The sequence below is a fragment of the Anopheles gambiae genome, chromosome 3 (genome assembly GCF_943734735.2).
Source record: "Anopheles gambiae chromosome 3, idAnoGambNW_F1_1, whole genome shotgun sequence".
Classification (NCBI taxonomy): Eukaryota; Metazoa; Arthropoda; class Insecta; order Diptera; family Culicidae; genus Anopheles; species Anopheles gambiae.
Genome location: NC_064602.1, coordinates 98,976,543 through 99,038,211, shown reverse-complemented (window position 1 = coordinate 99,038,211; position 61,669 = coordinate 98,976,543). Strand labels below are relative to the sequence as shown.

The window sequence follows — 61,669 nt, the reverse complement described above, 5'->3', positions numbered from 1 at the left end:
CCCGAAATCGGGCCCGCTCAACCCGATTTACTTTCTTTTCCTAAAAATTTATTAAATAGGCGGATTAATTTTCAATGTTTGCTTATTCTCGATGAATATTTTACTCACCAGTAATTCACACCATGCAACGGCAACACCAGTTTGGGTATCCAACCCACGATACACGGTTTTGAATGATCCCCTTCCGACCTCCTTATCATATTTCAGAAAACGCCCACAGGGAGAAATACCAATCGCTTCATCTTCATCATCTTCCTTTTTTTGTTGCTTGCGTTGTTCCTCAAACTTTTCAAGATCAAAGATTGGACCATATTGCACTAGCTTTTCTTCAGAAGGCTTAAATTGCAAAGCTAAGTTTTCTGCTTCTCTGCTCAATATTTCAATATTATCGTCCAGATTGCGGGGGTATTCTGTCTCAATCGTTTCATTTTCGATGAAGTTTTTCGAATATAAAACTGACATAGCCGTATTTTCCAGGCTTTTACGTACAAAGCGAAGAATAGTTCGACTTTGTGAACTGTCCGATCCACGTGAGCCATCTTCCAGTAATTTAACATTACTTGTATCTTTCTGGCGAACTTCATTATTCCTGTCGTATGGATTACTACCAAAAGCCCCTTCATCTTCTACTATTCCATTTTCATCTAAATGAGGAATGGATAACTGTTGTTCACCATCAATTCCAGAGTCGTTAGTAAGCGCTTTCGAACGACTTGTTTCTTTTACATTCACTACAGAATGTATCCCATCGTCTTTGGACACGGGTTTTTCTTCATTATGCTCAAGATGTGCTGTGTTTGATGTAGATGAAGGATGATCTTCAACATTATCTTGTTCTGCGATAATTGCATCTTCCTGGCTTTGTCTACTTAATTCATAATCTTCAATATCGCCAACAGATTTGTAATCTTCAATGGACTCGGTAGTTTCTTTTTGTTCTTTATCAGTAGGTACGGAGGATATCTTTGATATCATCCCGTGATATCTGACTGTATTACGTTTCTTTGGTGAAGTTTCATTGATGGCCGAAGTACTGTTTCCTCCCCCTGCTTCTGTATCTTTGCGATTTCTCCCTTTCCGACTAATTGGGGTTGTATCACGCGGGTGTTGATGCTGTTTGACAGGGGGTTTCTGTTGTTGTGACTTTTTTTCATCCATTTTATCATCGTTCTTATTTTGGAGATGTTTTTTTTTTTCACTTGGGGACGCTCGTCGTGAATTACTTCCAATTCTAGTCGCAATACTACCCAATCCAGGTACACTACTACTAGAATGATTTGCAGAGACGACAGGTAATGATATCGTAGTACAGCTGGTGACAGAAGCAGCTGGACTAGTGGTGTTGGTACAATGAGAAGAGCTATCGCTTCTGCCGCTACTGTTGCTATGATCAAATACTCTTGATATTAGACCCCCCGTGTTGACTGCTGTTGAATTTGTACTAGAAGTACTAGATCGGATCGTGTGAAGATGATGTTGATGATGGCGCTGATGTCTCAGCGTACTGCAATTGTTGTGGTTGTAGGTAATAGTATTGTTGTTGGTGGTACTTGTAATATTATCGGTGATATTGCTGATGATAGAGTTGCCAGTACTATTCGTTGTATTATTACCGGCAGATATGCAGGAGGTAGACCCTGCGTTGTTGTTACTGCTATTATTGTTTAAATTGTTCAAGCTAGTTGCAGAAGTTGATTGACTAACAGAGCGCAATCTTCTCAATCGATTGCTGTACTGCTGTTGATTTCCCGAAGAAACTCTCAAGTGTTGCTGTGTTTCTTGGCTGTTGTCTACTGATGTAGTAGCCTGGACTGAATTGCTAGCAATGAAAAGGAATTATTACAGTTTGTTTTTAAACTTACGATAGTTGTAAATTAGAATAGTAGTGATTAATTAAAATGAATTGTCTCATGTGCAATAACTGCTTCAGTACACACAACAAAAGCACAATAGCTCCAAAATCCACTAACATTCAAACCTCGTAAAAAGTGTGTTCAACAGATATTTTATAGCAGGATAAGTTGTGTGATCAAGACTAATGAGATGCCTCTCAATAAGATACCAGTACCAGTACCATACCAGTATTCGGCAGACTAGTTTCACAAAATCTGTTCATACATTTACATTTTATTTTTATTTTTCGTGAAACTGGTGATATTTTGGTTGATAAAGCATCGTTACATGTAATGATTTTTAAATTTGATTTGGCGTTTTAAACATATTTTTTTATGAAATATTCTTAAGGTAACTAAAATAATAAGGATTTTTTTAACCTCAAAGCTAGAATTAGATTCGAGTGCCTGCTCGAAAAAAATGGCAAATCAAGGTGGTATTTTCTTTTATCTCAAGGTACATTAAAGAGATCAGGTGATGGAATTTAGAATCAAAGTGTATGTAGACCAGCTGGTCTCATAGCATGCTTTTATAACCTAATTTGAACGTCACTTTTTGACAGGACGTGTGAAAACGTTTGCTCAAACAGGCTTTCTGACAGCTTGACGAATACACAAAACATTCTTAAAATCTTCATACAGAAGCTGAAGCGTCTCTCTCTCTCTCTCTCCCTTTTATACACACTTTTCGCTTAGGGGAAGCCTAGGAGCCCTTGGCGAATCTTTTTCGACGATGATTGCATCCTGCTATGATTCGTTGTGTGTGAACGCAAACATTTTGGTTTATCTTTTTTTTAACTTCCTTCTGGTGGAAGGGGAAAGATTTGCGAAGAAAGATATGCCGTGCCTCAACGTACCTAATGAATTTTAAAATTCGTCCAAAAGAGAAACTATATTACAATTCACAATTGATGTGTCAAATCAGTACAATTTGCTCAAAGAACTGTCAAATTTAGAAAACTATAGCCCAAATGAATCCGGCCTGCTCTCACTATGGTAAGTTCAATGACTGCTGCTTCAATCCATATTGAGAGGCTATCATCGTTTCCTCCTGCGTACTGAGCAGTAGTGATGGGCAAAACGGCTCCGAAGTCGGAGCCGGCTCCGACCGGCTCCAGACAATTTCGGAGCCGGCTCCGCACCAACGGCTCCGGAGCCGGCTCCGCTCCGACGGCTCCGGAACCGGCTCCGCACCCACGGCTCCGGAGCCGGTTTAAACACAAATGACCAAAATGAATAGAAAATCCGTAATCACTATCCGGTTCGAAGGACCGATGTGTGATAAATTATCACTAAAAAAAGCTGGTTGTGATATACGGATTACCGAAAACCGAGGAGAATGGATAAACCGTTGTGTCCTTTGCGTCAATCAATTTGCTACTGTTTATTCACTTGTCATTTCATTACATAGTTCATTTGCTTTTCATCCTAATCCTAAGAGTTCATTCTCCAATTCCCATCCGTAACTGATCTAGTTCAATTGAAATATTTCACCATTTGAAACAATTCACGAAAACATGCAATTTTGATTACAGGTGTCCCCCGAAATACGACTGTATTTGGGACCGAAAAAATGGCCCAAAGCAAGGCGTAAGTCGAAATAGTCGTATGTCGAATATCTCACAAAGTTAAGTTTAAAACCGAAGTTGAAGAGGCGAAATCTATGATAACGTGATTTTTATTTGCAACAATGTTTGATAATGTATTAATTTTACACCGAAAGTCGTTTACGCGATATAAATATCAAAGATCGGCTAGTTGTAGAATCTTTGGAAATGTGTTTGTAACGGTTTTCAGCACAGAAAGTCAAAAAAATACATCAATTTCTTCTCACTGACAACTTTTCACTGTCAAAATCAAAATCGTCGTATCTGCGAATCGTCGTAACTCGAGGGGGTCGTAACTCGGGGGACGCCTGTATATATACATACAGGGTGTGTGGGCTAAATTTGACACCTGGCCTTTGGGTTTATATCTCAGGGTTGAGTTGACGTATCGAAATGATTGATATGTCATTCGATTGCTAAAAATTGTGCGAACAAGTGTAAAAAATGTCTAGCTCCGTAAATAGGTGGAACCCGTCCGAATTGTACAAGCGCGAAACGTGTGTTATGATGGTTCATGCCGGCCATACGAATGCCGAAATTCGGAAGGCGGCGATGTGTTCGCTGAACACCGTAAAAACAATACGCGTACAGCTCGAGGTGGTGAAAACGTGGATAGTGTTATTGTTCGCAAACAGCATAGCAGGCGGTCGAATTGTATGCGGACCGACACGTTCCTGGCCGATCCCGGCGTCGGCATCCGGGCCCTGGCGCGAGACGTTGGCGTGGCCCCGAGCACCGTCAAGGTGGCGTTAAATGAGGACCTGCGGTACGCGTCGTACAAGCGACGTAGGGGACAGCTCATAACAGCAAAAACGCACGAAAAGCGGCTTACCGGATTGAAAAAACACGCCAATGGCTCACTGCCAATTTCGACCGATACACCAGCACCGACGTTTGACTACCCAGCTCCCCTGACCTTAATCCTATCGATTACTTTGTGTGGGGCACAGTTGAGCGGGACACCAACAGGGCGTCCTGCAATACCAAAGCGGAGCTGGTGGCCAGAATAAAGGCCGTGTTTGCGGCCATCCCCAGAGACATGGTTGTCCGGGCTTGCGCGCGGTTCCGGAAGCGGGTGCAGACGGCCATCGACGCGGAGGGGGGGTACTTCGAATAAAAAATGCGGCAAACATGGTAAGCTAAACTTTGTAGCAAATTTTTTTTAAATATTTAACATAAATTTTATAAAAAATCCTTTCCTATTCCCTCAGAAACTGTCAAATTTATCTCGAACACCCTGTGTATAAATACAGTAGAACGTCGATTATCCGGGCAGCTCGGGACCGGACGGTTGCCGGTTAATCGATTTGCACGGATAATGGTCCAAGAAATATCAAATTCATATAAAAATTAAATAATTCATTAGTTTTATGATTAACTCACTTTGAGTTAATCGATTAATCGTTAGTAGAATATTATTTTATTCAATAACTATAGGTATGGCAACTTTTCATGTACAAACATGAAATTCAAAAATACCACTAGACAAAACAGAGGTGCACAAAAAACTGGTTGCCCACTTGACTATCGCTGCAAATGTTCGCCGTACCTTTTAACAGCTGTCACATTTATGCACACGGTTAAGCCGCCCGCCGGTTAATCCGCCCCCGGATAATCGACGTTCTACTGTATATAAAACAGAAAAGGCAAAGATAAAACAGCAGCCAGGTGATTATTATTATTATTATTATTATTATTATTATTATTATTATTATTATTATTATTATTATTATTATTATTATTATTATTATTTATTTATTTATTTATTTTTTATCTTCAACGAGCCGTATGGCCTAATTACGATAAGTTACAATACAATAAAAAAATACATAGCAAAAACAATATTTGTATCCCAATTCACTGCGGCCACGACAGAAGCCGGAGACGTTCCAGTAGCACTGAGTTGAGATGTTGAAGTCGAAGCCAGGAACGACTCGTGTAGAGCGCGGTATAATTGTGCGCACACAACAACTGTGCGGAAACTTTGCGGAGCACGGTAACTGTGCGGAGCACATAAACTGTGCGGAGCACAGAAACTGTGCAGAGCACATAAATTGTGCGAAGTCTGGCACCACAATCTTATAAAATGTGTAATTGTGCTCGCACATTTTACTGTGCTGTGTGTGCGTGGTGGCTACTTGACTCATCACTACTTGTGTGTGATTGTAGACAGTGGGGCCCTTCACGATTCTAGTCAGTTTTTTTGTATGGAGTTTGGCAGTTGGAGGCTGAAATCATATAAACACTCCATACAAAACCACACAAAAAACTAGCCTTACTAAACAATAAAAAAAGTGCAGTTTCAATGTGAATGAATCATAATCGAATTTTTAACAGGATTAACAGGATAAGGTTGCTCTACTTTACGTATAAATTGAAATTTAATGTAAGGTGGTTTTTCGCTCATCGATACGAAGTGGTTGATTTTTTTGACAGTGATAATAATGATTGTGATTATCTGATTTGAATAATTGTGAAACTTGTAAGCTAATTAGGATTATAAAATAAAAAAACAGGTTTATAAATTTGATGAATTATACGAATACTTTGATATGAAACCGAAAATAGCCAGATTCTTTTCTTAATTTTGATTTTTTTTCGTGAATAGCACAATTGGTGTTAGCGGAGCAATTGGTACACCTACCCTACTGGAAAAAGATTCGTCGAAGGCTACTAGACTTCCCCTACCTCAGTGAAAAAATGTGTTTGACAGATATTTTATAGCACAACATAGGCTGTGAAAAAGCAACTAATAAATGACTTACCTTCGACCAAAACATGCTCTTTTCGTGGCTCCCATTTGTAAGGCATTATTGCATCATAATCTCTCCAATCTACTTGACACTGCAATTCCAATTTGGTATCTTCATCAGCTATTCGGTTTCGGTTTGCCTACCCCAAAGGGGGTTTCTTCGATGTTCCGCTGGATACTATACGAACCTCGTGAAAAAAAAACAAAGTTAAAAAAGATGTTCGCCGTATGCCTTGTGGTTTTTACTGTTGTTGCTAAAGTCATTTGAAAGTTTCTACAGAATGTCTAAATGTTTTTCGTTTCAAAAATGAAATCCTAATTTTAGTACTATATATATATATATATATATATATATATATATATATATATACATACATTGAGATGAGAGAAATATATGAATTGTCGATCAGCCTTCAAGCTGAACAATTGTGTCTTCAATTGTTTCAATTTGCACATTACAATAATATATACAGCGGTCCCCGATATACACCGATAATGGCCTATTGTTGTGCTAACCACACAAAATCAAAATTAATAAAAGAATCTGGCTGTTTTCGGTTTCATATCAAAGTATTCGTTAAACTTATCATATTACCTTATTAGTTAAAGAAACCGTACGGCCAAACAGAGTGAAACATACAGCGAAATTAACTATTCTGACAGGTGAAATATCTGATGGGAAAAAGTTTTTGATCGTTTAGTAAGGTTACATAATTATTTTATCCAGTTGAAAAATAGCACATCAATTCTTCTTCTTCTTCTTTGGCTCAACAACCGTTGTCGGTCAAGGCCTGCCTACCACTTGTGGGCTTGGCTTTCAGTGACTCATTGATTTCCCCCTCATTGATTGAGTCTGTCCTACGTATGGCACCACGGTCCATTCGGGGCTTGAACCTGTGACGTGCATGTTCTAAGTCGTACGAGTTGACGACTGTACCATGAGACCGACCAGCACATCAATTGGTGCAAGAAAAACTGTTATGTACCAATTGTTGTGCTATTCTCATCTACCAGTTTTGCTGTCAGATTAAAAAAAATGCATGGAAAATCGTACAAAATTGACATTCTAAACCTTATCTTTATTGATTTTCTTATTGATTTTCAACATCTAGTTATCAAATTGTGTAATTGTAAATTCCTTAAAAACATTTATCTTAGATCTGGGTCTATGAACATCTTGCGGCAATATTTTTACAATGTTAACATTTCTGGATTTTCCAATTCATTTCAAAAACTGTGCACATATTCATTGATAAAAACATTTTAAAATTAAGTTGAAATTATTTTGTATCCGTTTTAGTGTGCAAACAAGTCCAAAAATGTTCATGTAACAAATAAACATGAAACAAATCGATTTGTTTCTCTTGCAACAATAATAGCTGGCATCGCGAAAGAAATGGTTTAAAATTAACAGTCGTTAAAAATTAACCAGAGTCATTTAAAATTGCTAGAATTTGGCTTCGCGAACGCATTGAGTTCATTTGTTAATTTTAACGACTGGTCCTATGCCGTCGTTAACCAAACGACTGTCAAAGAGCGTATGCGATACAAATTAACAGTCATTTAATTGTACTGCTCGATTTTTCCCCCGTGTTTGCCTATATGTCATTTCGAGCAGTCGTTAACTGTTTTGACGATCGTTTATTTTAACAGGAATGAACAACAAATGAACTCGGTTAAACCAAAATGAACTTTAAACGACTGTTAGTAGTAGTAGAGATGTTTATTGTGGATAGAAAGAAAAAAAATACATATAGAATCGAACGTTCTTTAACATTGGGTACGCAATGTGCTCTCTTGAATAATCGGGAATTTTTATAGCATAGCTGAGTTAAATATATGTTGTTTGCTGATTTTAAATCTGAGTATATGGGAAAAGTGCAAAAAAAACCATGCATTAAACGACTGTTAAAATGTGTTCATTTACTCGCGATGCCGGCTAATGTTCCCGCAACATGAGTTTGACAGTTCGTCCATACGTTTTGGCAACAAATGTTCCCGCAACATTTTCATAGATCCGGGCCTTAGTGATGAAAATCAATTTTGTTAGCTTAATCAATTCTAGCACATTATCTGAACAAGTACAACAATTGGTTCACAGCTAGCACAACATTTGGAGCACATAGTACAACTATTGGTGCTAGAAAAACCGATGGTAAACCCACCGACAAACCGACGTCACACTAGCGTTACAAAAGTGTCCCACACGAAAGTACTGTCATTTACCAGTGAGGCGATCACTTCTGTCAAAGTAAGCTCTGTTCACTGCTGCTTCGATGTAAACAACTTTTCTAAATACAAATTGCGAAGGAAGTATGAGGCAAGATTTTGTGAGAATTATTGGATAAAACACCCAGGAAAATCATTTTATAAGTTTCCAAATCAATGCAAAAGATGTGAGAAGTACATAAAACAATACGCATTGGTATTTGCGAAGAAAAACAAAAAGTGGTTTAGCAGTTTCTTCTCTGTGTCAGTGTAGTAAGCGAATCATTATAGAGATGGCGCTAGTGTTTAACGTATTTTCATTTGAAATAAGGAGACAACTTTTGAAGCTCATTTTGTTCGAAGTGTCACGTCGGTTTGTCGGTGGTAAACCTACCCCACGCGGAAATTCGAAATACGCGGTATTTTACAGCCGTTTTTGGTACCCATTAACCGTGTGTCTCGGGGACCGTTTGTATTAACCTTGTTTTTACGAAACGATTGTTGCTCAAGGTCCATAAATTACTACAGATCGGTCCTTCCAATGCACAGTGAACCCTCTCTTATTTGAGAGGCGACGGGACTGTCGAATAAGAGGGGTTTTCAAATTACAGAGGTTGAAAGTGAATGAAAGGTCTAGGCATGTGTAAAATGAACGAGAATCGCACCGTTAGAACAGTTCGGTAAAGTGCACGAACGAACGAGGTTCTTAACAAAAAGAACGACCAGGACTTTTGGAAGAAACTGACTACACCGAACGCATTCGAACGTTCCGTTCAGTGTTCGACGGCACACATAAATGTGGTAATAAAACGTGCAAAATCATATTGCTTTCTCGCTCTTTCTCGCACCGTGCGAACGGGTCGTCAGAGATCAAAATGTACCCTGTTGGTGTTGAAATCATACCCATACAACTCAATTCCTCGAACGCCGTCGAATTTGTCCAGCAGTGTTCGATACGTGTGCTGTTGGTGTGGAAATCGTATCTATACGACTGAATTCATCGAAAGCGTTCGAACTGGTGTTCGATCTGTGTTCTGTTGGTGTGTAAATCGTACCTACATAATTGAATTCATCGAACGCGTTCGAACTGGTGTTCGATCTGTGTTCTGTTGGTGTGTAAATCGTACCTACACAACTGAATTCATCGAACGCGTTCGAACTGGTGTTCGATCTGTGTTCTGTTGGTGTGTAAATCGTACCTACATAATTGAATTCATCGAACGCGTTCGAACTGGTGTTCGATCTGTGTTCTGTTGGTGTGTAAATCGTACCTACATAATTGAATTCATCGAACGCGTTCGAACTGGTGTTCGATCTGTGTTCTGTTGGTGTGTAAATCGTACCTACACAACTGAATTCATCGAACGCGTTCGAACTGGGTCATTTGTGTTCGATCTGTGTTCTGTTGGCATGGAAATTATACCTATACAATTCAATAGATCGAGCCCGTTCAAACGGATTAGTCATTTTTCGCGAATGAACTGAACTGAATTGATTGCGCTCATCATGTTGATCCATATTTAAGTAGTTTTTTGAAATAGGATCCTTAAGTGTGTATAAGGCATGGGGTACAATATATGCAGGAGACATTTTTGCTCGTATTAGTTTTTTACATGCTAGTTTTTGGTCGGTTTTGCGATGGATTGTGTTGACCAGACAGCCGAGTGTTTAATGTTTTTAAATGATTAGTTTCAACTGCAGAATGAGTACTTCTTTAGCTACAGTATGCGTCTATGTTGGGTAAATGAAAAAGATAACGAGCGTTCTTTGTGAATAAAAACCTCATGAAACAAAGAACGAAAGAATCGTCGTTCGCGTTCGGTTCTTTTTGGTGAGTGAACTAGTTCGTTCGCGTTCGGTGAAAAGAATCGTTTTGCCCATGTATAGAAAGGTCCATATAAACAAGAAAGAGACAGTATGCAGCCTTTACTGTTGCTATAGGAAACTGTGCATACGATTGCCAATTTGAGCATACATCATTCAATAACCATGGCAACACCATACACAAATAAGAGGAACACAGATTTCAGAGGTTTTCCAAATTAGAGGAACAAAAATGTACTGGAAATCAAGGGAATGTGCAAAATGTTCAAATAAGAGAGGTTTTTCAAATTGGAGAGGTGTCAAATAAGAGAGGGTTCACTGTACTTCAACAATTCTTCGACAGTTAGGAATTCTCCACCGGTTGAAAATCGCAGTTCTATATGGTTTTCTTTCTTTATACGCTATTGGTTTTTGGTTTTCTTTAAACGCTATTGGGCGCTATTGGTTGGCTTCGTGCAGATACTAGTGCAAAACGTCTAGGGAAAGCGGAGTAAAATGGGCATGTTAAGCATTTAGTAAATATTCCTTTGAACAATTACTATAGATTAAAATTGCAACATATACTGCAAATAAGATAAACATACGAAAAAAGTGTAAAATAAAAGTGTATGTTTCACGAGATGCTATTTAGACACACAGGGCAAAATAGGCATAGGATAACTATACCAGTTTTAACTAACTAAAAGGGTAGCCAAAAACGTGAAATTATGCACAAATTCAATAAAAAGCGGATTTTTTTATTATATCATCAATATCATTTCAACAATTCACATCATTTTCCTGCGTATTTTCCAAAATTTCAAATAAAAAGTGAGGAGCAGAAATTTTTTGGCTGATTTGCTGTCTGTCAATAGTTTGGCAGGTTTTGTGATTATGAGAACCAGAACGGAAAGCCAATGAAAGTGTGGTTTTTATGAAAGATTTTATACCCTCACAGTTGTGTTTGAGATTTTAAAATCACGATGAACAAGTTATTTTTTTCTTTAATTGGTGCCGAAAACAGCTAGTACAGCAATTACCCGCAGTACGCGATACTCGATATACGCGAATTCGCAGTAAGCGACTCCTCTAAATTTGACAGCTCTATGTGTTTTTTGCAATTATTTTGATTCTTTGAAATATTTTATGCTCTTTTTGGATTTCCTTATTGTTCCTAAACCATTTTGCATTAAATTTGTGCAAAAGATACATGTTTTACAACAAAAAACTTTAATGCAAAACTCTGTGGCGATATTTTTCAACCCTCGAACCCTCGGTAGTGTAAACTATTTTTCCATAGGAATCCGCTATACGTGAAAACTCGAGATACGCTATTGTACTTGGTCCCGTACGATAGCGTATATCGGATAATGACTACACCAAAAATGTTAATTTTTGACAGTTCAATGCTGTGGGCTACTGACGGAACTTATAACAATAACCTTACAATTGGCTGAACATTCCTTTAAAACTTGATCAGAACATTACAATGCGTATGTCGAGATATTCTTTATCCTTCGGTTCGTGTTCGCTTCGTGTTAGCTTCGTGTTAGTGTGTTAGCACGGACTACGACTGGAGAATATTAGCGTTAGTACGGCACAGTGCTGTGCACGAAAAAGCTAAGCTGCCAAATATGCTATACTGCCAAAAATAGTCGCGGTCCCCGAGATACACTGTTAATGGGGACCGAAAACGGCCGCAAAATATCGCGTACTCGAATTTCCGCGTAAGTCGAATCTCGTGATTTCCAGCCAAAATATCACTAATTTTCGAGTAATTTTGCAAGTAGGAGGCGGTTTTAGTCACTTTATGAATTATTTGATATGATTCTGACTGAACCTTTTGAAATAGTTTTTAACATTCGATCAAAACGGAAATTATTTGGCAATTTACAATTGATGTGTCAAATCAGTACAATTTGCTCAAAGAACTGATAAAGGGGTTCTGAAATTCCCCCTTTCCGTTTGAAATTCGTAGGCTGAAATTTCAGCCTGTCAGCTGTTTGCATTGTATAGCAGTTTTCGAGCAGCTATCTAATTGAGTATAATATACAGGTGGGCTTATCCCAAGGTGTATGAATTAAAGTTGACGAATATCAAGAAAAGATAGAATTATAGTGAAATTATCAATTACAACAAGATCAGTGTCCGAAATTACGACGAAATCATGTGCAGCTCAAGAGGGTCAAAGCTAAGAGGCCATATTTCTGATTGTGGTCTTTTTTAAGTGATGAATTGCTGAAAAAACTACTCCATGCCACGTTCATGAGAAAGAAATGAATAGTTACACTAAGTTTTGAGCACAAAACGCACAATTAGCCCTGAAAAGTGTTTGATTGTTTGGAATCGTTTGTGAACGCTTTTATGTCTAACTGTCAAAAATAAGCTTTCAAAATGGTGGACCAAAATCGAGCTATGCATCGACCTCTGTATTATATAGACTTCGTCTATAACCGTATTAATAAACGATGCGCAATCTCAGATTGCGCATATATTCGTTTTATCAAACATCACAAACATATGCCATTTCGCGTAGCCAACCCTGAGCTATAAACGTCATTTCCATACAATTTCAGATTGCGCCAAGATTGCGCATGAATTTTCAAGATTATATGTCCGAAATATATAATTTTTTTTTTTGACGTATAAATATATCAAACCGATCCGTTTGATAGATAAATATATGCGCAATCTGAGATTGCGCATCGTTTATTGATACGGTAACAGCCAAACTGTCACTTTTCTTCAATGACTGCTTTGTTTGTAACTCACACAAGGTCCATAAATTAGTACAGGTTGGTCCGTTCCAAGGATGTTATAAGAGACCAGGTGGTGGAATGTACATCATTTTGACACACCGTTTTTTGAGTGCGGGTTCTCGATCCAGCGAGAATCGCTCATTTTTATGTTTTGTTACATATTTAACAAAACAAACGATACATTCGAATAAGAATAATAATTTTATAATAATTATTAAAATCTAACTTGATGAAAGATGCTTAACGAAATTTCATTAATAGCAAAGTCCTTAGTAACCCCAACTCCATATCTGCCAATCTCCTTGCAAATCAGAGCTTAGAGAGAGACCAAGGTCGATTTAAAAATATCAGGTGGTGGACTCTAGTGCATTTTGACAATTCGTCACTTGACGTAAGGTCCCCAGGATTCAAACTTTGTTTACATTTATTAAATTTGTTCAAATAATTTATATACCCCATTTTTTCGATTAAATATTGTTTAAAAATATATTTTGGACTCAACAAGTTCTTATTGAACATTAAAACACAGATTAAAGTGTGTTATTTTGTGTTATTCCGTGAATTTATTCTATAATTCATTGTGTTTTCGACATTTTTGATGATTAAAAAATGAGAAATAATTATTTTTTTCAATTTTCACATTAATTCCTCATTATCTACGAGCCGCATGGACAATAATAACAAAGAAATCTATTCTATTTACTAAGCTTTGTGTGCGGAAACCAATGGTTAACGGTTTTAAAATGACGTAAAGTCCCTCAACTATGGCGACCCCCCAAAGGCCCTTATCCACCACCTGATATAATTAATCCACCTTGGAGAGAGACCACCTTTACTAAATATAGGCACCTTGAACTCACATAAAAAACTAGAAGTTAGAGTGTAAAACTGTTTTAGACATTTTTTTCTGTTCAGACCTATTTCTATTGAATAAAGCATGTTCTGACCTGTATTCGCGTTGTCCAAAATCGGAACACAGCATGCCGAACATAGGAGCAAAGCGCCGAAAATAACAGCAAATCAATGTTTGTATTTTCACGAAAATTAAAAAAAAATGCCTTCAAAACGGCATATCAAAAATAGCATGACGTAGTACGATAGTTTATCAACCAAAATTACATCACTTACATTAAGAATTATAAAAAAAGTAAATGTATGAGTAGGTTTTGAGAATTGTTGCACTAATCTACCGAAAACTGGTACAGTTACCCTATGCAAGCAAAACGTGAAACGTTAAAACACTGAGGCAATATGGGCCACAACAACAGCGCTTAGGTAACGGTTAAAGCTTTTCCGCACGTTTCGTGAAATGTATTCTCTTCCTATCTTTTATTTTGTTATTCATTAAAAGTTCTTAATTTTTTCCCAAAAATATGTTATTAAAATTAAAACACTGTTAACACGTTTCAATCGACAAATCTTTTGAAGTTGTGCCTGTCAGCATTATTGTTTGGAAAAATACAACATCATAGCCTCATATGCCAAAAACATCTGCCCATTTGGTAAAAATTACATCAATATTCTACTAAATCTTATTTTGTTTTTTCTTGGTTATTTTTTAAGTACGGGTAAGTTTTATACATGGTGTTCATAGAACACTCTTTTAAATTTTAGGCCTTAGAATTTTACCTTGCTGTGAAATAATGCTTAGATATAGGGTATCCATTTTGCCCCGTTTACCCCTAGTTGTTTACAAGAGAAAACCTCCTGTTTTCAATGATAAGCGCTACGTCACTGGAATTAGAGCGGGTTATTTTGAGTGGATGAGAAACCACCGATTTGGTCGTAATTATAGCTGTGTAACAGTTAGCTCTATACAATATTTAGTTGTAAATTACTTCTTCGAGGTAACAGGGAATGCGATAGGTATGACAGGATTTGTCAACCTTTTAAATGTCAGAACTCAAAACAGAGGGAAATATACAGCACTACCGCACCACATTAACTGGATACCCTACGAGAATGTTATTCACAGTGAATTCACTTGTGCACGCACAATGCAAACGCTATACCACATTCGCCACACGATTCACGATTCGCTTCACAAGGCGATGAGCAAAAGATTGCTGCGCTTCATAGTAGCTAAAACGCTTTCACACTATCAAAATATAATAAGGTTTTCATCACACCCTCAATCACAATTTTAGAATTGCTTACACCACACATCAGCCAACATCATCAGTAAGGATGGAATGACGGTAAGGGCACGGGATATAATTTCGCAGTAGGGTGGAGTGCCAGGAACGACAAGTATTGCAGCAGATATCGATCTAGTTGGTGTCTTCTTCAACAACAATATTCCTCTTTTGTTCTTGTGCCAACATGTATGACGTATGCATAACGTAACATTCAATGGTAGCAAATATTGGAAAATCGCAATAAAAGCACTGACGGTTTTTTCACTACAAATTTGGCACGCACCTTATGGCTCTTATCACACTTCGAGCTACGATTGTAATGCAATAAAACTACGCCTTTTCGATTAACTCCTTATGCGATAAATTATGGATTTTTATTTTTATGTGTACTCGTTACATAGAGTTCAAAGATATTTTAACTAGCAACACGCGAAACCGGCACAAATGAGAAAAATTCTATTTAATATCGCAACATCTACGTCCGAACGTGCCAAACTTTTTATTACAAATGTGTTCAATTCTGATTATCCGTGCAGCACGGACGAACAATGCACGAACAATTCCGACTGATTTTTTGACAGGATCGCTCACATGCCCAAGTTGAGTGCTAGACGGCCACGGTACAAATTGTGTACAGTCTGTTCCCGAGTTACGCGGTTCTCGACATATGCGAATTCGGAGATACAGGCGGTCCCCGAGATACACGTTTAATCGGGACTGAAACCGGCCGCAAAATACCGCGTATCTTGAATTTCCGCGTAAGTCGAATATCGTAATTTCCAGCCAAAATATCACTAATTTTTGTATAATTTTGCAATTAGATGGTGATTTAAGCCACACAATCAATTTTTTGATATTATTCGAACTGAACATAACAGTTGTAAACCTTTTGTAATGGTTTTTAACATTCGATCAAAGCGGAAATTACTTGGAATTTGGCAATGGATGTGTCACATCAGTACGATTTGCTAAAAGAACTGTCAAAATTAGAAAACCGCGTATAAGAGGTACCGTGTATCTCGGAGACCGCCTGTATTAGGCCCGTGGCAACGCTCATCGGATGCGATTTTATCGGACGAGATTTATATGGGATTTGACAGATAACGTCGGACGTGCGATTTCGTCGTCCGACGTTATCTGTCAAATCTCATACAAGTCTCGTCCGATAAAATCGCATCCGATGAGCGTTGCCACCGCCCTTAAGTTTAATAATAAAAAAAGCCGGTCTCGTGGACAGTCGTCAACTCGTACGACTTGACAACATGCCCGTCATGGTTTCAAGTCCCAAATGGACCGTCACTGATTATGACATCATCGCATTTTTTCGCAATAAGTATAACAACAGAATTGTTAGCAAAATTCCAAATAAAATCCAAATATTCAAGAGATGTACAGTGGAACACTTCATTACGAGTTTTTCGCATAACAATCAAATATAAATATAAAAACTAATACCTCTCATAACGGGTTATAATCCCGTCATTTGTGTTCTCGGTGCGTTTTTCGGTACTGTAAAATTAGGATCACGATCAGTAAACATTGAGCATAAAATAATTTTGATTATCGCTCAGGCAAGTAAGAGCTTTGACTATAAACAATAGTTTAATATAACACTATTGCCGGGAGGAATAGTGTTATTATTGTTTTTGTTATTATTTATTTAATAATTTGTTGGCCTCTAGGGTTTTACAAATGTGTTCTTATAATCTAGGGAAACATAAGGGATGAGGATTCACGAAGACGGGAGCGGAATTGGGAAACTAGGACGTTGAAGTCGAATAGGAGATACGAATCGTTGAAGGCAGAAAGAGCGCGCAAGAAAGGGTCATTCTGGCCATGACGAGTTTGGCGGGAAGGAATAAGGAGCGGGGGTCGGTCACGAAGACGACGTGAGGGGGCATAGGTAGGAATCGAGGATAGGAGGGCGGGAACATCCAAGTCATTGGAAAGGAGGCAGGCAATGAAATATGACTGGATGTGATAAATGCGCGTTCTTAATGTCTCTAGCCCGAGCAAACGGCATCGGATAGGATACGAAGGAATTCGATCCGATCGTCCAAGAAAACGACGGATAGCGACACGAGTGAATTTCCGCTGAATTCGTTCGATCCTATCGACCAGTGTTGTTTAATTGTGTGAGACACGAGTGTCAGCTCATTTTTCTGAATTCACTTGCTCCTGAACACGTTTCGAGTTTCCCCTGCCAATTGCTACCACTTACCGGTTTAACCGAGGGAGAAACCTTCATTATCACTGTAGCGGGCAATAGAACTTACAGTGTGTGCAAATTAATCCGGTGTAAACTCCCTCGTACACAAATGAACTGCCAGTCGGCTCACCCGCGAGGGTATTGCTTCAACTGAAATTGCTGCCACTTGTAGGAACTTCATATGACTACATAGGGTAACTGTACCAGTTTTCGGCAGGGTAACTAAAAACGTGAAATTATGCTCAAATGTGATACAAATGTCTTAAAACACAATTTTTTAGTAAAAGTATACTCATTTGTTATTCATATAAGAAGTTTGACATCACTATCTTGCGTATTTTCTAGAGCGCAATCTAGAGGGTAAGATGAATTTGAGAATTAGTAAGAATAATGCTCGGAAAATTCGACGATGTGACGAGCATTACATATTCATGGCCAAAAATAAGCTACTCCAGTAGAAAAAACGTGTAATAATAATAATAACAATAATAATAAGGTATTTTAGGACGAAATATTACAAAAATAGTTAATACCGGTTGATCATCTCAATTGTATATTAAAGCTAAATTAAAGATGGTTAAGTTTGCTTTGTAATAGTAAATGTATCGTAATTGTGAACCTCTCATTGTGCGAATTTGTTATTTAGCTTTGAATAACATCCGAATTACTTGCGCTATCTATTGTTTTTCCTCCGTTTTTTTGTACGGGTTTGTTTTGATCGCCATTGAATATCCGCAGTATAGTTTTAATACAAAATTCTATATCATGCTCATTACGACATGGTGCAATTGTGTACAAATATAAACGCAAGGCTTTTATATCCATGTAGATTTTATGTGTAAGAATGCTTAAGAAAGAGTTCTGTAAGAAAAATAGTGTATGTTAAAAATATGAAATTAAGCTTTCATTATTATCGTTAACAAACCCGTAATACGTTGTCCAGGCCACAAAATGTGTTATTTTGAGAAGCCAATCTGAGAGTCCTTATGAATGCTTCCCAATTGTGACGAGTGATGGTATCTTTAAAAACTTCCAACCAGTTATGTCTCCATTCGATGGGCTGCGGAAAAGTGTTGGTGTTCAGCTGTTTTATAATGTTAATGTTGCAGGATGAAAATGCTCCCGAACTATTTGTCAATTCTAGTGGTTTTTTTAGTTTCTTTAAAGTTTGCGAAAGTTTTGTTTGCGACACTTTGAACCTTATTTTTGGTTTTAACTTGCGCTTGGGGCAAGGCATCGTAGCTTTTGCAATGATGCTGTTGATTTCACTAAATGACAGATACAAGGTGACAGTGAATCATAACCAGCACAATGGAAATTACTCATGACTTTCAGATCTTAATTTTCCAAAACAGTACAGTCTGTTTCCGAGATACGCGGTTTATGCGTTCCCGTGTAACCGCTCAAATAGACATAGAGCGACAACGTCTCGCGCGACAAAAAGTAGTTCTAAATTTCATTCCGCGTAGATCAAAATAGCTCATTTGACCCAATCAACTTAGGCAGCGGTCTAATCTTGTTGCGCGCAACATTGTTGCTCGGAAACATATCACTGAGGTGGTATATGAATGTTGCTGGTAACATTTCGCTTTGACATTATTTAGCGTGAAAAAAATGCCAATTAGCAGCTCAAAGTTTATTTTTTTACATTCACTTGTTGAATAAAGTGTTGACAAAATAAAATTTACACAAAAAAGGCTTATACAGTAGAACGTCGATTATCCGGGGGCGGATTAACCGGCGGGCGGCTTAACCGTGCGCATAAATGTGACAGCTGTTCAAACGTACGGCGAACATTTGCAGCGATAGTCAAGTGGGCAACCAGTTTTTTGTGCAGCTCTGTAGTGTTTAGTGGTATTTTCGAAATTCATGTTTGTCCATGAAAAGTTGCCAAACCTACAGTTATTGAATAAAATAATATTCTACTAACGATTAATCGATTAATTCAAAGTGAATTAATCATAAAACTAGTGATTTTATAATTTTTATATGAATTTGACATTTCTTGGACCATTATCCGTGCAAATCGATTAACCGGTAACCGTCCGGTCCCGAGCTGCCCGGATAATCGACGTTCTACTGTAAATGCAAAAATTCCAATTATAGCGGATGCCAACAAAACGCTGCTGCTGTGTCATTTCATACACCCGATCACCATGACCAAGGTAAATAGAAAATGTTGCCAAACAAAATTCAAATTGGTTTGAATTTGGCCGATAACAAAGTTGCGCTAGCCGTCAAAATCCATACATTTTGCCAGCAACAATGTTGCGCGCAACAAGATTAGACCGCTGCCTTACACGAATTTTGTTTAAAATACATAAAAATTATGTTCAAATGTGTTCAAATTTATTTGTTTGAGTTTTGAATTAGTCTGGCTCGTAAGCAAACTGGATAATTCGATTATTATTATTATTATTATTATTATTATTATTATTATTATTTATTTATTTATTAACGTTATCGGGCAATAGGCCTAAATAACAGATACAAATTCTTAATTAGTAAACAACTTAAACATAAATAACACTAGCCCTTTACAACTGACGAAGGTGAGAAACAGGGATATGAAAATCTGCAGATGATTCAAGTCTATTGTAGCTGACACACATTTTAATTAAAGGATCGTTAGCGCCAAATGAAGAAGATCGAAATGGGATCCTGATTAAAGACCTGCTTCTAAGATCCCTAGTAGGTGCAGAAAAACTGATCAGATTAAAAATTTCAGGTGCATCAATAAGCCCATTTAATAATTTATGCATGAAAATACATTGAGCATTCTTTCTCCTGTGTTCTAAAGTTTCGAGACCTAATAACTGACACCTGACATGGTACGGGGGGCGTGGCATTTGGTTTGACCAAGGAAGACGATAAAACATCCCAAGTAGCACAATCCTGTTAAGAAACCGTTAAAAGTATGCCTAAAAGTATTACTTTTAGCTTTCCATACAGCAGTAATTCTAGGGCTTAAAACACTGCGTAACGCTTTCCTTGCTTCGTCAATGTTTCGTTAAATCTTAAAATTTAACCGGTATTTTTAACGAAAAAGATCAAAATTAACGAAAAAATCGACAGAGATGTCTATATTTTTCTTTCTCTTTCGTTAGGGACATGCAAGGTCTTCGTTAAGCTCAATGTGCTTATATTTTCGTGAAATAAATTAATAAATAAAACACTTATTCGTTTATTGAATAACACAATTTCACTTGGTAACCGCATTACACAATTTTCTTTCATTACGCGGATTTCGTCAATCTTCATCGTGGAGGTCAGCTGCTGCCGTGTACGGAAAACATGATGTCCAAACGCTATCCGAATCGAAAATGCTGCGAAATATAAAACTTATGTAGCTCATGCGAAGAGAATGGTAATATCGATACACTGACCTGTTGTAAAAGCACGATGATACACAAATTAAACAATAGCTGATATAAATTGTCGCAGACGCTTGGTTTTGTTGCCATCTACACACAAGCTATACACACGAAGCTTGACGAACTTTTTGACATAAGAAATGGAGGCGCCATGTACGTGACCATGTACAGTATGTCTCAAAAATTATCGTCATCAAGAGCATATTATTTTGCCCAAGAAAATAAATATTTTTATGAAGATTTTTCTCATTTGCCAATATTGCATACCCTTTATCAAACTCTTCACATGTATTATTTAAAAACTATGAATTTTTTTTTATTCTTAAATTCTTTTTTTATTATAACCGCAGATTGAAATAGAGGAATAAAAGAAAACACATAGTTTTCGTACAGTTAAACAAAACAAATATTTTGGTATGAAAATAAATACGCATTATTATATAAATAATAATGAAAAATGATTTTTCGAATATTGAATAAATTGGAAATGGTGTAGATAAAATTTGAAAAACACTGTGTGTTATATTGACCAGAATAAAAAAAACGAGGGTAACGGAATACGTCGTTATGCTGTAACGCTGGCAAATGTCATATTCTCTTAAGAAACTCTATTTGATTTTTAACGGCTTTAAAAAACTGTTAATAATCAAATAGAGTTTCTTAAGGCTACTTGGGATAGCGCGTGTCGCCTTTTTCTGAACTTTTTCTATCATGTCTATATAGGTCACTTGGTTTGGACACCAAACAACGCAAGCAAATTCTAGTATAGGACGGACTAGGGCACAGTATTGAGCGTATTGAGCGAGCGCAGTAAACACAACCGTTGCTGTCGATTGGCAATGCTCAACTGAGGTTTTTATTCTACATTCTAGTTCAAGATATTTACAAGTGTACAGTTGTATATGTGAATACATTAAGCACGGTTTCCACGTATTGAATTGGTATCTCAACACACAGTATAACGATTTAAGACAGAAAGGATCTTTAAAGTCGGAAGAAGCACGTAGAATAAAACCTAACATATTTAATGCTTTTGAGACGATCGTGTGGAAATGGCACGATAATATAAGTTTACTGTCTAACATTGTTGTCTAACATTGATTGTTTCCGATGAAACAGAAATGTCGCGCGAGACAAGTACAGCTCTGTTTCATCTGTGTAGCTCTGTTTGCAAAATTGAGATACAGCCCAAATAACCAAATCGGCCTTAACCCACGTGGGCTAGTGGTGGTCGATTCAGTCGTTAACCCACCAAATTTTAGAACAATTGGAGCTGTCAGTTCTAATAAGATGTATTGACCTTGCCCACGCTTGGCCCACCTTTTTCAAACATGTTGACGAGAAAAAGATGGATCAAATGCGGGCTAAGGAAAACATGCTGACATGATTTTAAAACATCGATTACCTTAACTCACTCACTTACACCACAACATAACTTTGGCAATATTATTAATATATAAACTTTTTACTAATCAGCGAAATGAAAGAGTCCATTTGCAAGTTAACAAACAGACGCATCCGCATCTTACACAAATATGTTTCACAACAAATGAACTTAATCACACATTTTTTTAAATGCTTTCTTTGCACAATTAAACACATTTTAGGATGATACATGTTGAGCAAATGAATAACCCGTGCATAAAAAACTGACTTTAACAAACATTGAAGTGGCCGCTTCTGGAGATGTGTGGTTTAACCCACCAAACTGACAGTTTTTTGGCTTTGTTCGATGCAACCAAAGTGGGTTTATTATACAGGTGGGCTTATCCCGAACAAATTGACAGCCGTACTGTAGAAAAATGAAAACGAAATGACAGGTGGGGATTCGATCATTTGTTGATGTATGCGTGTGAATTCCAATGGCTATTTTGGATGATGTGTCGTAGTGTGGATGAAAAACTACGTATCACAATCGAATCCCCTCCTGTCATTCATTCGTCCAATATGGCCTGCCCGCCAAACCTATAAGCCCACCTAGTCCCTATACCCACTTTGGATGCAACTGGATTTAGTACAGGAAATCGGTGGCGTTTTCGGTATCTTGGTTATATGGGAAAGAGTTCGTGTTTGTGAACAATTTTCGGCCATTATCATTTTTGCACCAACACGGTCGCGTACCGGAGCTTTTTCGTCAGAAAGAGATAAACACATACAGCGCGCTCTCTCGAACGATCGTAAACGATTCAATCGATCAAGAGCTTCGATCGGTTCTTCGGACGTTTCTGCTCGCTTTCTCGATCGGTTTCGGCGGAAAGCGAGCTAGAAACCGAGCTCAAAAACTGCTTGATTTTGTTGTGCGGGAAGTGACATTTTCGAGCAGATTGTTAGCGTTTTTCGAGCTTGTTGATATTAAATTAAATGAGGCCTTTGATTTAATGTGTAACAGTTAATAGTTCTTTATTTCTTCACTGTACGTCCGTTCGGTAGAAAGTCCAAATCGCGAGAGAGTATATGTGGTGCCGCTTGCACGGCGTGTAGTTTCCGGCTGTCAAAAGTTCAGATCGCTGTGACAGCCCGTTCTGCCAAGGTGAAGAGATTTTTCAAGCTGTGACAATAAGGCGGAACTTTTCCAACAGAGCTGCTGGAAGCTTAAAGAGCAGGCTTAAAATTGGCTTAAATAGCAAGCGATATTGCAGACCCAGGTGACATTTTTGAGTAGATTTTTTCGTTTTTCGAGCTGCTGGAAGCTTAAAGAGAAGGCTTAAAGATAGCTTAAAAAGCTGGCAATATCATCGATTTTAAGCTTCCCAGATGACATTTTCGAGCAGTTTGTTAGCGTTTTTCGAGCTGCTGGAAGCTTAAAGAGCAGGCTTAAAACTGGCTCAAAGAGCAAGCGATTTTGCAGAGTTTATGCTTATTATAACAGTTGAAACGTCAGAGAGAAGCGTTTTTTTTTTTGGTGCCATTTTGAGAATTGTCATCACGTTGTGCACAAGCTACCGGCCCAAAACAAAACATGCGTACTCTTCAATCCGTATCAAACAAAAAGCTTATTATAAAACACTCTTTCACGTTGTTTTGTTATTTTCCCTGCGTTTCTCCGCTATTCTGATACTCCTGGATAGATCGTTTATTTCTTCTTACTCAGTGTTTTTTTTTTGTTGAACACCGAGGACGAAACTGCAAGCTTCTTGTTTGTCCGGCTTCTACCGAAGTTCTGACATAAACATCAACGCTTCAACACATTGTTGTTCACTCACACATCCATGTTTTCAAGCATTTATATGAGGCAATGGGTTAAATCGAGCTGTTTACAAGGAGTTTAAGCTAAAAATGTAGAACAGTTGTCACCTGGGATTTCATTCGCGATGCCAGCTATTATTAATTGTTGTGAGCGCGCTGCCTTCCCAACACAAGTGACATTTGCTCGAAATTGTTTTTCCATATCTACTCGATTAGTACTCGATACGCCTGAAATTCTCACGTGTGATCCACGTGTGTGATCAAGTGTGTTGAAAGCGCTAAGATTTGGTGTGCTCGTAAATTAGACTTTCTTCTGTCGATGGACGATGCCTGGTTTGAAACATCATGGATGAAGCATGAGCATGAATTGTAAGACGTGGGGAGGGAATGAGCCTAAATGTTCATTTATGTTTTTAGCCATTTTTGATGAAAAACAAAAGCTAATTTTGTGTGGCGTTATTTGATAAAAAAAATCTGTATTATTTAATTAAAAAATGGCTACATGACCAACTATAACGATAGGAACAGTCTTTTAAACTGGAGCCTTAAACTTCTCTTAAAGTGCACCAGTTTAAGGGAATTTAGAAAAAGTCGTTTAAAATCAACTGTGATGCGGCTTTTTCGTTGTTTTCTTGTAAATTCACTCAGAAATGATGTTTCCTATCGTTACCGTTAATAATATAGTCATTTTATACTAATACCAATGTTTTCTAAAAAAAAACGTCACACAAAATTTGCCTGCGTTTTTCAACAAAAAACAAAGCTATGAATGTAAAATGAGCTCGACGGCATTGTCCATCGATTGAAGAATGTTTAATTTACGAACACACCAAATCATGGCACTTCTCTCTCTCTCTCTCTCTCTCTCTCTCTCTCTCTCTCTCTCTCTCTCTCTCTCTCTCTCAATCTCTCTCTCTCTCTCTCTCTATCTCTCTCTCTCTGTCTCTCTCGTTGGCATTAACCGTGTATCTCGGGCACCGCCTGTATCTCCAAATCCGCGTAAGAGAACGGTCAGAACCTCACCGCATGCGATTTTGCCCCAAGCTTTTGTATGGAATTTGACGTTAATGACAGCACTTGCGAATCTGAAGCATGCGGCTATGCGGCAAAATCAAAAACATTTGATATTGCCGCATCGCCGCATGCGATTATATTTCAGATGTAAAATGTCTAAAATCATATCAAATAATGATTATCTTTATAAAGAAATAACTAAATATCATAATAATACCTTAAAAAACTAGAAAATTTCTCTCAAAATCAAAAACAGTTGATATTGCCGCATCGCCGCATGCGATTATATTTCAGATGTAAAATGTCTAAAATCATATCAAATAATGATTATCTTTATAAAGAAATAACTAAATATCATAATAATACCTTAAAAAACTAGAAAATTGAGAAAACTCATTTCTTGCCGCATGCGGCGAGGTTCTAACCGTTCTCTAAGAGAGGTACCGTGTATCTCGGGGACTACCTGTATAAGAAAATTAGTCATATTTTGGCTGGAAATCACGAGATTCGACTTACACGGAAATTAGACATACGCAGTACTTTGCAGTCGTTTTCGGTCCCCATTATCCGTGAATCCGTTTCGAAAACCGTAAATGTACATCATGATAGTCTTTGTTAAATGTTCATTATAGCTATTTCCTATTTCATTATCCTATTTCTAATACACTAAAGAGAAGTTGGCTGTTTCTCACTAGAAAGTTGTTGGTTGTTCTTAATAATTTGCTCAACATATTTCATACAACGCTGTTAACATTCGAGACTTACAATACCTAGAACAATATACCTATATACCTTCTCATACCACATTTTTCAGCAACAGTGTGTACGGCATCTTATCGCCTAGAGCAAACACTGAAACGAGGAGGGCATGTGAAAGATAAACAATCAAAACAATCTTATCAGCTCATCTTCATCCTTCGTCAGCTTCCCTAGACCACTTCACGGTTTGTTAAATGCATCAAAGATGCATGCACGAGTAGTGCAACAAAGAATTATATTTTAATGAGACGTGTAGCAACAGACCAGTGAGTGTTTGACGTTGGTGCTACACATTGCTGCAATTCACCCTAGAAATAGAGAAAGTGTTTCTGTGAATGGACTGTGAAATGGATGTGAAACATACTCTCGACGAATCTAGCTTCTTAGTGCACTCATTCACTAAATCAAACAAAAGTGCATGTTCATTGAATCGAAAAAAGTCGCTCTCGGTCCCCATCATTCCATCACAGAATGAAAATTTTTTGTGTGTTCCAAAAGCGATTCATAGTGGGATGAGGCAAAAACTGCCCGAGATGGGAGTGGAATTGCCTTTCGATGACATTGCTATTCATACGGAATTTAAACATACAACAGCTTATCAAACAATAACTAAAAGTGTTTCACAATCTACACTGCCCATTCCTGAAAATTATAGTTTTACTTCAGTGCAAATTCAAATCTACAAGCGACGGTGGTTTTTGCTAGTTTTGACCATTCTTAATATAGCTGTATCATATGTGCAATGGATACAATACAGTATAGTGGCCAATATAATGGCAAAGTATTATAACATTTCATCAGCATGGATCGACTGGACATCTATGATTTTTATGGTGATTTATATTATTGCTGTGTTTCCTGTATCATACGTCATGGACGTAAGAAACATGCGACAGTCCGCAGTTATTGGTACAGTTGGAACAGCGCTTGGGGCATGGATAAAAGTGTTTTCAACAGACCCGTCTCAGTTTCAAATAGTTATTATTGGTCAAATTATTTCAGCAGTTGCGCAAGTATTTTTACTCAGCATTCCTTCGCGTTTATCTGCTACATGGTTTTCTCCTGAGGAAGCTTCTTCAGTATGTGCGTTCGGAGTTTTTGGAGCTCAATTAGGAATTGCCATTGGATTTTTTCTCACACCTATGGTTATTGTAAATCATGAAGAGCTTAGTGCAATTAGTATTGATCTTCAAGTTTTTCTTATGGGAGTAGCTGGAATCTCCACTATGATAGCATGTATGGTAATAGCTGTATTTAAATCGGAACCACCATTTGCACCGAGCCATGTGCAGGCTTTACAAAGAACAATGAAACCAAGACGCAAAGACTACTGGCCATCTGTAGCACGACTATTAAAAGATGAAAACTATCTAATTTTGGTAATCGCGTATGGCATTAACGTAGGCTTATTCAATGCGTTCTCGACATTGCTCAATCAAATCGTGCTAAATTATTTTCCTGATAGTGCAACCGATGCTGGAAGAATAGGTTTAGCATTAATTGTATTAGGACTGATCGGCTCGATGGTTTTTGGTTATTTACTTGACACGAGCCACAAGTATAAAGCAACTGCTGTATGGGTAGGTGCACATAACCTGATGTAATCAAATTTAAATGTACAAACAGCTTTGTTATAATTCACAGGTCTGTCGGCTCTCAGCAGTCACTTTAGTCATATTTGCACTGGCTTTGGAAAGTCGATCCAAAAAATTGTTGGCAGTAGCCTCCGTGTTTCTTGGGTAAATTTTATCCATTTAAATAATGAATAATATTCCGAAAAAAAACTTATACGGTTCTTTCTTAGTTTTTTCATGACAGGGTTTCAACCAATAGGATATGAGTTTGCGGCTGAGCTCACATTTCCCGAACCTGATGGGCCAGTAATGGGTATTTTAAATATTTCTACGCAGATTTTTGGTATAGTTATAACATTGATGATATCAGGAATTCAAAAAATACTCGGAGATCTTGTAGGAAACATAGTGAGTAAAAAAGAAGTTTTCTTTTTAGAATAGAAATCATACTCTTATTTATAATCTTTTGTGTCAAGGTTTTCGCAGCATTTCTCTTACTAGACGGAAACATCATCGCTCTGATTCGATCAGATTTACGACGTTATAATACTCATTTGGAAATAGAAAGCGAGGCTGCGAGGGAATTCGCTGAGGATGCTAGTGTACGCTACGGTGATATCTCAATCTATGAAGATTCTCCCTTAAAACTGAAAATAGATGGCTGCAGTTGATAGTAGAATATCTAGCTTTGTGGTCAATAGTCATCTTTATCTATACAGTCTGTTCCCGAGTTTCGTGGATCTCGACATACGCGTATTTGGATATTGTGTCATACCAGTACAATTTGCTCCAAGAATGTAAAGGAAATTGCTTTTTTGCAAAAAATAAACCATTTAAAAACATAACTATAAAAAAAATCACATGATCCTTATTAAATAAATGATTGTTCAATGCGAAACCATACAACAGTACAGAGGAAATAAGAAAGCTCTCCTCCAAGCGAGGAAGTTCAACTGGTTGGGGTATCCCACCAACAGATAGCGCCACCAGCTTTTTTTGCTATTTTTAGAATGCATGAGTCGTTTGCCGTCTGCTAAACGAAGTCTTTCTATATTCCGTTTAGGTAGAGAGCTTGAGTCGTTTAGAAGCCGTTTAGTGGTCGTTTAGTGGATTTGTGGCACTTGGGGAGTTGTAAGTACAGTCTGCTCCCGAGTTACGCTGTTTCTGCGTTCCCGACGAATCCGCGTAACTCGAATATCCGCGTAAGTCGAATTTCACGTTTTTTGACTAAAATACTATTGATTAATCGGAGTTTTTTTTTATCTAATTTAGTACTATTATACACTTTATCATTTACTTGATATGATTCGCGCAGAAAATTCTAATATTTCTGGCTTTTAAGCGGTTTCAATATGTTAGCAAAAATGCAATTTTTAGCGAACTTGAAGCAAATTGTACTAATTTGACATTTAATCTGTCAAATTTAGAAAACCGCGTATCTCCGAATCCGCGTAAGTCGAGAACCGTGTAACTCGGGAACAGACTGTACAGTGGAGTGCCGTTTAAACGGGTACCTTTTAGCCGGGTTTCCGTTTATCCGTGCTGTTGAGAAATGACAGTTCAATACAAAAGTGACATTGCGTTATGAGGAGGATATTTGAAAAAGCGGTTATAAGAGCACATTGTCATAACAAAAACACTATAATGCATGGCAAATTTTAAATACCCAAGTGCCACAAATCCACTAAACGACCACTAAACGGCTTCTAAACGACTCAAGTTCTCTACCTAAACGGAATATAGAAAGACTTCGTTTAGCAGACGGCAAACGACTCATGCATTCTAAAAATAGCGAAAAAGCTGGTGGCGCTCTCTGTTGGTGGGATACCCCAACTAGTTGAGCTTCATCGTTTGCAGGAGAGCTTTCTCATTTCCTCTGTACTGTTGTATGGTTTCGCATTGAAGTTATGCATCGCTAGAACTAGAACGGCGTTATGATTGTTTAAATACTAAACTCCAACGAAAACCACCAGCACTGAAGCAAGTGAGATTTGAGTTATGGTCGTTGGTGTTAATACCCACGTATCTGACCACACGACCATTCATATAGATTTTTGCTCAGAAAGTTAGAAGGCTATATAGGTCATGATAAGATGAAACTTGTCGAAACACATTGCAAGAAAAGGATAGCAATATAACGATGAGTTGTAATACGCCATCTATTGATCAAACCAATGAAGCTGTGGAGCTTTATTTTTTTTTTTCTATGGATATTCAATTTTCCAGTCGTTTAGGCTTAATCTGTGGCGCTTGGGTATTCTCCTTGGAAAAACATGAAGTTAGTAAAAACTGGGTTATTTTTATCAAAAAATAAGAAAAATTTCCAAAACATAACCAGGAATTGGTGATAAAATATATCATTTGACTCATTATCCGTGTTATTCGCTTATCCGGGCGAGGTCAAGTCCCGAGAAGCCCGGATAAACGGCGCTCCACTGTAATACCACCGACAAACCGACGTGACACTTCGAACAAAATGAGCTTCAAAAGTTGTCTCCTTATTTCAAATGAAAATACGTTAAACACTAGCGCCATCTCTATAATGATTCGCTTACTACACTGACACAACGGAGGAACTGCTAAAACCCCTTTTTGTTTTTCTCCGCAAATTCCAATGCGCATTGTTTTATTCACTTCTCACATCTTTTGCATTGATTTGGAAACTTATAAAATGATTTTCCTGGGTGTTTTGTCCAAAAATTCTCACAAAATCTTGCCTAACACTTCCTCCGCCGTTTGTCCTTGGAAAAGTTGTTTACATCGAAGCAGCAGTGAACAGAGCTTACTTTGACAGAAGTGATCGCCTCACATGCAAATGACAGTACTTTCGTGTGGGACAAGGTGTGTTTATTAAGGAGGTGAATTGTTAGCGCGTTTTCCGGGCGCCATCATTGAGTATTGTTATGTCAAATCGCATACAATTTTCTATACACCCCTCCAGCCCTCCCCGATTTTAATACCGGAGCATCCAGTATTGTTATGTCAAGTCGTGAAATGTCAATTTGCTCTGAAGCACTTCACCTCCTAATATCCATACACCTTGGTGTGGGACACTTTTGTAACGCCAGTGTCACGTCGGTTTGTCGGTGGTAATACTCCATCTATTGAGCAAATCAATTAGCGCGTGGCCACGGAGCTGAAAAAATGTTGAAAAATTTTTCAACTTTGTCAAAATTGCTTGTCAACTGCAAAAAAGAGCTTTTCTCGTGGCCGCACCAAAAACATACACAAGAGCGACAAAAAGCTCCAACATCTGAATATCATCGATATTTTGTTTAAGAAACACTAACTAGGTACATAAATCAATTAGAATCATGCATTTTAGCATTATTATCATAACAATGGGTCACAACTGCGCCAAATAGCTGTTTGTTTACGCTTTTTCACGAAAGTCAAATTTTGTCAACTTTTGTCACCTTTTTTTCTTGGCTGCTCCAGGTCACAAAATTTTGACAAAAGCTCAAAAAAGTGACAAAAGCTCACATTTTGAAAAATTTGTCAGCATTTTGTCACTCCCGTGGCCTTTCACTTAATGAAGCTATGGAGCTTTCGTTTTTTTTCTATAAATATTTGATTTTCCAGTCGTTTAACCTTAATCTATGGCGCTTTTGTACTTGGGTTGGGATGTATCCCATTTTTTCATCAACTTCATCTGGTCAGTATAACTATGAACCAAATCTACATCTCCTTTAGATAAAAAGGATGTATTTTCTCGTGCATATATGAACCCCCCCCCCCCCTCCCTCCACTTATGACTTCAAAACATACCGAAAACTAACGATTCCAATTGAAACTCCAACCGAAAACTACCGATAAAATTTTGACGCTCCTACCGAAAACCGCCAATAAAATCTGGCCACACTTACCAAAACGTCTGATGTGATGACAATACAGGTATTCCCCGATATGTGCTGTTAATGCGTACTGGAGGTAATAGTGTATCTCGAATATTAGCGTATGTCGAATTACGAGGTTTTCAGTGAAATTAGTTAATTTTCGAATAATTTTGCTTGAAGTGGTAGGTTTAGCCATTAAATTAGTTTTTTGATCTGATTTAAACTTAAGATTACAATTTTATACCTTTTGAAAGGGTTTTTAAAAATCGTTCAAAAGAGAATTTATTTTGCATGTGGCATTCGATGTGTCAAATTAGTACATTTTGCTAAAAGAACTGTCAAATTTAAACATAGCGTATAGCGAAATCGCGTATATCGAGTATGGCGTATATCGGAGAATACCTGTAATCGTCTTCAGCAAATGTCATTTCTTTTTTTATTTAGCTGTCAAAAATTCTGAGGTTTGCTGAAAATCGAAATTGTGTCTTGCTTTGATCGGATCTCCTACGTTTTTGTTAAACATCTACGGAGGAAGGAAAATGCTGCCCGTTCGTTATATTGCAAACTTATCCATCCGCAACGGTAATGTATAAACGAATCAATTGTTATGAGGAATAGCGCAAAACAAAATTAGTGCTCTTCGCTCATTTGCTCGGTTATTATATAATCATCCTCCATGATGTACTCTACCAGCGGCATTTCTGTCCCGTGGATACCATGGCCCCAACAACTTCCGTGTGTACACCATGAACGACATGCCTGTCCCGGAAGGGGACTTCTTCGAAGAACATCGACGCAAGAACCGGGTGTACAATACCGTGCTCGCTGCGGGTATTGTTATCTTTGGCATCACATTGACTGTGGTTAGTATAATGGAGTTACTCTTACTCACAGAGAATGTAATGAATGGTATTCATTCATTTTGCTGCTATGCAGTGCAACCAAGATCGACCGAGATAAATTTTTCATACGATTTGACATCTCGCTCGATCGACCCCGGTTGCCCTGTACGAACGTGTAAACTTCTCGCATACGTAAAAAAGCATCATTGACGAACTATTCTTTTTATAGGCCAAGGAGAGCGGATTGATCTACCTTAATTACAGCCCGCCGAAAAGCCTGGACTAAGTGGGGATCAGGATGGCGACGTGTTGTAAACAACATATTAGATGTTTCGTGAAAATAAATCAGTCTAAATGAAAATAGTTAATGTTGTATGAGTTCAGTCATGAAATGAAAGAACAATCTTGGATAAACATACATGGAGGAGAAGGATGAGCTACGTTGTTTTTTTTCTCGTAAAAATGACCCAGTTGGCTGTGTCACCAATTTTAATCTTTCTTATATAGCAAAAAAGCTGAATATAGCATATTAAGCAATTAAGAACTCCGCAGCAGCCAAAGCCTCTCGAAACCATACTAACAACAACAACATATTAAGCAGTTCGTTAATGACGTACAACTTGAATGTAAAATTTCCAGATCCAATGATTCGCAGATTCTCGAAAAAAAAAGTATTGTCTCAATTGTCCGTATATTCGCTCTAGATTATTTGCGGTGTTTGAGTGAGATTGAGTTTGACAGCTGCTAATGCGTCACATTTGTACTATGACAGACCACCGATCCACATCATAAAATTTTATCTACACAAACGGGACGTCTGTGCTTAATACGGAGCAAAAACACTAGGATTCTATCATTTATTCAAATCTGGAATAAGCGCTACATAAGGAAAAATTGCCATTTGTCATTTAACTGGTGGGACAAGTGCTGGTTTATATTCTGTGAAATGGCAGCTGGAATAAAATACATCTTCCAGAAGGAACTGTTCGATGCACTTGATGAACGCATTTTATCCGTGTGCAATGTTAGCAAATTGCATAAAAGGAAAAAAACGTCTTACTTGTGTATCGTTTCTACGATCAAACCCAGTGTTATAGTTAGTGTTTGCCAGATAAAACAGTACGACAAAGCCGTATATAAGAAAAAGCGTTCCTGGTCATTGGAGGAGATAAAGTGCGTCGATGGTCGCAACGAAGCTACGGATACGCACGACTTCGATATGTTGCTGGATAAACCGTATCGATGGTTTGCAGCCAATCTACATGAACGACAAAATTTCATTACGGTTTTATGGAAACAAATTCATAAGCATTGCACCGTTGGAGAGAAGGCCGTGTTCAAAAACATCCCCAAACAGTGGCTTTCGGAAAAATCGCCGGAAAAACAAATTGATGAAAAATACCCCAATCACGGGGGCGCAGTTTCTGCGGACGATGAAGATGAAATTGAAGGGTTTGAGAATGAGGATTTCCACGCCCTGACCGATAAGGAAGAAGCGCACCTTAGTAAACTTGTTGCAGAATGCGATTACGCGATCAGCAATGCTGAATTGTTTATGGATGATTTGAGTCATAACCTTTTGCAGCTGGATGGTGCAAATATACAAAGCGTTCTAGAGTCAGAAAAACAAGTCCAAATGCTAATGGAAAGGATCGAAGAAGCGATTAAAGAAGCTGAAAAGGTAGAGAAACGGCTAGACGACTACGACGAAATACTTTGTCACGTAAGAGATACGATGGAAAAGATGGGAGAAAAGAATCAAATGATTGAGATTGCTAATACCAACAATGTTCGACTGTTGCTAGAACTGGAAAAAGTAGTTACGCAGCTCGATTTGCCGCATGTTCACCAGCTTGCGCTGACAGATACTGATCTAACTCCAAAGGGTTTGCCAGCAGCTATAGCAGCAGGGAAAGCACTGCAGATGGCAATGAACAGTGACATCGACCCAGCACTTTTGCGCCTTACAGCTGTTCAAGATCAGCGCAAAAGATTCGAAAAATGGAAGGCAAAATTTTCGCAAACAATAAGCCGTCATTTGAATAATCTATTCATCCATCTTGGCAATCTTGGAGATTCGCAAACACCTTTCACAAATGAATTGTCGCTTCCAAAGCACCAGAACGTGCATAAAGAGCTATGTACGTTCATGGAGCTTATGCACTGGATGAAAACTATGGATAGAAAGGCATACGATGCCCTTATTAAAGTTTACACTGCTTCATTAAGCAAAGTTTACGACCGGGACATTCAGATATTTTTCGAAAACGCTAAACAAGCACTGACACTAAAGCAATTCAGCTCTAGAGAGGATATTAACAATAGTTCAATAAGCAACAAATTAAAACTTGGTCCACAATCAAACAAACAACCAGCACAGCCGTACGGCATTTTAGGTACCAGCAAAGAGATGTGGTCTCCAGGCGCAGAAGCAATTGAGCGGCAACGATTTGATTCAATTTTGGAAAAGGTGCTTGCGGAACTAGAACCAGTGGCATTAAGCGAACAGCATTTTTGCATTGCGTTTTTTCAATTGGACGTAATTAGTCCTACGGCTAAAAATACGCAAACAACACTGGATGCTGCTAGTAACGAGACAGTGAACCAAAAGGATGAACGAGATACAGCTCCACACATTCCACAGCGAAGGCTTGATCGTCAAATTAACGAAGATGTCCGCCGTATGATGGGGGAATTATTTGCTAACCTTGAAACGGAAATAAACAATTTTATCTTGAGTTTTGAAAAACTAGATAACTAGTAAGTACACTGGAAAGATGACTATGGAAGTAATTTTCCTTCGAAAAATATATACAACATAATTTAAATTGTTTAACTATTTCTTTTAGCTACTCATTGTACGTGCTAGTGCGTCTTACACAACATGTAATGTCGGCCCAAGACGCACAGTCCTTTCTAAGCATGACGTTTGCTTCAGCTCTTATACACGTGAAACGAAGCTTTGATAAATTTATGCAATCACAGTTGCAGTCAATTGATGAATCTAAGCTTCCGAAGCGCTCTAAATGTGGCCTTCTACCTTACGTGGAAAACTTTGAAGAATTCGCCGTAACCGCTGAAAACATTTTTAAGAAAACGGAGCGCCGAAATGATCTTGATAAATGGTACCTTAAACTGGTGGAAGCAATTTTCGAACGCATTCCTGTGCACGCCGCCGAACATTCAAAAACGCCGCACCAAGTAGTAAAAATGGAAAACTATCATCGAATGCACTCCACGTTATCTCAACTAAAGATTCCAGTTTTGGAATCATTGCGAAAGGAAGCAAAAACACGATATAATGATGCACAGAAAGCATACGTTACTAAATACTTTGGCCGGCCGCTAGAACGACTAAACGTAAGGATTATTGTGTGAAGAAAAGCTGTCATAATTTATATGCAGACATATATTTAATCAATGGTTCTATAATTACAGCAATTTTTCGAAGGAATACAAGTGCGTGTGCAGCAAGGTGTGAAAGATACCGAAATTAGCTACCAAATGGCGTACTCTAAGCAAGAATTACGTAAAGTAATAAGTCTTTATCCAGCCCGTGAAGTAAAGAAGGGACTTGAGCAACTGTACAAAAAGGTAGAAAAACATCTTTGTGAGGAAGAAAACTTGCTACAAGTAGTGTGGCGAGCTATGCAGCAGGAATTTATAAACCAATACAACTCATTAGAGCAATGGATCCAACGTTGTTATGCCGGTTCAATGATAACTCTAGAGTTTACCATCAACGACCTGTTGGATTTTTTCTCTGAGATAGCACAGTCACATTAGGCCGAAGAAGAGCTCCAGGACATAATTAAAACGTTTATTAAACAGCCCATCCATACAAGTCGAAGAGTGCTTCGGTTTTAATAAACTGGCCCATCGTCTAAATTATCGTCTTCGTCATTATATGCTTCGCCGTTATCGAAATAGTTATTACCATAATCATTGTCGTCATCCATCTCTTCATCAACCAATTCTTCATCAGCATCATCGCCATCTTTTTCATCTTCCGAGTCACTTTTCTCTTTTTTAACAATATCCGAACGGTCGCCAGATGATTCTTTCTGTTCTAGTGCTTTTAGCTTCGCATCAATATCAGCGGCACTTCGCTGTCGCTTTGCATTTGTTGGTCCCAATGAATTTTTCACTCGTTTGTAGCTCGGTTTTAGTTCCGCAGGCATTAGTTTCCAAAGAAAATCTCCCTCTCGCTTAGTTTTCGGATCGTTCTCTATAACATTCTGAAATGAATCCACAGCATAAAGATGAGCGAAATCAGGCACATTGTACGTTGATGTGGCACGGAGTGGTACTTACAATTACTTTATCGCTGTATCGCTGTACATGAAGTTTAGAACTTTTCTTTGTAGTGTAGTAGGTCGATTCACGTAGATACGAGATAAAATCTTCTTTCCAGAGTATTTTGTAAGTCCGATCGGCGCTAGACTAAGGCGAATGTGGAATATGTAGTAGGAATTTTGTCTCGCGACGATCCTGCGCTACCAATCTTACCTCCAAAGGTACAGGTTTCGCTAGCAATGCTGGATACAACGGAGGTGGAGCTGCCGATGTTACGGTCTGCATTTCTTTGCTTGTGACTCCCAAAGATTGCAGTTGCTCTTGCGTCAAGGTCCCATTTGTTTTACCACGACCTCTTCCAGCCATATCTGCACGAAAATGTTCAATTAGCGTTACTAATCTTAGCTTTACTAATCATAACCATGTACATTATATACCTTCGTTTAATGCAGTAACTTGCTAGCGATTATAGAGAAATGTGATGATTTGCTTTGCTAAACACTAGAGCGGCTCCCGTAGTAAGCGAGCTTTGCATACGATCAATAATATGCGGCAATGCTGGCTAGTTATTTTCATCACCCAATGTTATTAACATTTCAATTGTAAACATCATAATGTCATTCAAATTTAGACGTTTTCTGTCATGTTGTGCAACAGTGTTGCCAGAACAATTAGTCTGATATTTTTGAAAAATTCTTTCGTATGCTTTACATGACTTGTAATTCTTCATGCACATTTTAGCTGTTGAAATATAAATACAAATACAAATATAGCTGTATGATGGAATACAAAAATGATTGTACTTATACACTTTAATTCATTGCATAGGTTCGGTTATGCGATACAAAAATTCGACATCATTTTGGCTTATCGCGTAATGAATGCGGTTGACTGCTGATCAGCTGGTGATTACGCAAGTTTTTTTTTTGTAGACAAACGTAAACAAACTTTGCTCGTTCCATTCATGTAATGCTTATCTTTCCGATTTGTTGAGTGCGTCTGCATTTCAAAAATAACTATCGTGGGGGCCAAATAGTGTGGAAAAAGTTTGAGGAAATAATTGCGATATTCAATTGCATATAACAATCATTCTGTGATGAGAGGAGTTTGGAAACTGCTGTTTGGGCGATATCTTCTAGTTACTAATACTATTAGTTCCGGTGTACTGATGCTGGCGGGAGATGTTGCAGCTCAAGAAATTGAACGACGACAGGAGAAAACTACATCGGCTTCAGAAGGCCTCGAAAGGCAGCGAGCCTGTAAGCATTACTGTTCCCCTTTTCAGGGCTATTAGCAATTTTTTTATTATAGTTTATTTTTTATGTTTCATGGCACAGTAAATATGACATTGGTAGGACTTTCCCAAGGCCCGCTGCATCATTATCTTTACAAATGGATGGACGCTTATCTTCCCGGCGCTACCGTACGAACAGTGCTCAAAAAGATTGCTATCGATCAGCTTGTTATATCACCCATCTTCATCGTTACATATTTATACAGCGCTGGTCTTCTAGAAGGTGCTTCTGTAAGGGACTGTAACGCCGAACTGCGCTACAAGTACTGGACTATCTATACAGCGGATTGGCTTGTTTGGCCTCCGACACAGTTTATAAACTTCTACTTACTTAGCCCAAAATATCGTGTCCTTTATATTAATGCCATTACCATGCTGTACAATGTGTTTCTCTGCTACATCAAACATAACGATGATTTCATTTCTGAGATAACACAAAAAATGAAATCGATAAAGCAGGAATGATATGAACAGTGAAATCGGCAACAATCGACAGCTTAACACACATACATGGAAATAATTCTACTGATTATTTTTTCCCTATTTATTGTTTTATTTTACCCGCACGCTATATTGAAATCTTTCACTATTCCTTCTATTGTTACGTTGCCTATGGTCAAATATTTGTTTAAAGATGGAAGCTGTTTAGATTTAATACAAGAACAGTATTTTCTCTTAGGCCTATCAGCAACTAGGTAAGCGCAGAGTAATACTTTGCCAGCTGAAATCTATAGGAGCTTTCATCCGGCCAGCGACAAAGTACCGCTATCATTTTGTTTTTCATATTTGTCCTAACTGTACAATGTCTAGAACAGTTATTATCTTACAGCACTTTTTTATGGCAGAATAGAAATAAAGTATTTATTTAAAATTGCATCAGCTTTGAGCAAATGTTTCTAGTTTCCGACCAATGCAAAACTTTCTAATTACTTCGCAACTAGAACTGAGCAACAAATGTACAGCAGTTCTGTTTTAAAATATAATACGTTTTATCTACTCGATTATTTTAGCGCCGTACGAATTCCATTGAGCAAGAGAAGTCGCATTTATGAAACCCCAACGCCATTTTTGTCGTGGGTTAGTAGGTTCGCACGGATTCACGAACACTTCTCGGTTATTCGGGTTCATATCGAGGCATCGATTATTTTTGCCCTGTTTTAACATCTGCGTCTCAGGTTCATACCGCCACAACTGATTGCCTTGCCCGCCGTGACAATGGTACAGTAGAATTTTGGCATTTGGCACACTCTCCGATACGTCCCAGCAAAGCTCACCGAACTTGATACGTAGATCGCGATGCCAGGATAGTTGGAAAAACTGATTCGGCTGTGGTTGTTTTTTGTCCTCAGCGCAAGAGTACAACCCAATTGTTTGTTTTTCGCCATGATTTAACGTATCCACGCAGAGGGCTGCATTGGCGACGCTCTGTATGGCGCCGTTCGCAAAGTCTGGTGGCTCTATTGGGGGATACTTCTCAATCAGATCGAAGGCCACTTGGGTCATAAACCATTTGAATGGTTTGCACTGCAGTTTCTCGCGTATCGCCAGCTGTCGTGAAATATCTCCTACGTCCGTATTTTCATATTTCTTGCGATCGCGCATGTACAGATATTCCTTGTATTCGTCCATCCAGACTTCGGCCACACGTTTGTAGTTTCGCGTGAGGAAATCTTTCTTGCGCGGATTGCCGAACGGAGCGTATCCGCGATATATGTGACCGACGCGCGAGCATGGAGCATCGTACATCTTGCCACCACATTGCCATATTTTAAAACTCAGCTCATACTGTTCTCCACCCCAGATGTCCAGGCCCTCATCGTAGCCTCCGATTTCCCAGAAAAATTTTGCACTTATTGCAAACAGTCCGCCGGCCATTACTGGACTTTCGAATGGTTCAGTGGGATTTTGCAAATCTCTCGGCAAAAGTGGTAGACGCTTGTAGAAAAATTTCCAATCGAACGCACCTCTGGCTCCTTCGTCCTGCGCTCGGTACTCGAACGTATCCCAATCGATTACATCGATGAAAGGACAGACACATGTGCGATAGTCTTCGGCAATAGGTTCCAGCAATGGAGGCAACCAATTCACGTTGGCTTCCGTGTGGGAATCCAGGAAAATAAGCACATCAGCTGTAGCAATTTTAGCACCAGCCAGTCGAGCAGTAATTAACCCTGAGCGTTCTGGCAATCTTACTACTTTCACTTTTGGCATATTTTCGGTGACGTATTCATCCAGCTGTTGCTTCAGGAACTCCTTTGTGCTACAGTCATCAACGAGGATAATTTCAGCGATGAGCTCCGGAGGCGACCGCAGCAAGACACTGGAAGCAGTCCGTAACAGAGTACTCCAATGTTCGTTGTAGAATGGAACGACGACACTTACAGTGGGAAGTTCACTCAAGTACTGTTTTTTTCGGCATCCCCGATGCCGTATATCGGGAAGCGATCTATTAAGAGAAATTTTATCGCTTAATACTGCATTGAATCCATTCTTTTTGAATAGTTTATCCTTCATCTCATGTTCGCTTTTATCAAGCTGGCCTGCTTTTCCATGTTCCCCGATACCGCTCCGCTTGGCTTCTTCATGGATGAGATCATAGTTATGCCAATCGATCCGCTTCTGATGCACATTCTTAGATGGATTGTTGAAGAAGGATCCTTCTCTTGCGTGTGATTCCTTCTGCATTTGTGCTTCCGGCCCAAACACCCCATCCAGAGTATTTTTAGCATTGTCGCTAAATGAACGGATTAGCAATGTAATAAACAACAACGCTCCTCCTGATACAAACAAGTACTTTATCAGCGTACGTACGTTTCTCCTCATCTCCGAGCTGCACCCCTGCAAAGAGAATACCACCAACAATCAAATATTATGGCTAAAAATGGATAATACTACTCATAAATACCACTCGTGTGCCGATATCGCTATCGTGACTAACCTTTTCAATATGATGAGCTGGCAATTGTGCCCCAATGCAGCCACACACTTGGACAAACAATTCACTTGCTTTCAGAACGAGGTAATAATGCTACACGGTGCAGAAAGCATAGCAAATAAGAACTCAACACGGTTCATTCTTCGCTCGGAGACCAGATGGCTTTCAATCTGTAGAAAATTTAACCAGCGACGCCTTTCACTGAATCGAAGAGGCAGGCAATGATAAAAACAACAAATCACAAAAAGAAGCTCCAAACCGGTATAACGGGACTTCTTGGCAAGTTATGCTCAAACAAACACTTTGGTAATTTAAAGGAAAATTCCTTTTTTCTGTTCGAGGAAGGCTATTTCCTTGCCATTGATCAACACTGCAGGAGCATTTCAGTTGCTAAAGGTGATTATATCGCTCTATTATTGTTTATGCTGAGCAAGATGGCAACAAGTGGTTCGCGTCATTAGATGTTTCCGGTGAATTCATTTGACATTTATATGAATTGTGTTTTGTTTGTATACCGGACGCTGGAGTAGCATGTACAGTCATTCGTTATCGAAATAATTTACCGAAATTAATATGAAGATGTGGCCTAATCCAATTAATTATTATGAATAATGCTGGTAGTCCAATTGTGAGAAAATTGCACAATCCATCTCGCACAGAGGCATCAATGAATCATCCGCCACCCCTTTACGATTTGTTCCAGCTGTCGCATCCATTCCGCATCTGCCGTCAGAATGCTCACCGAAGAGCTCAGCAGGACAGGGTGGTGGTTCAATCGCGACATTATTGTAGCATCTCCTCAAGGGTAGTTGATCGATCACTGGCGATTTGTAGCAAGCGGTGGTGTTATACAGAGCAGAATCTGGTTCAGCACCTTTACACGCATCATTGAGCATCATTGTAGTAAAAGCAACCACAATAGCAGTAACACCAGCGAGAGCAATGTTACAGACGACGAGGTTTCCCGCCGTCTCTGGGCAAGTTACCAGCGTCAACAAACAGCTTAACACGTTCAGCCCGGTGGCAGACCCCAGAGCCTGTCATTGAACTTTCCCGTATGCCTGTGGCCCTGGGGCCCGCCATTGGTCTTTGGCTAAGGAAACAAAAAACATTGCGAACAACTGTACTCCACTCGCATGAATAGCAGCAGTGGGCAAGTATAAGAGCGGTGTTCTAAGAATTATTGCGGTTGGTAAAAACCTCATCCTACACACAGCGGCGGATGTAACGGTAGACGAACTAGGCGGTCGCCTACCTGCCGATCTGCCGATATCGGCCCTGCCGATTCAGGGGTCCCGTAGATCGGTAGTCTATAGTATGCAGTATGTATACAAGTGGACAGAGTACTAGTTCCTAAGGCCTCCGCGATAATGAACGTGGGACCCCGAGACTGGCGAATCATTTGCACCCCCCCCCCCTCCCCCCCCTGTCAGCAATTTAAGTAGCCTGTAAAATCTCCCAACAGTTGATTGCCATAACACCCCCCCCCCCCCCCCCCGAGTGAAGCAATACCTGTCGGAGATTGGGTGTCCAACATTGATGGTAGGTTGCAATCAGCCACCGGGCTATGTTATGATGGCGTGCTCCAGCAGGTGAGCAGGCTAACAAGAGACAGCGATACGTCTCATTAAGTTCCCGAAAAACATGAAAGATAAGAACGAATGCACCAACCTAAAATGGATGAAAAGTAATTTTGCATATAATTCCCTACGATAGACAATAATTAGAAGCTGTTCAAATGTAGTTTATATTTTTAATTAAGAAGAAAATGCAATTGTTCTTACTTGTGTCTATTATCTTTTATTTCGCTGTAAAATGTTTAACAAAAAATTGTAATGTCTTAATCCATAAGATTTCGTTACAACTATGTATCGCTTTTTAGTTTCTAAGCATTCTTTTTTATTTAATATAATTTCAGTATGAATCGCCATCGTCGTAATTTGTCATTATTTCCTATTTATTACCCACCGTTCTTATACTGATGCGTCGATTTCAAAGGTGTTACTGAGAGATCGACAAACGTTCCATATTCATGGTTTATGTTCAAAAGTCGCATTAATGGTCATTTTTAGTTGTATGTGCTGTTATTCTGAACTGGACATGGCCAAAAACACTGGCATACAATAGTCTGCATTAGACGAACATGTAGTTTTGACAGAAAATGACAGGAAAAGACAGTTTTTGTGGGAAACGTTTCAAGAAAGACAAAGCCATTAAATAAGCAAAAGTTTATAAATAAACTCGTCCATAGTTCCGGCAACGTTATAAAATCATACAAAATAATACAGGTTTTTGCAGTATTATACAAAAAGTAAACGATACATAAGTAAGGAAAGAATGCATGACACAAATACATCAAGAATATTTGTCTAAACATGAAGATCAAGTATAAATAAGCAAAAAGCAAACATAATCTCTAACGGGACAAAAGAGCCTCATAATTTAACGGCGTCTAAACGAAAAGTAAGTTTGATGGATTTTCTCGCCCCATTTCCTTCAACAACTCACTGTCGGTGTTAGAAAGTAGCAGTGTTGCAGCAGAAGAATTGCATAATGTAGCGCATATCTTATCAAAAGATTCTTTTGTTATCTCAGTAGCAGGTAAGGATGCGACTTCATGGTATCTAAAAATGAAAAAAAAAACATTTAAATTACATTTTAATGTTGTCCATTGAAGCTCATCTTTTTTTATTAAACCTAGACTAAATGGCTTACGTTTTGGATTTGTATTTTTCCTGTATTGCTTGTTGTTGCATTGTTACTGCATCAACATGAGTTTTGTTTAGATCTAAAATTATGTCTCTCATGTCGACCAATTTGTAACCAGTATTATTCTCTAACATCTTCGACCACATCGGTAAATCGAGAGTGCGTCTTGCTAATGCCAAAGCACCGGCTGCAATTTTGGATGGCATATACGTTAGGAATGGATCTGCTTCCAGCAATGACAACTCGCAAAGATACTGCAAAATGAAAATCGAAATGAATTCACAATGGTCTCGAAAACAAGTGAAATACATAAGGAAGCTTAAATATTACCATTGTTAAATATTTAACTTTATCGGGTACGTCGTTCATCACACAGTAGGTATTAGTAAATACCAACGAAGTTGGTACCGTCAAATCAAATGAAAGAACCTTCAGTATGAGCTGCTCCATTCGCAACACTTGGGTCTTGGTGTACGTATCATCTGTTATGTAAACAAACTCGCTCACGTCCGGTGGATAGATTTCTTCGTACTTGCTGCGATTGGTGATGGAAGTGAGATTTTTATAAAATAATGCGTTTAATACTTATGCTATGCTATGCTTACGCTGCGATAAACATGGCGGCTGTGCCTACCAACTGAAGCTTGGCACGAACTACCGACATGAAGCTAAGGAATCGATCGATGTAAGATACGGCAAGGGCAAGTGTTTCTCCCTGCAGTTTGTATTCTTCGGAAACCTCCACCAACCAATCGACCAGAATTGTGCGCATAGAATGGGTTATGTCAGTCTGTTTAAGCATATATCCCGGCTTCGGACGATTGCGCTTTTCGGCTTCTTTAAGATAAAGTAGTATGTCTTCCTGGTACTCCTCTACCTCGAAGAAACGCTCGCGATCGTTCCTAGGGATGGGTCCTTCTTCGACAATTATGCTAGTCGACTTGTCTATTGACATTGGAGAAAAGTTTTCTCCCACTGACATGGGAGTTTCGAGCAGTTCTGCATGTTTTAGCTCTTGCAAAGGAGCGCTACGGATACCAAGAATGTATAATTACCATTATTACCAACTTCTTTGCTTTTCTATCTTGCCTCGTAACTTTCATCCAACTACTTACCGCTTCTCTAGGATCGCGTCATCTTTCTTAGGGACACACATTTCCTTTACATTTTCTTTCGACTCGTCGTATATCTCGAACCCTTTGAATGGTTCATTTGGAACGGATGATTTCTTAACAGCCTTAACCTGTATATTCTGCTTAGCTTCCACAGCATTCTCGTCACTCACTTTTCCAGACTTAGGCAACAGAACAGCACCGCCTGGACGTAGATTTTTTACTTTGCCCTCCTTTACCTGTCATTAATGGTTAAATAATTTGTTTTGTTTCTTTACCTACACATGTCTTGCAAAGGCAGCTAATTTGAGTTTGAACTTACAGTCTTTTCCATATTCGCCACATTGCTTTGGACATTGCTGAGAACGCTGAACATAGTCCGTTGTTGCTGGTGCTGAATGCCAATGGAATGTAAAATAACATTTTTTCCAGCTGGTAGCCCCCCAGCGCCATTGTTAGATGCCAGGATTGCGTTTTTCTTTCCTCCCACAGGCGCCAGCACGCGGTTCTCCTTTTCCAAATCTTCATGAATTCGGAACGCCGCCATTTTTAACACTATTCTGAATACCTTTCGCACAGTTAACCAACTTACTATTCGTTGCTTCTTTACTTTTCTAAGCAGGAAAATAGTTGATTAGTTTTGCGAGTCTAAGGTTGCTTCGCGTAAGACGAAGGAAGCTTCGTTGTATGTATGTGTGTGTGGGCTTCGCCAACTATATACGCACTTGAATGCTTCAGGTTGTTATTAGTTTAGATATTACTGCAGATTGTCACCAGTTTATTCAATTGCGTCTATCTTGCAATATATGTATATATATATAGAGGACAAAACCTATAAATGCTGAGACATTCAAGCAAATAACGCTGTAAGCAGATTAGTGCGTGCGTGCCGAACTTAGCGCTTGGCTTGAGAATGCTTCTTAGCGCATTATTTTTAGAGATGGGGTAATTTCATACAACTATGAAACAAATTTCCCTCAAATATAATGTAATTTTAACATCATATCGAAACAAACACTCAATCACTAATACGGGACATAGGACACGAACAAAACTAGAACTACGTCGAAGTGCTTGACGAGAAAGCGCTTCCTTTTTTAAACAGGGAAGAAAATGGAGGCAAACGAATCAAACAGCTGTCGGCAACGGTTTTTCGGTCTCACCTCAGTCAATGGTTTGCAATATACTGTGCGGCGTTGTGACGTCACAGTGGTTCATATGGTCGAGTTGAACCAAGGTAGATTAAAGAGATCAGGTGGTGGAGACAAGGTGGATAAAACATGTTAGGTGTTTTACATATTCAGATCTGCTTTATCCGTAGAGTTGGCAACCAAATTTACAAACGTAAGTTGGCAAACCGGCATACCCGAGTATTCCACACGTTTTGACACAAAAATAACTGGTTTCATACAAGGTGTATATATTTAGAAGGTTGATTTTTATCGCTTTTGCTGGGTGACATTGTGGGAGACATCTGTCAATCACTGCATACAAATTTCATTACCCAACACCAGCCCTCCCCGATTTCTATACCGGAGCTTACGGAACAGTTATCCCAAGTGACATTTGCTCGAAAGTGTTTTTCCATATCTGCTCGATTAGTACTCGATACGCCTGAAATTGTAAATTTGTGTGTGATCACGTGTATTGAAAGCGCTAAGATTTGGTGAGTTCGTAAATTTGACTTTCTTCTATCGATGCACGATGCCGTCGAGCCCATTTTACATTCGTAGCTTTGATGTTTTATGAAAAACAAAAGCAAATTTTGTGTGATGTTATTTTATAAAAAATCGATATTATATATGTTTAAAATGGCTCCATGACCAACTATAACGATAGGAAACATCATTTTCGAGCGAATCTAAAAGAAAACAACGAAAAAGCCGCATCACAGTTGATTTTAAAGGCCTTTTTCTATATTCCCTTAAACTGGTGCAATTTAAAGGAAGTTTAAGGCTCCAGTTTAAGGGAATTTGCTCGAATTCCCGATTATTCGTGCTCGAAAATGTCAGTTGGGATGTCATGACGAGAAATGTCATTTTACTCTGAACAACTTCACCTTGTCATATTAAAACATCTTGGTTTCTGTCGTGATCGATGGACATTTTTCTTCACTTTTATCTATTTTTTTCACTTTTATCAAACTTTTTTCTTTATTTCCTCGCTTTCAACCTCCCCACAACCTTACTTCAATTGATCAACCACAAGACTGTCGTCCGTCTTCCCCAACTTCCTTTACTTTCCAGTTTCGCCCGGCCTGTCTTGCGCTTGACGCTCTTTCGCCCTTGCAAGCAAATTGCTTGATTAAATATTTTCTTGCAAGGGTAATTCAATTTTTGTTTTGAATATTATTATTAACCGTTCCTATCAGTATTAATCTTTCTCATTCAACTGATATATTAGTTTATCGCCTGCTTCCTTTTTTTATTTTTTTTATTATTATTTCGCTGTCCTATCTCAATCCCTACAGTTTCATATGTAAGCAATGCGTTCTTTCTTTTAATGCCGTAACCCAAATAGCCAGAATTGCTTAAGCAGCTCATTTTGGCCCGCTAAAGATCGCTGCTCTAATTCGCCTTTTTCAGTAGATAAACCCCAAGTGCCACAAATCCACTAAAAGACCACTAAACGGCTTCTGAACGACTCAAGCTCTCTAACTAAACGGAATATAGAATGACTTCGTTTAGCAGGCGGCAAACGACTCATGCATTCTAAAAATAGCAAAAAAGCTGGTGGCGCTATCTGATAGTGGGATACCCCAACCAGTTGAGAGCTTCATCGCTTGGAGGAGAACTTTCTCATTTCTTCTGTACTGTTGTATGGTTTCGCATTGAAGTTATGCATTGCTAGAACTAGAACGGCGATACGATTGTTTAAATACTAAACTCCAACGGAAACCACCAGCTCTGAGGCGAATGAGATTTGAGTAATGGTCGTTGGTGTTGATACCCACGTATCTGACCACACGACCATTCACATAGATTTTTGCTCAGAAAATTAGAAGGCTATATAGCGCCACAGATTAAGCTTAAACGACTGGAAAATTGAATATCCATAGAAAAAAATGAAAGCTCCACAGCTTCATTGGTTTGATCAATAGATGGCGTTATTACAACTCATCATTATATTGCAATCCTTTTCTTGCAATGTGTTTCGACAAGTTTCATCTTATCATGACCTATGTAGCCTTCTAACTTTCTGAGCAAAAATCTATATGAATGGTCGTGTGGTCAGATACGTGGGTATCAACACCAACGACCATTATTCAAATCTCACTTGCTTCAGTGCTGGTGGATTCCGTTGGAGTTTACACAGACCACTGATTGATCTCAAATATCCAGTAAAATTGTGAATGTTTTGGATAGACTTTGGAGTGAGTACAAAGAAAAATCATCAAAGCATCCAGTTTGTTATGGATCTAACTGTCAAACCAGATTTTCTTCTTTTTTTCGTTTTTAGTCATCAAATTGCACTACATAATCCCACTTGATGTATCAACTCACTTTGATAGATTCCAAAATCGAATGACAGTATTTTCCTCCGTGTAATAAGGCCTTAACGGTTTTAAAATAATCCAAGGTCTCCCTAATATGATGACCTTTACCCAAAGGACGCACCTAATCTCCTTAATACACCTTGCATCGAACATTTATTTTGTGAACTGTCATTTGATATTTCCAAACCATATCCTTGATTTGACTCTGTGCGTGTGATTTGTCAAAGCTTTTCTCATGACAGCAATAAGAGGGCTGCGTTTTTATAGTTTCGAGCAATTCCTTCCAAAAACTTCGAAATCGCTATGAAAATCTTGTAAAAAAAACATTTTCCAAACATACAAAGTTGCTTCTGCAATCTTGCCAATGTGCAGTTTTGTGTTTGCCTATTCTTCTCAGCTCGGTGTGTGTGCTAACATCCAGCTCTGTTGCAAATCACTCTTTCCTCTGGGTATCTCTTGGGATCCTTGGGTACAAAAAATAATGTTTGCTGCAAAACAATAATTAACACGTTCAGCAGCACTTCTTCAGGTAAGTTGTTATTTGTACCTAAATTGTATTACTTAAGCTGACAATTGAAGTGCGTGGTTTTGTCAATTTAGAAAGAAACAATATTAGCTGCAAAAAATATTCTTAATAAATGTGTTGCTTTCTGTGATTTTGCGTGAGTATGTGATAGCTAATACAGTGGATGTATGTTTTCAAACATCTAAAGCTGCTAGATATTCATTTCAATGTCGCATCCGCAATGGTATTATGTATATAGTTTAAAATGAGACTTGTGATCATGTGGGGGTAAAAGTAAATCACTGGGAACTCAACATTCTAGGTGTTTATTTATGTGACTCAATCCTATCGCATTTAAGTGACAGATTAAGGCTGGACTTCTACAGTTGCTGCATAATCAAATCACGCGTACATGCATTTAATGATAAATCTTTTCTTTTCCTTATTTAACAGATCTTCGTCGTACTTCCAAGAAAAGTATACCAGCGTTTGAGTGGGGCCAGATGAATTGACATTCAATCGTCGACCTGTTCCGGGAACGGAGAGCAATCGATTAACCCGTATATGGTGTAGCGCCGCATATCATCTCTTTGTGTCATCAGTTCTTAATTAACTTCAAGTTTGACCCACAACATCTGACTACTGAATCTTGCGTAATGATAACAAAAAATTGACGAACGGACATAGACAACACACTAGTGGCGATTAGTTGTACATTTTGGATCGCGCAGAAACATTGTTAGCAGCCCCGATTGATCTCAGTCGAACAAACTACAACAACAGTGTGAGTCTCGTCGCGGGATGCATTATTTTGGAGCAACTCTTTCATTGCCTGTACTGGCATTATCACTTTCAAGGCATGAGTCATCATCTGTTATCAGAAAGCCTGTGTCGTTTGAAAGGCCCACGGTTTGTCCAGTGTTCAACCAGCAACCGCTAGTTCAGTAATCAAGCGAGCGGAGCGAGTTAATCATACTAGCAACAAACTGTTATCTGTTCCAAAGCTGAGAATAAGTAAAGATTAAAGGTGGTTACCTTCTGTTACGTGATAAGTCCCGAACGAAGTGTCCCGAAAAACTGTGAATGCAACCGACCTGTTATGCGAGAACTTGATACAATCTAGAACAGCGAACAGTTAGACACATTTTTTTGAAACAATTATACAGTATCTGTGCTACTGCTTGTGCATCTAAGCGGAGCCGTGCGTGTGTGTTTGTGTAATAAGGACACATTAGTGCAAAGAAGAACGTATAACAGTCCAATCATGAAACAATGTCGCCAACGATGATAACCATCATACACTGCTTGGCTATCGGTATACTGATATTTTGGTGCGGAAAATGGATCATTCATCTGACTGCCATCACGTATGGGAAGATAAAACTACATAAAAAAGCATCCCAACAGCCGCGAGAAACTCCGTATCCCTCGGTGTCGATTCTGAAGCCGCTAATGGGAGTCGATCCAAATTTACAGAACAATTTGGAAACCTTTTTCCTCATGGACTATCCGGTCTACGAGCTGCTTTTTTGCATCGAATCCCCGGATGACCCAGCGGTTGAAGTTGTCAAACGATTATGTGATAAATATCCCAGCATCGAAGCTAAGCTTCTTGTCGGCGGCTCGAACGTGGGAGTAAACCCAAAGATAAATAATCTCTATCCGGGCTATATGCAGGCTCAATATGAGCTAATAATGATTTCCGATGCAGGTATCCGGATGAAGAGTGACACATTGACCGACATGGTGAACCATATGACGGAAAAGGTTGGATTAGTGCATCAGATGCCGTTCGTATGCGACCGAGAGGGGTTTGCAGCAGCGTTTGAGAAAATATACTTCGGCACAGTGCAGTCCCGGATCTACTTGTGTGCAGATCTCCTCGGTATTAACTGTCATACGGGAATGTCCTGTTTGATGCGCAAAGACGTGCTAGATCAACTGGGAGGTGTCCAGGCGTTTGGTTGCTATCTGGCCGAAGATTTCTTTCTGGCCAAGGCATTCCACGATCATAATTGGAAGTTGACGATCAGCAGCCAGCCTGCATGGCAGAACTCTGGCATTTGTGATATTAGCAGCTTTCAGGCGCGCCTTACACGATGGGCAAAGCTGAGAGTGGCCATGGTGCCAACGACCATCCTCCTCGAGCCTATGTCAGAGTGCATCATCGTCGGTATGTTTGCTTGCGGCGCCGCGAAAGTACTCTTCCGATGGAATCCATTGGTGTTTTTCCTCATTCATACACTAGTGTGGTTTCTGTCTGACTGGGTATTGCTGTCGATCATCCAGAATGGGGCGTTACCATTTAATAAGTTTACCTTTTTCGTCGGATGGGCTTTTCGCGAGATCAGCGGACCCTACCTATTCTTTAATGCTTTATGGAATCCAGCTATCAGATGGCGAACTCGTGTGTATAAGCTTGCTTGGGGGGGCGTTGCGTACGAACTTACATCTCAAATTAAGTCATAATTTGGGCTTACGTTGTTTTATTTTCTATGCTTATGTCTCTACTATTCGAACAAATTGCGTTCATAAGGAAAAACTTCATGAGTGAGCCATTTTTTTAAGCAAGCGCACATTTGTACGAATAATATAAATACCCCACCCGAGAGAGCATTGTATGGAATAGGTTTATACATGAACGGTGTCAGATTTTTGTTCAGTTTGTTTTTTCGTACACGATTGTTTTCCTCGTCTTAATGTCACTAGTAAATGTATGCAAACGAAAACAAATATTCGGTTTATAAATCACTCGTTATTTCACTAGAAGTATCGTAAAAACCATCGTCGTTTAATATAATATATTCAGTACATTTGTCATTTTTGCATACGGTATAAATGTTAATTTGCGATGTTGATGAAACATCTCGATCAAAGGATCACCGTGGATAAGTTTTGGTTAAACGAGTTTATGTTTTTGTGTTTACTTTACCACTGTTTGATGTATATACTATTTATAAATCTTATGAAAACTAAGTTAGAACCCACTTTGGAACAAATAAAACAATTAGCTGAACGTAACAAAGTAATGAATGTCTTGCTATACGATGTATAAAATGCTAGAGAAAGAAAATTTTCTGACATGAATGTATCTCTCTAACATATGTACAATGCTAACCATCATCCCCGTTAATGTTGTTTGATAAATGCTTTAAATTTGCGGATTTGTATTATTCACCAAACTACCGGTTCTAATCATATGAGTTTTTTGTCTGTTGGCTATTGTAGATAAGAAACCTGGGATTAACGAAATGTTCGTACTGATAGCGATGCGCGTTCAAGTGAAGGCTTACAAAAAGCAAGTGTGATACGATTTAAATATTAACCGATGAAATCACATTTCTTTACCAAAGTTTGTAACCAACCAAACGACTGTTTCTTATCAATAAGAGGTTGAACATGTGTAGCAAGATTCTTCGGTAACCTATCTTATGAATTACAAACTGTGGACGTAAATAGTAAGGAAAATAATATCTTAATAGCAAGCCACATACCAAATCATGTGAAAAGTATTAGAATACTTGTTCTTAATTTTTTTTTGTTAATTATACTGGCGACAGTTCTGCTGATTCGAGTTTAACGAACTTAAAGCTATATTATTAGATTGCTACAAGGAAGCATGTTCTATTAACCTAGCTTTTGTTTCTATTTGGCGTAACGATCTACGCGGTCATGCCGACCTATAAAGGCTTTCAAGACTTATTAGTACCACGCAGCCGGATAGTCACAGTCCTTGCTACGGGGGCGATGGTCCATATGAGGTTTGAGGCCATCACGAGCATGCTGTTAAGTTGTGCGAGTTGACACTGTCTACCCTAAGATAACTTGGAGCTTGAGGCATTAAAGTTACTTGATAGGCGTTTTTATAGAATAGTTGGTTGAGCTTGATGGTAGGTTCAACCCGTATGAGATTACCTGCAGACGTTGAACTAAGAATAAACATGTGTCAGAATGAAAGGAAATTAAACCGAAAGTGCGAAAAAAACCTCATTACACGATGCTATTAGGTCGTACCATTGAAATAAAGAATAAGAACAAAAATGAACCTATATTTGTTAAAGCATGAGACTACATTTTTAAAAGTAATGTGACAATTTTAGTCATTTAAATATTAAAATACGTTTCCAAAAAAAAATCTTCTTTCACGTTCCACAGTCTGTATATCAAATTTATGTAGAGGCTATTATTGCGTAAAAATGTAATTAAAAGTTTGCAAATAATATTCTTATGTTTAAAGGGAGACTTACGTACCATACTACATTAGCGAGTATTTTTTAACAGACGAGTATATTGCATTTTGTTGTGCGGCAAACGAGATAGGCAAATTGTTGTTTATTTTTTTAACTGTAATTTGCGGAAATGACCATCTTTTTTAACTAACACAAGGAACATTTATACGGCATGCTTCTAGTATTGAACTTATCATGCTAAACGAATTTTAACGGACAGTTGTTGGATAATCCGTGGTGTTCAATTATTCGTAAATTTCCTAGAATGAAAAACCCCGGATTAACGAAGACAAGTTTTTTCTCTGCTGAAGCAACAACACTCGGAATTGGTGAGAGCAGAGCACACGAGTGTTGGAAGGATCACAGGACTATAGGCCAACATCAATAGCTGCAACAACAACGTCTAATATGTCCATATTAGAAGAGTAGCACTAATTGCAAATTGTTTCAAATACGTGCGTATTGAGGAAAAGTGCATAGTTGGTGAATGTCTAGAGGAAGTGAAATAGTTGTAATGGTTCACTTTGTTGGTAAGGCATAACATGGAATAATCTCTGTCTGTTAGTTCGTGGTTCGTAGACAAAAGAAAGAAAGTATTGTGATGTTACTATGTGTACAAAAGCAAGTCCATAATATAATACCAAGCGATACCAGCTACCAAAGGAATATCTGTTTGAACCATTTTGTTATCACTGAGATTAGAGTAAGCTGCGCAGCAAGTGAAATCATATTCGTAGCCAGTCTGGAGTTGTTGCGTTTATTGCAATTTTTGCTACTTCTACAGCATCAAAGCGGGTTTGCTGAGTATGGAAGTGTCTGTGCGAGGATTCCGAGTTGCAAAGGAGGAGAGACCTGCGTGAAGACGGGTTGGCGTTTATTTATAGAACTGCCTTGCTCACTCGCATGTTGCGTACGTGTGTTGGAACATTCATAAATTTATGCTTATGTGCGCGGGCACCACGAGTCAACATGCTATCTACACCATCTGTGCATGACTTTGATGTAACAAGAATAGAGTAAGCAGCTCGTCGATTGAGATTGTAATCCACTGTGTATAGCATTTTTTGAGTGACACATAACATCATACATGAACATATTAATCTATTGGAAATGTTTTACAGACCCAGTACATATTTTTATGTGTCCAAAATGAGTCAAACAGCAGATGTTTGATCAAATCAATTTTAATATCGTTTATCTTATATCAAATTTTCTAACACATGTGTATAGGAGTCAAATTATCGCAACGGTTGCTAGAAAATTGAACAAAGAACGCCATGCAAGGCGTCTCCATCAGCAGGATGTTGGAAATGCACCATTAATCGAAGCTGCTGGCAATGCATTACTCAATTTCGAGCGTGCGTATGTGAACGTAGTATGTGTCTGTGTATATACATGTGTGTGAAGGTGTTTGTTTTTGCCACAAGAGAAAAGAAACATGCGAGAATGCAACCATTCGAGCGATAAGCTTTTGTTGTTAGAATATGGTGGAAAAAGTGATTGCATCGGCGGTGCAGTGAAGATTATGAAGTAGAGCAAAATACTAACAGAAGATTACAATGAGCACCAGGTTTCGGTAAGAGGTTTAAGAAACGTATGAAATTAATAGAAAAGTGTGACTTATTTTTCGCATTCCACTATAGGCTGAAAAAGTGCAATAATAATAGTTCCCTATCTAGTCATAGATGTGTGAGCAGGCTGCTAAAAAAGTGAAGGTCGCTAAACAAATTGCAAAGCTAAAGTAAGCTGCAACGTTTGAGCTGTGGAGTGAAGTGGAAAGTGAATAAAAAGGTCTACCTTACAATTAGCAAGAAAGTTAAATGATGAAAAATCGACCAGGAAGTTATGAAGTGAAAAGTATATATTTGTATTGCATCTGTGTGGCACGGCAAGAAAGTTTTCTCATTTTGTAATAAGTGCCCGTAAAACACATAGAAGTGTGCCACGTTAGTTCCATTCGTGTGCATTAGTAGTGCTAGGGGAAACTGTAGTTCACATTATATCATATGTTCTACATTTCCTTTCAATAAAAGTGTAAAAGTGGATAGAATAATTGGTTTGCCAATAGCGTGCTAATGATTATCAGCTAAATTGCGACGAATATTTTTCTTGGTCGCAATTGCGTTACTCTAAAAACTTGGAGATGTACGCCAGTGAAAGCATAACCGATGGATTACAACAGTGTTGACTAGTATTCTTTGATTTAACGGTGTGGAGCACGTTGATCAGTGCAGAGTGAGGCATTGTGCAATATTTATGTACAGTGGCCACCAGGACGGTTTCCGCGGTGGAGGTGGTGTAAAACAACGGCCATTTCGAGAACCATACCGAACCGTAAGCGACGCAAAGAAAACGCTCGGTTTGATGTGCACAGAATGCCCAACACAAACGAAAGCTCGCATTCCGGCACGACTACGACGGTGGCGGCGGCAGCTGCAGCAGCAAATGCTGGGGATGACCTCGGTAGCACAGACGAGGTGAAAGTATTCAAGGACGAAGGTGATCGAGAGGATGAAAAGGCTTCGTCGGAAAATTTACTCGAGGAAAAATTTAATCTGATCGATCTTACCGAAAGTGCTGAGAACTTGGTGAAGAATTCGTCGGCTCGGCAGGACCTCAGCCCTTCTTCATATGCACCTGTTAGCCGTTCCGAGCCCACCCCAACTGGTAGCGGTACGGGTGGTGGGAGTGCCGGTACTAGCAGCGCCGGAAAACTAAATTCACCGGACCATTCGCCGGGCTTCAGCGGAATGGGTTACCTTCCCCCGTATCAGTATTCGAGCGGAACAGCCAGCGCACTGCAGGCGGCCGGTTCAATGGGCAAGGGTGCATTGGGTTTAACGCAATTTTTTTGTAACGATGATCCACTTTCTAACCCACCCCCCGCTCATTGCGGTATCCTGCCGTATCAACTAGATTCAAAAGCTATCGGTCTTTCTGCAAGGCAGTCATTGTACTCGTTCTCCACCAGCCAGTATCCGTATCCATCGATTCTATCCTCCAACATGTTGCCAGTACCGCCATCATGGCATTCGCCTTCCATGTACTCTACTGCACCTAGTTTCCGCAACTCATATCCATCTTCGCTACAGATCTACACAACGTTGGCTAGCGATCTATACTCGCGCTATCAATCCTCGCAGTCGCTGCTTAACTCGGTGCACTCGCATAACGTGCTTAATCAGAGTCTGCAACAGGTGAAACAGGAAACGGGTCTGGTTGGAGCGGGTGGAAACGGTATAGGGCAAGATTTAGGGATTGGACACAACTACAGTGTTCGGCAGCACGTGCATAGTCCGGGAAGCAAGTCCGCAGTTGTTGATCTGCCGCAGGAGTTAACGAATCGCTTCGGTCGTGCCCAGAGTGTTGGGAGTACCGGCAGTGGTGGCGGTGGTGGAGGTAGTGTCGGTAGCGCAATCGGCAACGGAGCTAGCAGTGGTGGAAGTAGCGGGAGCGGAACATCCAGTGGAGGTTCCAAGAAAAAGTGTGCATCCGAGCGAGGTCATCAGCAACAAGTGCAGCCGCAGAACCAGCAACAACCAAACCGGCCACATATCAAGAAACCTCTGAATGCATTCATGTTGTACATGAAAGAAATGCGTGCGAAAGTTGTGGCTGAATGTACGTTAAAGGAATCTGCTGCCATAAACCAGATCCTTGGTCGAAAATGGCATTCCTTGTCACGAGATGAACAGAGCGTGTACTACGACAAGGCGCGACAGGAACGTCAACTACACATGGAAATGTATCCAGGATGGACGGCTCGGGACAACTATGGATACGGCTCGAAAAAGAAACGGAAAGCGAAAAAGAAGGACCAACTGGGCAGCGAACCACCCAGCAGGTAAGTCTAAACGGTAGTTTCTGTTTTCCTTCCTGGTATAAGACATTTTATATTCTATATATATATTCTAGTTTTGATTCGAACTAAACATAATTGAAACATATTTAGAGAATAGAGATAGACAAATAGAGAGTGAGATCGATGTAGGAAATACCCATCATTCCAACCAATTTCAAAAACTTCGTTTATTTTTAGTAAAGCGTCTTGAAGGCTAGACATATGGTTTCTACCTTATTTCATGTTTTCTGGCATGTACGACCAAATGGTGTACCGTTTATTTCGTCCAAGACATAACATAAACAACGTAACGTGTATGGTATGGTGCACAATATGAAAAAATAGCATTTGAGATGGTTTCCAAAGATAACACATGATGAAATTCAGCGTTAAAAACAATAATAAATTGCAGTTTTTTGGCTTTTACACCATACCTTGCTTTTCAATATCATTCTTGTAGCTTCTAGTGGCACTGTTCATAATATTTTGTTGGAATTGCGTCTGCAATCGATTATGCAAACATATAGTTTTTTATTTGTTTTAGTTTTTCAGAACGGTAGTATAAATTAAAGATGCCGAGATCATTATTATTATTGTTTTGCTGTAATCGCCAATACATTAGTCGTATAATATTGAAGATATTGTGTGAGTAAATGTTATTATGTAACATCATCCTCTATTGTTGGATGACTCAGCGTTGGATAATTTGATATCAAAATGTGCCTAGGAGATTAATGAATTGTGGCTTTTTTCTTATAAAAATACTTAAATACACTGAAGATACACTTATATTAATTATAGTGTTTTTTATCAGGCACGCTTGCCGTTTTCCATAATACATCCCTTCCTATTATCTACCATTATATTAGCATAGCCATATGTGAAATAACTAAAACTGAAAATGAAATCAAAATACCGTCAAACGATCCACTTTATTGCAGGCGTAAGAAAATCTGTATACGTAACGAGGAATCTGACAACTACGATGGATCGCGTATGTCGGACGAGTACATGGGAAGCTATGGCACAGTGGTGTAATAAAACACCTCTAACACACCCCCACCTTCCATGCCCACAGGCCGTCACGATGATGCCTCTTTAGAGAACCGGGAGTACCGGCTGCCTATCCCTAATAGAAGTAGCACCGGCAAGAGCAACGCATGACTGCGAAGCTTTACTCAATAAGACTTCAAACGACACTTTGTATATGTGTAGGAAATATAAGCATAAGATAAATGATCGTGTGAAGTAGAGCAAAGCAAGGCAGCCTAACCCAACGATAGTACGATGTCTTTGTACGAATTTACGTGGAGATCGACGAATGTTTCACTTACCTAAACCATATTTACGTACGTCATCTGTGTGTATATCGATCGACTCTTACGTTTAACTCACCGGATTTCTTTTACTTCGTCGTACGATTATGCTAGGTAGAAAAGACCATTGGCCAAAGATAATTTAAGCAGTAATGAAGCGATGTTCTAGAAAATGCACATGTTGCAAGTAATTTATGTGCAATTAACAACTCAGAATGCACTTTTAACAAAAGTTGTGGATCATGTACAGTGTGTACTATTAATTTCTGTTTTAAGAAATTATTACAAAAATAGTTTACGAATGGTACTTAATACGGTGCCGCATTAAAACTGGAACTGTATCAAATGTAAAAGAATGTGCATTTTAGAAATTGAACAATATGTAAATGCAGTTTAGATTCAAGATGATAATGTTTTTCGGTTATACCACCGACGTAGTCGAATTAATATACCAGTACAGGGAAGCCATCGATGGCGCAATGGAAAGGCTATATACACTTCTCTAATTGTGTCTCTAATGTTTGATGCACAAGCCTTTTAGAGAGTGTTTCTTTTATGAAATATTTCATAAGATGTTTCTCACCCAGAATAAATTTTCGGTCATTTGATTTAATCATCATGCAAAAGTGTTTGTTGGCAACCAGCGCAAATAAGCTATAGTCAATCCATAAGTCAATATCTTCTAATGGGTAATGGTTGCAGGCTAGAATCTTTTTACATGCACACAAAGATGATTCCCAATCAGGCTAGAAGGGATCCTGCTTGAATATAATTATATACATACTATATATAGATATACATAATAGGTATTTTTAGCACCTAAGAGACAAATAAAAATGTGTAACAATGTAGCTGATAGTAAAAAGCCAAAATGCGAGTAATAGAACATGTCAATGTCAAATTTCGAATTGTTTATGGCATTTTAAAGCCTAGATTGCAATCGGAAGTAATAGAAGGAGGTTTTGAAACAATTTATCATTTTTGTAATGGTTTAATTTTATTACATTGCTTTGAATTCAGAGTATTCTAATTGTTTTCTTAACATCAAAAGTATCATTTTTACGTATTGATAGCAGGTTTCAATCCAATCTCATTTGCATCCAAGTGTAATATAGACGTGTTTTGTCTATTTTGTAAAAATATTTCCCCCCATGAGCATATCCATTATCTGCCGACACTGCAGTTAAAAAATGCACAGTAAAATTCAATTCGCACTTTTTGCTTGAGATAACGTTAATCGTTATCACCTGTCAATTTGGTAAGCAAACACTTCAACCGGAACTACGTTAATTTGTTGGAGAGCGAATATTTCGTCAAAGTTGCGGTAGATACATTCTTACAGATAACGAGGGTGTCGAACCGTCTGTTCGAACTCACTTCCACTGGATTGTAACCCAACAATAGATGAGACCGGAACAAGGCTAATTAAAAACTTCCGTGGAACCAAACCGGAGTCCTCTTTACATCATTCCTTTTGGATACAACCTTTCAATGATTACCGTTAGAGAATAGTTCAGGTCGTTCTTCGCCTTCGCTCTTACGTGGGTGCTACATGATGGTCGTGCGCCATTTTGCTCTCCTAATTTGGTTGCCATTCCCTCTGGTTTTCCGTGTTCCAGTTCGGTTGGATGTTTTTTTGGTTTTCTATTTTGAATCAGACACATAATCCCTCAGAACCAGCATTAAACCAGGGGTAAAAGTAAAAATATGTGTGTGTGTATGTGCCATGCCTCCGATTCGGATATGAAATGGTTTCATTCGGTTCTAATGCTACCGTTTGCAGCCATTGGTAGTGTCATCATTAGAGCATTTGCTAATAATCGGGTTGCCGCATGGTCGGTCTGGGCTTGAAACGGACGTAAAATTGCGTCCCGTGGATTGTGAGGGACAGATGAATTCAACCGATGCTCTGGCTGCACAGCAACTAGGGGAAATTAAATCGCGTCTTTTGCCGCCTTCGCGACTTGCCCTTTGCATCGTCATCATCAGAATCGGTTTTAATGGAGAGTAATACGCGCAAGAAGCTATACCGTAGGTATTGATAATAAATAGAGATGGAAACATACCATTTATTTAAAGCAAGATAAGGAAAGCAATGTAAGTAGTGTAATGGGACAATGAATGAATATTTTAATCTTCTAAATTAGAATCGTTTGAGGGGAAACGTATGTACTTTTCAGCGACGTACACATTGCCGTAAAGTGACCAAAAAGCCATAATGTTGTGTGGTTCGGAATCCAACTATGGGAATATTTTTCAATTAACAAGAGTTTTAAATTTATTTAAATAATTAAGCAGGTATTAAAAGACGTTTCGGGGCGTTATAATATAAAATGCATGGATCAATATATGGGATTTTTTAAATCATTACATTAACACGAAAATACAACATATTACAACGCTCCACATAATTACACCATATTTCACTATCTTCTAGTATGAGAGGAATGAGCTTGATTTTATCACACTTACTGGCTGGTAAAAAAATATTTCAAAATGAATGACAAGCCATTTCGTGTCGTGCAATGAACAATATTACAGAATGTGAAATAACACAAGTGTGTGATGAGAGTATTATTTTCGTGATGAATTTACTTGCGAATGAGTTATTCATCCGTGTGTTGTTTCGCAACGAGAGGGTTGCTGCTGCTGGTTTCCTTTCCGAGCATAGAGCTCAGCTTCACCCTACTTGTAGGGTTTCACATACCGTGTCGACGTTCATGCGACGTCGGGTCAATGCAGGGGATGGGTTTAATCTTTAAATGATTCCAAGGAATGAAGGGAATCGGTGAGTGCAATGTATATCTTACAGATACATACAGGGGCGAGCTATGAAAAGGGCCAAAGCATATTTACAATAGAAAAGCAAACAAAAGCGGAAACTTCTAACAACAACAATAACAACAACCACAGTGCTCCTTGCACTTCTGCGTAAGGCCACATTGTATCATTTGAAACAAACAGAGCAAGCGAGAGTAAACTGTGTGTGGTAGGAGACACAGTGAAGGTTGTGAAAAAAGGATGTAAATATAATTGTAAACAATAGTCTAGGCACATTCATGCACTCCTGTTGCCCTGCTTCGTTCTTGGTTCGAAAACACACGGGAACTGATAGGTAACTTGGATTTTTTATCATCCTTTCGCATGATGATGGAGAAATACTGCGGAATGCCTAGCGTGCGGTAAAATTTAAACCCTCTCTATTGTAGTTGACGTTTTTCGAACTGACGGCAGCAAAGATGATCACATGTGCGGCCTCGTGTGCAAAAAGAAAATAAAAGTGAGGGATGAATGTGTAATCTGTTCTTCCGGTTGTAAATGAAGTTAAACAGAAATTATGGTATTGTTAGTATTCAATGGGGCCAGTCTGGTGGTACAGTCGTCAACTCGTATGACGTAACAACATGCCCGTCATGGATTCAAGCCCCGAATAGACCGTGTCCCCATACGTAACAATAAGTCACTGAAAGCCAAGCTCACTTCACTAGGTGGGTACAGGCAGGCCTTGACCGACAGCGGTTGTTGTGCCAAAGAAGAAGAAGAAGAAGTATTCAATGAAAATACATTAAAAGTTCCTTCAAAATGAAAAAAAAAACTACACCAGAAATGTATGCATCTATACCGTAGGGTAGGAGAGGGGACGGAATTGCGGAGGAATTAAAAAATATAAATTTATAACTGTAACGCCTGTTTTAAATTTTCTAAGTTTAGGTAGCAGGGAGTTCAGCATTTTAGATCACTAAAAATGATTTTAATCGCGCTTGTACGTATGTACAATGCGAGACACGTGTTTTCAGAAACTTTATCCACAAAAATTGACCAGATTTCAACTATCAACCTGCACATATTCATTGTGAGTCATTATTTTGTATTCACAGTACATGTAATCGTGTGTTAAACATCAAAAGGCACAATGCTGAACAAATTACTATAAGCGAGTGAACCGGTATTGTAGGATTAGGATGTGTTGACCAGACCTAGGC

At 38.8% G+C, this 61,669-nt stretch overlaps 9 protein-coding genes and 1 long non-coding RNA gene across 18 annotated transcripts in view; 6 read left to right on the top strand and 4 right to left on the bottom strand.

Moving 5' to 3' along the window:
• The window catches only part of LOC5667794 (GATA zinc finger domain-containing protein 14), a 19,980-nt gene extending 4,258 nt beyond the window's left edge, over positions 1 to 15,722 (bottom strand). Inside the window, exons 1-3 of the mRNA XM_061656669.1 lie at positions 14,651 to 15,722; positions 6,265 to 6,439; positions 105 to 1,819 (exon numbers count right to left, since the gene is read on the bottom strand). Coding sequence (XP_061512653.1) covers positions 105 to 1,819; positions 6,265 to 6,299 — 1,750 coding nt within the window. The 5' untranslated portion in view covers positions 6,300 to 6,439; positions 14,651 to 15,722. The remainder of the gene's footprint in view (positions 1 to 104; positions 1,820 to 6,264; positions 6,440 to 14,650) is intronic.
• A 10,251-nt stretch (positions 15,723 to 25,973) lies between these two features.
• LOC1280296 (heme transporter FLVCR2) lies at positions 25,974 to 28,132 on the top strand. The gene is made up of 4 exons (XM_320136.4): positions 25,974 to 27,281; positions 27,346 to 27,440; positions 27,506 to 27,683; positions 27,752 to 28,132. Exons 1-4 carry the CDS (start codon positions 26,037 to 26,039, stop codon positions 27,944 to 27,946), a joined length of 1,713 nt encoding a protein of 570 aa, XP_320136.4. The 5' UTR covers positions 25,974 to 26,036; the 3' UTR covers positions 27,947 to 28,132.
• Positions 28,133 to 31,462: 3,330 nt separating this feature from the next.
• Positions 31,463 to 32,316, top strand: LOC1280297 (uncharacterized). The gene is made up of 3 exons (XM_320137.4): positions 31,463 to 31,693; positions 31,805 to 31,974; positions 32,183 to 32,316. Exons 1-3 carry the CDS (start codon positions 31,651 to 31,653, stop codon positions 32,237 to 32,239), a joined length of 270 nt encoding a protein of 89 aa, XP_320137.2. The 5' UTR covers positions 31,463 to 31,650; the 3' UTR covers positions 32,240 to 32,316.
• Positions 32,317 to 32,693: 377 nt separating this feature from the next.
• On the top strand, positions 32,694 to 35,841 carry LOC1280298 (exocyst complex component 1). Its single transcript, XM_551765.4, has 3 exons — positions 32,694 to 34,713; positions 34,803 to 35,313; positions 35,392 to 35,841. The coding sequence occupies exons 1-3, from the start codon at positions 32,900 to 32,902 to the stop codon at positions 35,737 to 35,739; spliced, it is 2,673 nt and encodes an 890-aa protein (XP_551765.4). The 5' UTR covers positions 32,694 to 32,899; the 3' UTR covers positions 35,740 to 35,841.
• LOC1280299 (DNA-directed RNA polymerase III subunit RPC7) lies at positions 35,753 to 36,987 on the bottom strand. The gene is made up of 4 exons (XM_061654767.1): positions 36,687 to 36,987; positions 36,463 to 36,617; positions 36,268 to 36,396; positions 35,753 to 36,191 (listed from the first exon to the last, which is right to left on the bottom strand). Exons 2-4 carry the CDS (start codon positions 36,613 to 36,615, stop codon positions 35,817 to 35,819), a joined length of 657 nt encoding a protein of 218 aa, XP_061510751.1. The 5' UTR covers positions 36,616 to 36,617; positions 36,687 to 36,987; the 3' UTR covers positions 35,753 to 35,816.
• Positions 36,988 to 37,147: 160 nt separating this feature from the next.
• LOC4577714 (mpv17-like protein 2) lies at positions 37,148 to 38,419 on the top strand. Its single transcript, XM_001238255.2, has 2 exons — positions 37,148 to 37,508; positions 37,587 to 38,419. Exons 1-2 carry the CDS (start codon positions 37,346 to 37,348, stop codon positions 38,006 to 38,008), a joined length of 585 nt encoding a protein of 194 aa, XP_001238256.1. The 5' UTR covers positions 37,148 to 37,345; the 3' UTR covers positions 38,009 to 38,419.
• On the bottom strand, positions 38,064 to 40,793 carry LOC1280301 (N-acetylgalactosaminyltransferase 6). The gene is made up of 2 exons (XM_320141.5): positions 40,482 to 40,793; positions 38,064 to 40,381 (listed from the first exon to the last, which is right to left on the bottom strand). The coding sequence occupies exon 2, from the start codon at positions 40,364 to 40,366 to the stop codon at positions 38,537 to 38,539; it is 1,830 nt and encodes a 609-aa protein (XP_320141.5). The 5' UTR covers positions 40,367 to 40,381; positions 40,482 to 40,793; the 3' UTR covers positions 38,064 to 38,536.
• A 186-nt stretch (positions 40,794 to 40,979) lies between these two features.
• On the top strand, positions 40,980 to 42,408 carry LOC133392837 (uncharacterized). Its single transcript, XR_009765831.1, has 2 exons — positions 40,980 to 41,106; positions 41,182 to 42,408. It is a non-coding gene; the product is annotated as an uncharacterized LOC133392837 (long non-coding RNA).
• On the bottom strand, positions 42,259 to 46,505 carry LOC1280302 (G2/mitotic-specific cyclin-A). Of its 3 annotated transcripts, none has more exons than XM_061654766.1 (7): positions 46,359 to 46,505; positions 44,622 to 44,913; positions 44,303 to 44,538; positions 43,793 to 44,215; positions 43,518 to 43,722; positions 43,194 to 43,441; positions 42,259 to 43,102 (listed from the first exon to the last, which is right to left on the bottom strand). In XM_061654766.1, the coding sequence occupies exons 1-7, from the start codon at positions 46,364 to 46,366 to the stop codon at positions 42,931 to 42,933; spliced, it is 1,584 nt and encodes a 527-aa protein (XP_061510750.1). In that variant the 5' UTR covers positions 46,367 to 46,505; the 3' UTR covers positions 42,259 to 42,930. The 3 variants fall into 3 exon arrangements, with proteins under 3 accessions (XP_061510750.1, XP_061510749.1, XP_320142.4); XM_061654765.1 differs by lacking the exon at positions 46,359 to 46,505 and adding an exon at positions 45,025 to 45,486; XM_320142.4 differs by lacking the exon at positions 46,359 to 46,505 and adding an exon at positions 45,463 to 45,486.
• Positions 46,506 to 47,967: 1,462 nt separating this feature from the next.
• LOC1280305 (ceramide glucosyltransferase) lies at positions 47,968 to 61,281 on the top strand. Of its 7 annotated transcripts, none has more exons than XM_061654760.1 (5): positions 47,983 to 48,324; positions 48,754 to 53,059; positions 53,760 to 54,105; positions 54,209 to 56,373; positions 57,312 to 61,281. In XM_061654760.1, the coding sequence occupies exons 4-5, from the start codon at positions 54,905 to 54,907 to the stop codon at positions 57,406 to 57,408; spliced, it is 1,566 nt and encodes a 521-aa protein (XP_061510744.1). In that variant the 5' UTR covers positions 47,983 to 48,324; positions 48,754 to 53,059; positions 53,760 to 54,105; positions 54,209 to 54,904; the 3' UTR covers positions 57,409 to 61,281. The 7 variants fall into 7 exon arrangements, with proteins under 7 accessions (XP_001238258.1, XP_061510746.1, XP_061510744.1 ...); XM_061654763.1 differs by having other exon boundaries at positions 47,984 to 48,324; positions 53,760 to 53,904; positions 54,173 to 56,373; XM_061654762.1 differs by having other exon boundaries at positions 47,982 to 48,324; positions 48,754 to 54,105; positions 54,173 to 56,373.
• Positions 61,282 to 61,669: the final 388 nt, after the last annotated feature.

Excerpts from the sequence above, each read along its gene's own strand:
- LOC1280296 (XM_320136.4), top strand. The coding sequence starts at position 26,037 with ATGGACTGTGAAATGGATGTGAAACATACTCTCGACGAATCTAGCTTC. Across the intron at positions 27,282-27,345 it reads ATAAAGCAACTGCTGTATGG|GTCTGTCGGCTCTCAGCAGT; the intron begins GTAGGTGCACAT and ends TATAATTCACAG. Across the intron at positions 27,441-27,505 it reads GTAGCCTCCGTGTTTCTTGG|TTTTTTCATGACAGGGTTTC; the intron begins GTAAATTTTATC and ends GTTCTTTCTTAG.
- LOC1280297 (XM_320137.4), top strand. The coding sequence starts at position 31,651 with ATGCTGCCCGTTCGTTATATTGCAAACTTATCCATCCGCAACG. Across the intron at positions 31,694-31,804 it reads AAACTTATCCATCCGCAACG|CGGCATTTCTGTCCCGTGGA; the intron begins GTAATGTATAAA and ends GTACTCTACCAG. Across the intron at positions 31,975-32,182 it reads TTGGCATCACATTGACTGTG|GCCAAGGAGAGCGGATTGAT; the intron begins GTTAGTATAATG and ends TTCTTTTTATAG.
- LOC1280298 (XM_551765.4), top strand. The coding sequence starts at position 32,900 with ATGGCAGCTGGAATAAAATACATCTTCCAGAAGGAACTGTTCGATGCA. Across the intron at positions 34,714-34,802 it reads TTTGAAAAACTAGATAACTA|CTACTCATTGTACGTGCTAG; the intron begins GTAAGTACACTG and ends TATTTCTTTTAG. Across the intron at positions 35,314-35,391 it reads GGCCGCTAGAACGACTAAAC|CAATTTTTCGAAGGAATACA; the intron begins GTAAGGATTATT and ends CTATAATTACAG.
- LOC1280299 (XM_061654767.1), bottom strand. The coding sequence starts at position 36,615 with ATGGCTGGAAGAGGTCGTGGTAAAACAAATGGGACCTTGACGCAAGAG. Across the intron at positions 36,397-36,462 it reads CGAAACCTGTACCTTTGGAG|TCTAGCGCCGATCGGACTTA; the intron begins GTAAGATTGGTA and ends CATTCGCCTTAG. Across the intron at positions 36,192-36,267 it reads GATACAGCGATAAAGTAATT|AATGTTATAGAGAACGATCC; the intron begins GTAAGTACCACT and ends GATTCATTTCAG.
- LOC4577714 (XM_001238255.2), top strand. The coding sequence starts at position 37,346 with ATGAGAGGAGTTTGGAAACTGCTGTTTGGGCGATATCTTCTAGTTACT. Across the intron at positions 37,509-37,586 it reads CCTCGAAAGGCAGCGAGCCT|TAAATATGACATTGGTAGGA; the intron begins GTAAGCATTACT and ends TTCATGGCACAG.
- LOC1280301 (XM_320141.5), bottom strand. The coding sequence starts at position 40,366 with ATGAGGAGAAACGTACGTACGCTGATAAAGTACTTGTTTGTATCAGGA.
- LOC1280302 (XM_061654766.1), bottom strand. Across the intron at positions 43,723-43,792 it reads GCCGCCATGTTTATCGCAGC|CAAGTACGAAGAAATCTATC; the intron begins GTAAGCATAGCA and ends CACCAATCGCAG. Across the intron at positions 43,103-43,193 it reads GAAAAATACAAATCCAAAAC|ATACCATGAAGTCGCATCCT; the intron begins GTAAGCCATTTA and ends TTTCATTTTTAG.
- LOC1280305 (XM_061654762.1), top strand. The coding sequence starts at position 54,905 with ATGCCCAACACAAACGAAAGCTCGCATTCCGGCACGACTACGACGGTG. Across the intron at positions 56,374-57,311 it reads GGCAGCGAACCACCCAGCAG|GCGTAAGAAAATCTGTATAC; the intron begins GTAAGTCTAAAC and ends ACTTTATTGCAG.